The sequence below is a fragment of the Rhipicephalus microplus genome, chromosome X (assembly GCF_043290135.1).
Source record: "Rhipicephalus microplus isolate Deutch F79 chromosome X, USDA_Rmic, whole genome shotgun sequence".
Taxonomy (NCBI): Eukaryota; Metazoa; Arthropoda; class Arachnida; order Ixodida; family Ixodidae; genus Rhipicephalus; species Rhipicephalus microplus.
In genome coordinates, this window is record NC_134710.1 from 443155666 (window position 1) to 443227754 (window position 72089).

Sequence of the window (72089 nt, forward strand, 5' to 3'; positions counted from 1 at the left end):
TATTATTGTGTCAAAACACGGAAAACTGAGCCCTTAAGTAGACTCTTGTTTTTCTTATTCATTAACGAGGGTCTCGTACTGGCAGACTTGGTGCCTTAGATTGTATACGAGGGACCATGGTCAGCTGCCAACTCGTAGTAAGTTCACGTGCTACTTGACACCACACAGGCTCATGAAGAGTGTGCCACACTCGCCGCGATGGCTACAGATGGCGCTGACTGACACTCCCACGTTTAAATTCCCATATATACCCAATAATAGTGTTGGGGGGGGGGGGTAGCCGCCGTGGTAGCTAAGTGGTAGAACATCGAACGCTTTATTCCAAAATCTAATTCTAAACGGTGTGTCTGTCTGGCCACACCTTTTAGAAATAGATATAACAACCATTGGGCACATGTACGTTTCCTGCCAGGCCTTTCACTTTCAAAAGACAGTACATTGAAAGACCACAGCTTTGATGACATCAGAGTTACACTATTGGGAAGAACTTTTCGAACGATCAGAGAGCGGGAGCAACGGGAATCTTACTTTATCTAGTAATTCAACACGATAAAAAACAAAATTAATGAACACCCAGGCACTCTTTCAGTGTTACGATCACTAAAAAACGCAAACGCCCCTCTTCATTCAGTGCTCTGGCCCTAGCCTCCCATTACAACAAGATTATTACCCCCTAAAAAGCTGTTAACGTATACATCTCACAATAGAGAAACGGTTTGCCGCTTCAAGCACAGCCGGAATGCACACATAGGTTGTCCCGGATGTCGTACAGTTCTCCCTTTTTTCTTCTCTTTTTTCTCTTTTCTTTTTTCCTTTTTTTCTTTTTCTTTCTCTTCTTTTCCTTGACTGACAGGAGCCAATGCATATAATGCAAATTGATAGTGATGCCACAATTACCGGCTCTTTCATATCTTCCAACACCACCATCATGCACTTGAAGCGCTAACTTCTCCCCACCAATTTGTCGTAAACTTCAAAGGAGGGCAAGCCGCCAGAGGATTGCACCGGAGGGTTAAATACAGAACCGGTGGTCAAAATGTTCACTTGGGGGAAGGGCGGTGCTTTGGAGGTATTGTTGACAAATATGGCATATCTGGTTTACGTTCGCTTTACTTTGTTGAGTTCCTACTCCTTCCAAATCCCACCATGTACCTCTTGCTTCTTTCTAACGTTTCTTCCTCGTTTTTTACTTTTTTTGTTGTAAATATTTTTCTTCTTTCCTCTTACCTCCTCTCTCGAGAAGCTATAACAAGACACGAAAATTTGTAAATAGCACTATGCCCTGAAAAAGCCCACCGAAACGTCGGCTGAATAAACAAGTTGTTATGTGAAAGCGCACCTACTTATATATATATATATATATATATATATATATATATATATATATACACCCACATATATATATAGTTAGAGAGAGACAAATTAAAGTCTCAAAACTATCATAATGAAATCTGTTATGTAAAACACATTATTTTCTCAATCAGTACGCGTACATCCCATATTTATTTGTCACAAGAGCGGTATAAACGCTGCTATGTTTGACATCCTGTGACTTCGTTTCCAATGCGACTACGGCGGCAGGCTCCCTACTTGTCACTACCTAACAAATCTTTCACGCTATTGCATTAAAAAGATCTCGCCGCCACCACAAGAATACCTTTATTTTGACGAAGAATCACGCCGCAGTTTATCAGTAGTACGTGCTCAGGGTCCTTGGCTCGCCGACAACGTTTCGCAGCCATTTGTTGGGCCTAACTGTTGCCTTATTCATTTTTAGTGGACCAGTCATGAGTACAGGGATTCACCCAATTTTCGCAGCACACTTCCATTTATGGTTATGTTAGTTTTTGGATACGGGCTGAACAAGGAACGATTTGCTAAACAGTGAATTCGCTGTCAGAATTACCGCGGATTAAAGCAAAGGTCTTCACATTTGCAAAAGGGAATATCACCAGGCGAAGAATCACTGTTTCTGAGCTGTGTTGTTAAAAATGAGATAGTTTTTTCTAGAGGCTGAATTGTGCATGTGTTTACACGATTAGATAGAATCGAAGTGGAGTCGACATAAGGGTGTGCTGGGTTCCCCTTCAGGAAAAGTGGAAGCAAAGGCTTATAGCACGCCCCCTTTCTTAGGTCAATGAGACAGAGTTTGCACACACCCCTCCGCCGCCCACACGCAAGCCTCGATAACACTGTCCTCTCTTCTGTCGGAATGGCAGTGTAAATATCGCATGTGTTTGGTACATCGAAGTGTTACGAACTCCACAGCGCTGTGTGTGGGGACAATTAATAGTTTCCAGTTTAGCTTTCAGATCGGAGTCGCTGCAGCTTCACGTTGCACTATCACTATACGCGCTGCTACACTCTCTCAACAGAGATTGAAGGCCAACTGATACGGTAGACAAGGGCGTGCGTCCCTTCTAGTCTGGAATTTCTCTTCCCCTTTCCTCTCTGTACTGCAACTCCTGTCTTATCACCAGAACCAATTTTAATCACATGCAATTTTCTGTATAGCTCAAACAAACCCAAGCCCCTGTGGCAGAACAACGGAAAATATGAGAGGCTGCTCTCCACAGTTCATCTCGAATCACTCTCACTCTCAAAGCTACAGTAACAGACAGTGGGTGGTCAGAGGTGTCATCTAAGCACAAAAGCGTCCAGATATCTAAAAAAAGTTACTGCATATACTCCCCACGGGGTGCTACCTAGCGTAGCAAGTGAAACAACTCTAATCTATAGTGACCTGAGAGCCCATCATCATCCTGCCCCTTGCACCCCCGCACGATTTTCTCGTGAATACACAGTTTTTAGGAATGAAGCTCCCTAGGGTCGTGCCCCGTCCGCTTTCTGTCGGCGGGACACGCTATGAATATCCACATGGATATTCATATTCATAGATCCTCATGGAAATCTCAGCACCATCTGCACATTGTGATTAATAAACAACTTTGTATATACTGTACACACGTGTTGCCACATCTTTGTATGATAGAATGGGCAAAGTTTTTGAATTATTTATCTCCTGCAGCTTCATTCAATCCTCATCATTCACTTAATGGATATTCTGTAATTTTTTTACAAACCTGGTGGGTAGGCGGGCTTCGAGAAAGTCCTGTGTGGGTGGGCTTCTGCAAGTCCCTCTTTACACCAAGGACAAATGATGAAGCTCATTAGGACCCAAGACCTGACCTCTCAAATCCTGGTCATCCAGAGGGCCCACACGAGGCAGCGGCGTATAGCCAGGGGATACCACAGCACCATCTCCTCGGCAATTCTTTTTGTCATATCATACAGCCTACCAAATGGCATGAATCCACATCTGCTAGCCCGGCACTTCCTTCAGGTCAAGCCTCCCCTCCCCCAACTGGGAAAAAAATTCTGCCTATGCCCCGAACGCAAGCAGCTTCAGTTGAACCAAATGGTCTCCCAGCGCGCTTAGCCAGGTGAGGTTAGGTTTGCTCGTGTCAATCGTAGACCTAATAAACTTGTTTGACTTTCTCACCAACCTCTTCCTGTCGAAACCATAGTGATTCAAATGGACGCTGAAGATAAAGACTGTTCTTCTCGTATTTTAATAAAACTCTCTCACAATACCAATATCACCAAGCCTGCAGCGAGAGTTCGCTTGGTAAGCGAGAAAACGTGCAGAAACAAAATGCGCCTAGCGACGCCACTTTGGGATTCACCCACTAATCGCTGAGACGTCTAGATTTTGATGGCGTATACAATTATTAGCAGTATTAACAATGATTAAAGCTAGTACATGCTGAGTTACATGTCCCACAGTGTCAATTCATACAACGCACATTTACACAATCAAACCTGTTTCGTCTCTTTGATATTGCAGACCAAATAATGACCAATGTGAATGTAGATTTCTATGCAATTTAGCATTAGCATTCATGTAAAATGCAGCAATCATTTTATATCCTAAACTGTACATTAAACAATAATGAGGTAAACATGAAAAATAATTGGTCGGCTGCTTTTCACTGAGTAGGCTTCGCAGCTTTGCTCATTTCATCTCTTTCTTTTAAATCAACTTTTAATACCGAGGTCTGTCAAAATGTAATGAATACTCGTGCCTGCTCGGCGTGGAATTATGCACAGTGTTAATTTCTGTTAACCACTAAAGTCACTTATTTTAAATGCTAAAATATGTGAAATTTCAAATAACTGCCTTTTGTACAAATACCGATAAATGGACATTCAAGTCAAAAGTGCCTTTATGAAGATCAGCACCGATTTCATTCCATTTACTTAACAAAGAACTCATGTCAAAGTTAAAAAAAAATACATGAGCAATGACAATTTCCAGTTATGCTCTAGTCGAGATATCTTCATCCACAATATACTTGCCATAATTAAGCTTCTTGTTCGGCACTTTGTGTTCAGTAGCAAAACTGACACCCATGCACACTCACTTTATGATAACGTGCGAAGCATATTATGAGCTAATTAGTTTTCCCTACTACTTCCACTGATCACAAGCTACTTCCCTGACAATAAATAAAAAGTGATCAATGCTTATTACTATCCATCAAATCAAATCAATCAAACTTTATTTCAGGAATGCATACATTTACATGAATAAAATTCTACAGTACAGAGGAGGTCCCGAAGTTAGAAAACTGTCAGGGGGACCTCCGTTAGAGAATAAGTCAAGTGCGATAACAATGCAGCAAGCAGTGAAAAACACTTTGTACGAATTAAACAAAGAATGGTAAAAATTTCATAACAACAAGACAAGAAAACTTTTGTGTAACAGCAAGTGGTATAGTGAGTAAAAGAAATACTAAAATTAGGAGTAAGGCACGACGGAAGAGTTTAGAAAACACGTTTTGTGATTAGGTACTCTTTAAACATTTTGCGAAACGAATAGAATGTGGGACATAACTTTATTTCAAGTGGTATGTTGTTCCATACGGATACACCTGTAAACTTAAGAGTTAGTTTTCCATAACTGTTACGCAATTTAGGGAGAAGGAAATTGTGACAAGCTGAAAACCTGGTGTTATTAGTATTGACAAGATGTTGTGTGGATAGCCCTGAAACACATAGACCATGATAAATGAGGTGGCACATCAATATAGCTAACTTTAGGGTGAATAAAAGATTAATTGGAAGCATGGAAAAATAAATAAAGAGTGGCGTAGAAGGCAATTGAAATGAAGCGAAAGCGATCAGACGTAGTGCCCGTTTCTGAAGATGTAGAAGGGGCTCCAGGTGACTTGTATATGTATTACCCCAGGATAAAATGCAATAGGAAAGATGGCTATGAATATATGCATAGTATAATGATAAAATAATGCGTGACTGAAAATAAGGGCGGGCTTTAATGAGAACATGAATGCCAAAAGAAGCTTTTTTTATTATTGAGAGTACATGATAGTTATATTTCAAATGCTTGTCTAGTATTACGCCTAAAAACTTCACATGATCCGATACAGAAATAATATGGTTGTTAAGAGATACGGAAACTGGTGAGGGAATTGTGTTCTGTGCGGATGAAAACACCACAAATGTAGTTTTAGAGGGATTCATATAAAGATGATTGTTAACACACCATTGATAAATTTTACAAAGATCGGAGTTTAAGCTACTTTCAAGTTCAGCAGTTGTTTTCTGGAATGTAAAAATAGTAGTGTCATCGGCGTAAAGAAGACACTTAGTATGGTTAAGGGAACTAGGTAGGTCGTTAATAAAAAGTAGGAATAGAAGAGGGCCTAAGATTGAACCTTGAGGGACGCCCATGGTAACTGGCTTAGCAGATGACGCAATGTTATTGACATAAACTACCTGTGAGCGATTTGTTAAGTAATTGCGAATGAACTGCAAAGGGGGACCCACAATTCCGAAAGATTCAAGTTTACACAGAAGGATCCGGTGGTTAATTGTGTCGAAAGCCTTCGTGAGGTCAATAAAAACTGCCCCAGTAAGTAATCCATCGTCTATGGCTTGTTTAATTCGGTCAGTAAAGCTGAGCAAGGCAAGCTCTGTCGAGTAGTCAGGTCGAAAACCAAATTGGTGGGGAGAGAGTAGGTTAAATTTAAGCAGAAAGCACATCAAACGCAAGTAAAAAAGCTTTTCGATTACTTTGCTAAAGAAAGGAAGTACACAAATCGGGTGGTAATTATTAGTTGACAAACGATCGCCCTTTTTGAAAACAGGTGTTATCTTTCCTACCTTTAAAGCATCAGGAAATGCACCTGCTTTGAACAATTTATTAATTATTTCAGCTAAAATAGGAGACAGTTCACGTGCCACGAGCTTTATCTTAGACGGGTGAATGGAATCTAAGCCTGGCCCTTTGGTTTTAAGAGATGACATGATTTGAAAGACTTCGTCTGCAGATGTAGGACGAAAGTAAAAAGACTGAGGTGAACGAGATAGAATGGGAAAATGAAGGTCGACTAGTGAATCGGGGGAATTTGATGCAAAAGTATCACGGAAAGCATTAGCGATATCGAGTGGCTCGGTAAGGGAACGTCCATCAACCGTTATTTTTGATAAGCATGTGGTCTCGCAGCTGTTCAATAATTTTTTTATTAACTGCCAGTTTTTCCTGGTATCATTACCGTTCTTATCTATTTGTTTTTCATAACACTCGCGTTTGGCCCTCTTGAGCAGCATTGAAAGTAGATTTGAATATCTTTTTAAGCGCATTTTTAGAGAGCTGTTTGAAGGCTGAGATTTTAATTTTTTTCACACATTTTCCTTTTTAGATATGAAATGCAAGAGACCAGGAGTTATCCATGGGTTTCTAGGCGTGCGAAACCAATGTATGACGGTACTTGTGGTTGTGCATTCTCAAATGAATGCGCTTATTTTTGCCGAAAATTCATTAAATGCTTCCTCGCCACATTCTTTTTGTGAAACAGAGTCCCAGTCAGCATTACGCACTATCTCAACAAATTCCGCTGAGTTGAATACTGTCTTGGTATTATGCTTTTTTTTATGGAAATGCAAGCATCAAGACAGAAAAATACAGGATAGTGGTCGGTGAATAAATAGTCAATAACCCCGGACTTCGAATCAGCAAAGATATTCGACAGTACATGGTCGATTAATGTGTTAGACCCATTCATATCACATCTAGTCGGGGAGTGAATCAGAGATTGTAGGCCAAAACTAAGAAAACAGCGAACATATTCCAAGCAAACTAGAGTGTTAGTATCAAGGATATTTATGTTTATGTCACCGCAAATAATAATGTTCTTGTTTTCCAGGGTTAGAGTAGCAAGGATTCTTTCAAGCTGCACGCAAAACTCAAAATTCGAGGATAAGGGAGAACGGTAGATGGATGCAATGACTGTATGACGATTGTTCAATGGCAGAGCAGAAGATTCTACTTCAAGCCAAACAGACTCACAAATAATGTTGTCAAAAAACAGATCCTGATGGCGTTTGTATGATATTGATGAAGTTATTAGGACTGCAGATCCGCCACCACGATTTGTGACACGGTGACAATATTCGAATTCATAACCTGGCGAAGCATACAGATGCCCTTCGTCTGCCGACAGCCACGTTTCTGATAGGCAGATTCCAGTTTTTTTCTTTCTTTAGTACTTCCAGTTTTTTTCTTTCTTTAGGGTCAGAGCTTGCGCGAACAGTCGTTTTTTTTTCTGGAATGAGATGGTTGTTGATAAAAATGGGCTCGTCTTTTTGAGATTGAAATCTAATGTTGGAAGTGTTTAAACGTGCCTTCCGTGCTTTTTCACAGAATTCGACTCTCTTAGCTCTCGTACAGAATCGAGCAATTATGTGTGGTATTCCTTTCTTGACAGGGACACGATGAACGATGTCAATGTCCGCTGCTGCGACAGGGCATTTTGCTTTCTTCCCGGTTTCCTGCACGATCTGAAGGCAGTTCTCATCCTTTCGGACAGGCACACCTCTTATTTCAATGTTGTTAGAGCATGAATACTGTTCAAGTTCGCTGAGGCGTTTAGCCAACTCCTTGTTTTTAACCTTCAGGGACTTGTTTTCTTTGATCAAATTTTCGTTTTCCTTCTTCGCGCCTTCACAGATCTCATTCAGTAACTTCATACTTTCGCGCATCTCGGCCATTTCAACTCGAATTCCGCTCGCACTATTGAGCGGAGTTTCCCACACCTGAAAACACTCTTCCGGTTTGATTCTCAGCTCACGTGCCGTTCAGTAAAATCGTGGGAAGTGTTATCTCATGAAGTGTAAACACTTCAAAGTGTGCGCATGAATGCCAAACAGTGCCACATAACACGAAAGGCAGTGATTTTCACCGTTTTACAAAGCATGCTTCGCCAAAACGTAATGTGGCCAAAGTTCATCGTCAGAAAGGAAGTAATACATTGGCATAAAATGAAAGAGAAACGATGTGAACTAGGTACTCTTTGCATTTTTACAGTCGCCGACCGATTTTCCGGACTCCAAAAATTCGGACTTGTTGGATATTCTGGACTTCATAAATGCACCGTCAGGGATCCCATAGAAATAATGCATTGTTTCGACTGATTTTTCGGGCGAATTTGCCCCTGAAAGTTCGATTTTTCGGACTAAATCGCTCGTTTTGTGCCACGCCCCAAGCCATTGTGAACGCCGCCATGTTGGATTTTCCGTCGGCTTGGCTAAGCTTGGTCTTCAGATGCCTTTCCTGCCTCCGAGATTGGAATGCGCACGCCATATTTTAAGTTTCGGAAGCCGTGTTTGCTTTTTAAAAGACGCGGTGATGAATGCCGTTTTTTCGTCTTCGGTCAGCACTATCGTCATCACATCGCACGGGGAGGAGGCGAAAGAAGGATTCATTTATTGTCGTTGCAGCTTTTTTCAGTCACCATTCTGCACGTGTTGTGTCGCGTAGCGTCGAGACGTTGTGTGCTTCGCAGCGGCTATCTGCGGCATCGAATTTTGTGTTCTTGGCGCCATGGCTCCGCTATCTGTGCAATCGCGGGAGCCAGGTGGTGTGAAGAAGCGTGGGAAGTATACGACCCTGACGATGGAGAAGAAAGCTGCCATAATCAAGCTAATAGAGAGTGGTCGTTCGCAGCTAGATGTCGCCGTATGACGGTCGACGCCAAATGGCGGTCGTCGTTGTCATCGGATGACGACAACGACGACCGCCCGCAGCCGTCGGCGGCGGAGATCGCCAACGCGGTGACAATTTTGTCGAGCGTTTACGGCGACGATGTTACCTTGGCGCAAATACGGGCAAACCAAATTGCCTTCAAGCGTAGTTTGAGGCAAGGCAGCATCAAGGACTTTTTTAAACCGGCCTGATGCAATAAACTTCAGATTTTTGGCGAAAACGAATTTTTCAGACTGTTCGATTTTTCTTACTTTTTTCGGTCTCCGCCAGGTCCGAAAAATTGGTCCGCGACTGTATTTAGTTATTCATCACTTCAGTGCCAACACTCCACAGATTCAACATTTAACTACCATTTTTCTGAATCATGAATAAGGGAAACAGTGCCCCTTTTTATTTACCGCACCACCTCGACGTCATGAACAAGTTCTTCAAACGGCTTTGATACTGAAAGCAGCGATATGCTGACGAAAAAATATTCCTCATAAAATGTCCTCATGGAATGAAATGCACGCCGTGCTCTGTTGTTTGCGTGCCCACATTACGAACCAAGCCCTTGGCCAATTGCTCCTGCTGCTGCACCGCAAACATCTTTTTGGCTATGATCCTGGCGACACGACGAAGCTCGTTTTCCTAAAAAAAGAAATATATAGGTATAGAACAACGTATGGTAACACAAGCAGACAATAACTATTAGTTAACCAACACTAGCTGATATGAACCATTTATCCAACCATATCGAGCTTTCAGGGACACTAACCGATGAACAATCTTAGCGGCCATGGCTGGAAGCTCGCGTGTTTTCGATAGGACGCGGTCATTTTTCGACGATAAAAAATCCTCAATTCGGAAATTTCAAAAGTTCTTAAAGGGACAATTTCTAGGATCTGTACTGAACTTCACAAATGCAGCATTGTTAACATCGGAGCTTTCAATTCTGTTCCCACGACGAACAATGTTTACACAGTGGGGCACTATAGAAACCACCGAAATCACAGCTTGTTTTTCGAGACAAAAAAAGGCCGTACAAAAATCTAGGTGGAAACCTAACAACCTTCTCGAAGATACAAGTAGTACAAAGACCAAGCTTTCATTTGAGCTCGCAATAACATTTATGCGTGATGAAAATTACGTTCCAAAATGCAGTTTTGCACAACACAGTCGCGTCGTCGACTCAAGTCTAAGAACATAGTATCTTGATAACACAAATATCATAGCCACGCACCCGAATGGCGTGATGGCCGAGTTGGTTGAGCCATTATGGTGGTAGCTCGCACGCCGGCAATTCGGTGCGTCGTGGGTTCAAATTCCAAGAAAAGTAATTCCACTCTTTATTGGTACTTCTTTTAATTTTTTACAAAAAGAGAGAGAGACAGAAAAAAACGAAGGCTACAAGGTTAACCAGATATTGGCATCTGGTTTGCTACCCAGCACGGGGAGTGGCCAATAGGGGCACGAAAGAGGTGGTAGACAAAAAGAGAAAGAGAAAAAAACTCACGTGCACTCATGAGAAAACGAAAACACACAGAGGAAGGGCATTCTGGTTACAACCGTTCCGAAAGGCCGGTCGATCGCAAAAAGTTTTAGATGCGTGTACCCAGTGGCATAAATAGGGTGGGACACAAATACCCCCGGTGCCAATTAGACGGGGGGGGGGGGGGCTATAGCGCCTTGCGTCCTTTGGAAAGGTTGCCCCTACAGGTTTGACATCAATGGAGGCATGCAACCACACTTTCGCAACACTACTTTCCTCACTTTCTTCTCTCCTGGTACCATCCGTGAAGCTAAAGACTCATTTTACTAATTAAATATTGCTTCTTTCCTTCAGCTAACCAAACACAATCTTTTGAAAGCCTTAGGCTCCTAAGAATCAATGGCTCATATCAGCAAAGAGCCCATAGCTCTTTGCTCGTATCCAAGCCCACGAAAATTAATAAGACAAATAGGTAGATGTAAGCCTGTTTCCGCCTAAGCACGATTTCCATCATGAACATATGCGTGTCCATGAACGTAGACAAAATCTTACTTTCGTGGTTCTGTGTTCGACTTATTTGTGGTCTGGCATCTTGTATTAGTGCACATATATACACATGAACAAATGTAATGATATCAACGCGGTGAGAGATTGAATCTTCCTAACCTCCTTCTAGCTTCGCCACTGAACTTATCGCTTGACATGATTGTTTTCTTCACGTTCAGACAAAACCACTTTGGTTCATCAACACGAATATAACCGTAGTGAAAATTGGAAAGGAGCACCGCCGTGGTGGTATAGTGCCTAAGGTACTCGGCTAATGACCCGCAGATCGCGAGATCAAAATGTGGCTGTGGCGGCTGCATTTTCGATGGAGGCGAAATTGCTGTAGGCCCGTGTGCTCAAATTTGGGCGCACATTAATAAACCCCAGGTGGTCAAAATTTCCCGAGCCCTGCACTTGATAGCAACAAACTGGAAGGACACACACAGATTGGCAAGCAGATCGAAACGTGCCCCGCATTTCTCACAGGCAAATGACCCACAAAACGTACTCCCAGGTACAGATGAACGCGAATAAGCGTCTCAGATATAACTTCGCCCTGGCTGAAAATCACACCCTTTTGGCAAACGGAGGATGTGCAACGATTTAGGTGACGTTCGTGCGTCCGGTACGTACGAGATGTACGATCCTCCTCACTGCAAGAGAAGGGCGGGCGATCGAGCGTACACCCCCTTATTCTCTATACGGGCCAAAATACGCGTGAGAGATGAGAGCTGTCGTGTGCTCACAGCGCCCGCTTGCTGATAATGCTTAAAACACGATCGTTGCCCCCCTTCCGACAAGCCCGTCAACTGCGGCTAGTGGTACATATAAATAGCTTGCCGTTTGCACGTGCAATGAGGTACCAAGCAGTGGTTCATTGGCTAACACCTCACATTCGTGACGCAGAGGTCCCACGTTTGATTCCGTGCGCCATAGTCTCTTTCTCAATTTTTTTCTGTATGCGTTTTCATATATACACAGATACGTGTACATATGCGATGCACGACATCGACATCGACGCCGATGCCAGGGGCAAAATCCAGTTCAAGCCACAGCCGCTTCGACAGTGCCAAATTGTAGGTGATAGCCACATTCGACAACTAAATGAATTGATTGATATATTTGTGGGGTTTAACGTCCCAAAACCACTATATAATTATGAGAGACACCGTAGTGAAGGGCTCCGGAAATTTCGACCACCTGGGGTTTTTCAACCTGCACCTATATCTGAGTACACGGGCCTACAACATTTTCGCCTCCATCGGAAATGCAGCCCCCACAGCCGGCATTCGATCCCGCAACCTGCGGGTCAGCAGCGGAGTACCTTAGCCAATAGACCACCTTGGCAGGGCGACAACTAAATGAAAACAAAAAGTACATATCCTTACATCACTCTACGTACTCTCAATTTTAGCGTTCTCAAAGTTATCGAATTTTACTTCGACGTACTGCAAGGAGCAAGCGAGGTTCACCTAAGTTGCGTACACACACAAAAAACGGTTACTATACACCCGCAATTTCCTGTTCGTACCCAATCATAATGCTTGACGCTCGGTTAACACGAAACTCTGAAAGCAGTATGCGTCTCTAATATCCGAACCTATACGACTCAGCGCAGAAACTAAAAACAAACAAAAAACAATCACGCTTCTTTTGATACACTGAGGGTGTGTCTACGATGGCCACATAATTCGTGCAAAATGCAGCGAGCTGTCTGGCACTGGTATGTCTAACAAACCTTTCAATCTATTCATCGCTCTCGAGATAACGACAACATACCGTGCTCTTATTTGTGCACTGAGGTGAAGCCAACACTTCAAGGTGTGTGCATCATTTTTTTTTATTATATTTTAATTTGAGCTACGTCACTCCACACGTCATGGCGGGACTTTTGAATTCTTCAAAGTTGATATGTCACGAGGTGTCGTTAAGGCAAACTAAACCGCTCGTGTCCCGAAAAGCTGGTTCTGATTAGCGAGTTTGTTATAGGTTATAGTTTGTTAAGGGGTTCGAGTTTTAAAAACTCGCTTACGACAGGTTTCTGTAATATATACATCACATTTATTAACTCTACAGTCAGTTTGGAGAGGTGAGCATCTATGTTCGTTCGTTGTTGAAAGGTCTCTGTCAATGCATTTCGGCCACTGTGTCACCCCGCACCGGCCAGCTTGGTGCAATGCTAGCTGCGACGCCAGGTTGACACAAGCGTGCCGTTGCAAAGCAACCATGCAGCAGATGACGCAGCACACAGACGTGGATGTCAAACACCATCTATGCACATATGTTGTGCTTGTGTAATGTAGGCTGCACTTGCACCTTGAAAAACATGTGAAACTTAAAAAACTTTGTTCCGCGGCTTGCAACGCGCCAGCATTTCTCCAAGCGCTTATAGCGCGGCGTAGTAGCTGCACAACCGCACTGGAGATGCACTATTTGTGAGCAACTCATGCCCCATCACGAACGAATTTCGCACGCAGATAAACTACTATAGTTGAATCCGGCTACAACGAAACTGATGGGGCACGGAAAAAATTTTGCTGACGCGAAAATTTCATTGTAGTGAAACCCATAAATATTGCAGACCTCAACTAGCAAAAAGAAGGGCTTTTATTCCCGAAATTCAAAAAGTGTCGGCTGCCCCACTGTGGTGGTCTAGTGGCTGAGGTACTCGGCTGCTGGCCCGCAAGTCGCGGGTTCGAATCACGACTGCGGCAGCTGCATTTCCGATGGAGGCGGAAATGTGTTAGGCCCGTGTGCTCAGATTTGGGTGCACGTTATAAAACCCCTGGTGGTTGAAATTTCCGGAGCCCTCTACTATGGCGTCTCTCATAATCAAATGATGGTTTTGAGACGTTGAACGCCACATATCAATCAAAAAGTGTCGGCTGCTTTGTTTTCTTTCCCAGCAGCATCATGACGTGATACTCCCACATGCATAGTGACAACAACTTGAAAGGCACACTAATCCCACGGCTTCCATGAACTAACCAAAAAGGGGCATGTTTACACCAGCAGTTGTGCACCGTCAAAAGTTATCTGACAACAACGATATTCAGGCACAGTATAGTAGAGTGGTGAATTACGCCTTATTTAATAGTAATCTTGTAATACACTAGTCATGGACGGCTTATTTTGTTTATGAGGTAGGTGAATAGTGAATCCGACCACTGACAATACTGGCCAAGCATAAAAAAATTGGCAGATCCCACGTACAGTGGGAATTAATGATATGCGAAGCATGAATTAGGAAGGTTGATATGTCACTTTAAAATCACCACAGCACGTTGTTGTGGAAGTAAATTTTGCCGTACAAAACTTCCGAGTCTTGATTATCATGTTTGGGTGTGTCGCTTACATTCGTCATCTATTCGCGTCCCTATTGCCAAATTTAGTATATTTGAAGCTAGCGCAATGTACGCGAGCTTGCTTTGAACGTGGTATATTGTCATGTTCTTCCATGACATGTGTGCCATGATTATCTAGTTTGCACCAGCCATATACGTTCGTCCATAATTGACGTCACGTAACACCAAATTTGGTATAAGTGGAGCTGGCAAAACAGCCGCGAGTGCATCATGAAGGGCCCAATATACTCCGACATGACGTGGACGCGCGCGCACGCAGGGCACAGTGACGCTATTCGTTAGCCAAACGCGAGAACTCCATAGTCTTACTTCAGGCACGACCGACGCCACCAGCGTCCATCGGCACGGCCCGATGGAATTTGATTGATATATGGGATTTACCGTCCTAAAACCACCATATAATTATGAGAGACGCCATAGTAGAGGGCTCCGAAAATTTCGACGACCTGGGGTTCTCTAAGGTACAACGAAATCTGAGCACGCGGGCCTACAACATTTCTGCCTCCATCAGAAATGTAGCCGCTGCAGCAGGGATTCGATCCCGCGAACAGCGGGTCAGCAGCCGAGTACCTTAGCCACTAGACCACCGCGGTGGGGCGCGGCCCGATGGCAACCGGCGCGTTACCTAGACAGCACTGCGTCTGCCTCTTTTTGTGACGAAGGGACACTGGACGCGCTGAAACGCGCATGCGTCAAAGCAACGCACTGCGGTGCGCGCCTGCGAGTATGCGGCACGACCGGCGCCTGGCGTGGCCAGCGAGACGCGACGAAACGAACGCCGGAGCATGCGCCCCGAAACGCATGTTGTGATTATCTTGTATGATGTGTCATTGACCTACCTCATTCGTTCGCGTCACGTAATACCAAATTTGGCACATGTGAATCTAGTGAAATGGCCGCGAGCGCATGATGAGCGTAGCATGTAGTCAGGTTTTGTTACATGACATGCATGTCATTTTTATTATGTTTGCACCAGTCTCATACCTTCGTCATCTATTCACGTCCCGTAATACCAAATTAGTTATAAGTGAAACTAGCGAAACGGCCCCCAGCGCATCATGAACGTGGCATGTAGTCATGTTGTTACATGACATGCATTTCATGATTGTCATGTTTGCACCAGCCACATACCTTTGTCATCAACTCACGTACCGTAATACCAAATTTTGTATATATGACGCTAGCGAAATGGCAGTGAGCACATCATGAGCGTGGAATGTAGTCATGTTGTTACATTACACGCATACCATAATTTTCTTGTTAGGGTCTGTCGCTTTTGTGCACTATGCAATCATGTCATACTATACCAGTTTTGCAAAATGTCATGTTAACGAGACCACAGCAAGCGTAGCAAGACCATGAAATCTATATCATGACATTCTTGACATACATGTCATTACTTTGATGTTATGACTAGTCAAACATGCTCGTCATACAGTCATGTTATGCCGTACCAAGTTTGGTATTGATACTTATATCCAAACGGTAAGGAGAGCTAAAAGTCATAGGCGGCTAGATGGATAGATAGATAGATAGATAGATAGATAGATAGATAGATAGATAGATAGATAGATATAGATAGATAGATAGATAGATAGATAGATAGATAGATAGATAGATACGCCCAAAGTCGCCAAAGTTCGCTAAGAATTGCTTCGCATTTAAAAACCAACAGCATTGGCATTAAAAAAGGCACCGTTTTGCGATTGCGCCCAGCTGCCGCATAGGCAACTGAGCAACTGAAATTCCGCTTTGGCTTGTCTCTAGCTAAGAAACTAACCAGTGGTAAAAGCAGAGCAGCCTCATTGTCATCTCTATTGAGTAATGGTGGCCCCCACGCCGAGTCAACAGAGGCCATTTAAGGTGGTGCCAGCACATTGTTTAGATTTTGTTGACATATTTTTATATTCTAATCTTGTGTAAACATGTTTAGGATCTTGTTCACTGCTCTGCATTACATATCTGGGCCTTAAATCCCATAGCAGAATTTCGTTTAAGCGACTGGAAAAAAAAAGTGTTGATTCGGGTGATATTCATGCATTGATTGTCTCCTCCTAAGGAGTGTTGACGGGTGACAGAATTTTTCGGTACAACAAAAAATTCGTTCAAGCAGTGTTTGTGCTAGCAGGGTTTGACTGTAGCAGTAGTTGGTGCTTTTCAGCTGTTGCAGGAGCGAGTGGCACTAGAGACCGACCACTGTTAAATAAAAACTTCAAATCAAATTACGCAGTACCTAAAGCAACACACAGACAATCATAGAGATGTAACCTAGGAGCTATAGGTTAATTTCAACCAGTTGCACAATCTAAATACTATTATTTTACCCTGTTGCAATGCAATCAAACCGACTGGGAATGGGAGCTGTGACTTCGAATCCGGTACAAAACTTCAACAGACACTAATGTGACTGTGACAAAGGGTAGATCCCAGTGAATTCACTAACGTGCCAAAAGTTACACAATTTTTAGGTTTGCACCAATATTTGCATAAAAGTGAGCATGTTGGTGCATCTGTTGTTGCAAATAGAATGTTAACATTGCCGTTTTTGCACCCTATTCAGGTAATCGTATTTATAATGCATCTTCAAGTAAAATTTTTACTGAAATGCACCAGAAATTGTGCACAGTGAAGCACAAGCTGATGGATTCGAAATAAAGAGTGCAGTACTTACGCTTATGTTGTTGAAAGAAAGAGTACTAGATGCGACAAAACTTTCAGCTGCAAAAAAAAGAATTCGAGAACGGGTATTTACTACAAAGCCTGGTGAATCTGCCAATACCGAATGAATAGGAACACAAAGACAGCAAAGCCAACATTAAAAAAAACTAAACTGAACACGGTATACTATATGTACGAGGCACAGTGCACAAAAAAAACAGACAAAACAAGAGGCCGTAAATTTGCCAAATTTCAGTGCATTTTACTAATGAAAAGGCCAACCATTTCTGTAATTCTGAAAATAAAATTTTTACCTACGCAGAGAAACACTAAATATCACATAAAACTAAATATCTACCCTGGAACTATTGGCCGTGAACTGATAACTCCCCATCAATAAGGTGAAGTAATGATTGGCATACCCATGCGCCAATATTCAGTCTTCCAGACAAAGGTTACTTCAAATGTTTCCGTATGCAACAAGGAAAAGGGTTGGATGGCAGAGCAGGCTTCTCTGCTGTCCGTGCCCCTTTTATTTTTAAAGACTCTCTTGGGAACCTTCGGCGAAAAAAGTTTGGTCTGTCTGTCTGTACATTTGTCTGTTTGTCTGCCCTAAGGATACCTCAAACGGCACCAAACGGTCTACCCCATCCGCAGCGCTCACCAATGTTGCCAAGGTTAGCATTCATAGTTGTGCGATTGTCAATTAAAAAAGCAAATAAAGCGCACATCTGAGGCGCCATAACAACATGTCTATGTTTGCATGTCTGCCTTCATACTAGAAGAGCACACACAAGTAACTCCAAGGACTGTAGCGTTTAACGCGCTGCGCTGACAGTACAACGCAATGCTCGAGAAGGTGTTTCCAACGCTTCGCTACAGCGACACGGTTGTGGCACCTTCCCGTCGCTTTGATTTCTACACCTGTGGTGCTATTATGTAAAAATTCCAAATCCGGACAAAGGCGGTCTCTTCCATTGAGTCGCACGCGATTGGCCCATACAAGCTGTGACGAATGCTGTGACGTTATGAGTGACGTGGACTGGGGTGTCACGTGACTCTTTTTTTACGGTTTTCGGAGAAAGGCGATGGAACGGTCGGAGAGACTGTCCGAAAGCAACCGGAGGGATTGAAATGGCTGCAAGGTGGCCTGGATTGGATTGAAATGGAAAAAAAAGCGCGACTTTTCGGCACCGGGGCACTTAGACAACATGGCGTTTCCCACTGACATGGTACTTCGCCTTGCCTGTGCGGTAGCTTCAACCGAGCAGAGGCGACAACGCGAGGTAAAAGATGCATTTGAAGAGTTCAGCGAAGAAGAGTTCCGGCAATGTTTTCGTCTGTCCAAACGAACAGTGCGTAGCTTGTGCGACGAACTTGACCCTATCATCGGATGCCAGCGAGCCAGTGGCCTTTCCACAGAGAGAAAGGTGTTGTGCGCGCTGCGATTTTTCGCCACCGGTAGCTTCCAGCTGAGCATTGGTCGCGAGGAACACATCGGCATGTCTCAGCTGGCGGTGAGAAACACCATCCACGAGGTGACGGAGGCGATTATTACCGTGGCTGCCAGAAAAAGGGTGGTGGACTTCCCATTGACCACAGCTGCCAAGGATGAGGCGAAGGCGGAGTTTGCACGACGTGGTTGCATCCCAGGCGTGCTGGCGTGTGTCGACGGCACGTTGGTCGCCATTCGCAAGCCAGAGGGATACAGCCTGGCCGACACGGCGAGTTTCATGTCCAGAAAGGGCTATTATGCCCTGAACGTCATGATCGTAAGTACCGTTCGGATCCTTTCTTACTCGCCCATCGGAGTAGCTGTTCAGTTTTGACGTCGGAGCTGGGAAAAGTACCAATTCAAAGAATAAGGGAGAACATGCGGATAAACGGGTGCGTGCTAGTTGGTGGCTCTCATGGCCTCGGTTATCATAAGTGGCAAGTGTTTGTGTAAGTGAGCCAGTTGTCGTATTTTTTGTCTTCGTTCTGGCATGCATGCGCAATGAAGTTGAGCATTTTGAAGGTAATAAGAATATGGGCTGCAGTCGTAGCAGAATTATACACACGATAGGGAAGTATTTCAAACACGAAAGTACTTATAACCACAATTGCATAGGCTAGCTGTGGTATGTACGAGTGTTCTTTCCCAATAGCATGGCGTAGGTTTTCATTTATCGATCATTCAGTGGAAGTCCTAGCCATGTGTACAGGGGAATGGTCATTGCCCCCTTCCCTCCTCAGTTGCTACACCCTGTCCCTGTGTTCCCCTCTAGGTGAAACTGCATGTACCAATGACTGTACTAGTATGCATTGTTTCCGGCTTATGTGTAGAAAGAAGGGGTTTGTTTGGAGCATAGATGCAGTACTATTTTGTATCACTCATTACAGGTGTGCAACGCACGGCTGCGCATCCTTGTCGTGGACCCACGATTCCCAGGTTCGTGCCACGACTCCTGGGTTTGGGAACACAACCCTTTGCGTTCACGCCTAGCTGCACAGCTGCAGCCTGGCGAATATCTGCTTGGTAAGTATTAATGTGAACTAACTGGGGTAGAGCACTCAGCCGCCATTTAACTATTGCAGGAGACTCAGGGTATCCCCTCGAGCCATGGCTCCTCGTTCCAGTTCCTGGCAGTCACCCCGGCAACACCTCCGAAGGCCGATTCAACAAGGAGCACGCATCCATGCGCAATGTTGTGGAAAGATGTATCGGAGTGTTGAAGAGCAAGTTCCGCTGCTTGCAGCACTTTCGAACGATGCTCTACAACCCCGATCGAGCAGGGCGAATTATTTATGCCTGCGCTGCTCTCCACAACATTGCATTGGACGCGGGGGACTGGACCTTGGATGAGTATGTTGGGGACATGCCACCAGTTGAGGATGACGATAAGGAGCCAGGAGAGAGCCATGTGCTCACACCCCGCAACGTGCTGCTCAGAGGACAGCAGCAGCGCAGCGCTGTCGTGGGCCTTTTTTGAAGTGCACAGGAACGCGGTAAGCTGTCATATCACACACATAATTTATTCATACTAATTCCAGTGCACCCAGGCAAGACAGGGCTGTGTTTGCCACAACACAAAGTACTTACTCGTGCTTCAACATTATGCATGGTGGCAATAGAAAAATGCTGCATTTTTTTTTAAATGTCACATGAATTAGGCAACGGAAACACCCTTTTCTATATCAGTGATCACAGCCACAACAGACTAGATTGGATCAAGCGCATATGAGGGGCACCCTGTGCTGACTGTTGCCATCAAAAGATTGTGGGAACAATGCAGCAACGTCACACAACTTCTTTCACGAAAACGCATAAAAATTGCAGTTACATTAAAAACATGTTGCAAGAACGCATGATACGTATGTCCGTCTCTTCTCATAGTCATTGACTGCAAGCATTCAATTGTACACATTTAGGCTTGCCGAGCACAATGCCGTGCCGGCTTTTTGTTCATTGTCCTCAACATTGTATAAATATTTAAATAATATTTCATTTGATTTGAATTCCCGACTACAGTTATACTGCAATGCTACAAAATACGTAAATCGAAGCAGCAAATAACATGTGGGTTGTTTTAATGACACACGGCATGAATATTTGGCTCAGCAATCTCGCTGCTCCCAAAGCATACCACGTTCAAAATTAATTCCTGCAATGAGTAATTTACAATGAAAACAGTCGCTGGAATGTTGCTGTGATGATGACCCTTTTCATTAGTGAAACTGTGCAACATACCCACTTGCTAGTTTAGTGATCTCAAAAAAGACTTGGTTGTAGTTGTACCTTAGCCTCATTGCGCTGAAATGACAATATCACAGTGTAAGCAATTTTCGGCAGGTAAACATGCTTCATAAAGAATGCAGCGAGCTGCGAAACAGTGTGAGGCTAAAAAATATCACAGTCCAACACTATGTGGTAATGCTGCATAAAAAGCGCAGTGAGCTAGAAAACAGTGAGGCAACACAAATATCACAGTGCTAAAAACATTCACAAAAAATGTCAACTATACGCTCTTGGTCTTTGTGTGGATGACTAGACACCTTTAAGATGGTGGGGGGAGGGGGGAGACGCTGCCTCACGAGTAGGTCGAACATAAATTGAGAAACGCATATATCGAACATCAAAAAAGATGAAAGACACGTGAAGAAAAAAACGCTGTACTCCTTGTACAAAGTAAATGCTAACTTAAAGGTAGTATAAACCAATAATGCATGATAAACATTTAAAACATTAAAAACATGATGTAAAACTTAAAATAAACGCATATATCGAACATCAAAATAGATGAAAGACATGTGAAGAAAAAAATGCTGTACTCCTTGTACAAAGTAAATGCTAACTTAAAGGTAGTAATATGTATTAAATGTAAAAAACAACGTATGAAATGGTACGCTGACTGCAACACGTAAACATATAAAAACTAATAAACCAATAATGCATGATAAACATTAAAAACATGATGCAAAACTTAAAATAAACGCATATATCGAACATCAAAATAGATAACTATGTATCTCTTTCCCGCAGAGGGCCCTCAGCCACGGCCCGCTCCTGTGCTGCGGCCGCCCGCTCCTGTGCTGCGGCCGCCCGCTCCTGTGCTGCGGCCGCCCGTTCCAGTGCTGCTACCATACGCCGCGCCAGAGAAGTTAAGTGCAAGGCTGATCTTCTGATCCCCCGCACCTCCTGCAGTGAATCATCATGGTGGAAATGTTTGCATGAGCTGCTGAAGAACTCTCGACCATCTCGTGGCTCGAAGCTGCTGCTGCGGAAAATTGCAACGTGAACAACAATTTCCCCTCAGTTGAAAATTCATTGGCCTGGTTGCATCCTTTGAAAGTGTGAAGCTTCGTGTACAAGCTATGCCCTCTTCGTTTGGATCAACAAACAATTGCTGGAACTACTCTTCATTCATCTCCTCAAATGCATCTCTTACAATCAAACAGCCCTTTTCAGGGCTAACCAACCTTTTGCCCGGCAGTTTATCATTGCAGATGTCAGATACCGTGCCCTCAATACAATGCATGTTTCTTATTTACAGCCCAAGTTGGTTTCAGTCATCATAACAGAGCATCAAAAATGTTCACACCCTTTACGTAAAATTTAAACAAACGGTCTACTCACATCAAGCAACTTCTCAGTCAGCTCGAGGCTCTGGTCGCACTGGGAAGACACCCGCAACAAGGTGTCGGTGCGCCGTGGCCTCTGTTGACGGCGAGGCCGCACAGGAGGCTGAGGCACTGCAAACATGCAGCATTTTCGTCACCGCATGCTGTGGTAGGCTATAAGTCTATGGCCATGTTGTGGATAATTGGGCAATTCGAATAACATACGAGAGGTTATTTTCTCAAAACACTTTGATGATCAATAACTTACCCGGTGCAGCGGGGCCGCTTTCCAGGTAACTTGGGGGGGCTTCTGTGGAGTAAAAAATAAAAGTTCACGAACTGGGCGCACATACGTCCTATAATCAATAAAACACTAAGTTCTCAAATGCTTACGTGTGGCTGTGTCACTGTCAGCTGCTGCAGCCGCTTCAGTGGCTTCCACCTCGACCTCCATTGCAGGAGCGGGAACATCCGCCTGCTGGAAAGTGTCGTGGGCATAATCTTTCAGAAAAAGGGTATTCGTTACTCTGGCTATTTTACAACCTTACCTACTAAACATCTGCGGAAACGTTCTGCAGCTATTCAGTGGTCAATGATATCAAGTATTACCATTTTAGTGCATGCACTTGCCCGCAGGCATTTCGTGTCTGTTTGATAAATAAATACGCCTTTTACTGCAAGGGCTGCAAAGCGAGATTTCAGTTGACAAACCTACCTGCTTTTGAATTCTTTTTCCTGCACTATCTTACTGTTCAACAAGGTTCCCCTAAAGGCACCCCTTACAAAATGGGCAAACTCTGTCATGGCACCGCTCAGGAACCCGTGATACTGCGGCGGCAGAGTGCTTACCTGTTGATATTCGAGGGAACCGAAGACGCCACCGAAGCGTGCCAACCCGGTGAGTTGCAACACGCGACCCCGGAAGCCTGGCAGACGACCCCCTCCAGTGCCCCTGGAAATATACACCAATGTCAAAGAACAAATCGCCCGCACATTCAACGGTCACTCACGTTTGTGCCTCTTTGATGGCGGCGGCGTCACGGCGGGCCTCGTGCACCTGCCTGCGCCACCAAGCCTGCCAGTCATCCGCGCTTTTCTGCGCAGGGCCTTCAAGGTTCAGCGCGTCGCTGAGCTCTTGCCACAGCCGCCGCCGGTCGGCGACCGTGACGCCATGCTGCAGCTCAATGGCTTTCGCCGCGAGCTGCGGATGTTCGCTCATAAAGGCGAGCACCAGCGCGCGCTGACCCTCGGAAACGCGGATGAGCCGCTGCTGCTGGTGGCTAGCGGTGCCGTTGCCCTCCGCCATGACTGCGCTCGACCGAGCCAACGACTTCGAAAGTTGCGCCGTTTAGTAGTGGAGTTTTGAAAACAGTAACTGCTTGAAACAAAGTTGTACCTAGCGCCACCACAAATCGTCCCGCTAAATTTAGCGTTGTTTAGAACAATAACAGAAAAAATATGTTTGGATTGTATTGTATTCCTTATTAAACAATTGAAAACTAGTGCCAACACATTTTAATAGTGCGCAATAATAGTCAAACACTTTTGAACATGTTACAAACACTTTTCACTTTGCTATACGGCCCCCAAGTCAACGTCAAAATGATGACGCAAGCCTCCATTTCCCTCATTGGCTGTTCACTTCCTCTCGTCCTCGCGACCGCTGCAGACCGCCCATTTTTTGACGTCACCGACAGACCTCCTCCGTCCGGATTTGGAATTTTTACATAATTGCGCCACTTATCACCTCCCCGACTGGCGCACATCTTTCTCCGCCGCAGACGTCTTTGTTTTTGAAGATAACTGTCAGATGGCGCTCGTGCCTAACGTGCCTAGATGCGCTTGTTCACTTCCAATACACGCTCGAGGCACTCTAACGCAGCGACTTCAGCATACCAGTTGCCGATTTTCTCGTGCAGAACATCAAATAAACGTTTTGTTCACTCTCTCTCTGGACAGAAGACTGCCGTCTTTCGACGAATTTATAGTGCAACATGTAGAACTTTTTTTGTGCAGTCGTACTAACTTTCCCTAAATGCTGCACTTATTCGGATGTTTCTCTTTATTTACTCCTGCCCTCCCCCCCTTTTTTTTCTAAGAAACCTACTTTGCCCGAAAAGAGAGGTGCACTGACCACTCCTCGTAATGACATGCCAAAGTGTTGTCACATCCACTATTCGCATTTTTATGAAACACATGTATTTTTTTGTAGGAGAACTACCCTATCTGTCAATTGTGGTAGATGTTTGCGCAGCAGAGTACTATTTCATAGACGAAATAACCCTTGCCAACGAACCATTGTGTTTTGACAGAGGCACAAGCCTGAAAGAGTTTACAATGGGCAGAAAAATATATATTACGTCCAGTTGCGATTTGTTCAGGTTACATGAAAGCTTGTAGATGCGTGAATAACCGCACAGTGTCTCTCTTTTAATGCAAAAGCCTTCAGTGCATCACTAAAGAAGAAAGACTGAGCGTCAACATTGGCAGTGTCCCACTGCTTAGGTATCAACACGATTGATGCAAAAAATAATCGTCACGATATCACCTTGTGATATCATCGTGATATAAAAGATTCCCAAATTTTGAAACATTGTCGCCTGGTCATAGGTTGGTTTATAACGGAGGGAGTGAAAAAAACGTCCATCTATGATGCACCGCAACACCATGACGCACTTTTGCATATGACCATCAAATGCCTCGCCACAGCGTCTACCCAACGTACTTATTGCTCGTCCGTCCTTAAAGATGGAGCACTCTATACCCGGCGACAACTTTCTGTGGCAGCACGGCCAAGGCTACGTGGCCGTGCCTATGCACATGTGCTACTGCGCCAAGTAGTCCGACCGCTTCGACGGGTGTTTCGGTTTCAATTTCACCAGCGCAGTCCGCGTCTCGCAGTCCGCGTCGGCTCGCGTTTGCTCGCGTTTCGCTCCAGGAAACGCGAGTCGCATCTTTGGGAACTCGAGAGCAATTTTTAATAATATTGTGACGTGATTTACTGACGCGTGGACCCAGGTTGCTGGGTGAATGATACATTCAATTATTCATGTAATGGTTACACAAATGCACGTACCGCTTAATCCGGAAGACACTGCGCTCGCTAACACCAGTGAGCTCGCTGACTTTCCGACATGCGGCTCTCACAGACAGCTGCGGGTCGCTTTTCCTTACTTGCGTGTAAACGTTGTACGCCAACTTCTTGGCCTGTACGGACAGCTTTTGATTTGACAACGCCTGGTACGGCTGCGCAGCTGGTGGACTCGCGGCACGCGGCGGTGTTTCCTCCGTAAGCGACGTTGACGAGCTGTAACCGGCGGACGCCATCTTTGACAGTGAGGAATCCAATGAGGTAAAAAGGCGACGGAAGCCAAAAAACCCCAAAAAAACCTGAGAGAGCGTGAAACGAAATTTTTTCTGCTGCGCAACGTTTTTATTCACTAATTAAAAAATAAATCCGCGAAAAATGTAAGTGACGAATGGTAAAATCTTAGTTACCCAGAACAGTATACAAACGTTTTCGTTGAGGGACTACATGCTGTGGGGCAGTAAGACAAGCGTGCTTCGGCTCCGTAGCCTTGGCTGTGCTGCCACAGAAAGTTGTCGCCGGGTATACTGCCATAACTTTCACCTAGAGAGACCATCTCTGCTTCTTGTTGCTCCAAAGCACCTCCGCTTAGATGTTCTTCACACGCTTCATGAGCTTCCAATGGCCTATCACCTTCGTAATTTGCACACTTACGACCAGATCTACCAACGCTTCTATTGGCGAGGCTTGCACGCTTCGTATAAAGATACTGGACAGCGCCGCAAAATACCATTGACGCTTGCTGCTGGGTGCCTTCAGTTCCATTACATTCTAGGAGAACCATTTTTTCGCATTGGCTTAGACCGACTTGGCCAGTTTCTCCTGTCTTCCTCTGAAAACAGGTGGATAGCTATGGCCACAGATTGCAGTCTAAGAAAAAATTGACTATTCAGGGAGTAGTTCTGCTACACAATAGTAATCGTCCTCTCACTTGCTCGCATTTTCTTTCTTGAAAACCCGGTGCTGGCCACATTCCTGTCGGGATTGTTAAGCTACACTGATAACGCGTGCGCCATTTGTGACCGCAAACTACTGAACCGTAGTGATAGCACACGGAAAGTACACGAATTAGATGAAAATTATTGTTGTGTAGCAGAAACACTCCCCGAATACTCGTACATTTTTAGAGTGTTTGCCTTGGGCTAGGCCATCACACGAGCTCTTCCAACAAGCCTTGCCACAGATGTCGTCGACTTCGTTCTACATGGCGTGATTTCGCAACGTGCAGCTCAACGGCAGATGCCTACAGATCATGGCTGCACATTTCTCTGAAATGTCATAGCCGACAATCTGCAGTCATGTGAAACGAGGCAAAAGCTTACTACACCATATCATATGCAGACAAATGGCCTCATTGAGCACTTACAGACATGCATTCGAAGTATAGTTCTTCCAACCACTCCGACTGTGACCTTTTTGCCAGACATCACGTTTGGGCACAATTCTTTGTACCCCGACACTGCCAGTTACTCTCCATTTACTCTGATGCTTAGATGCTTCGCCAACAACCACCGTTGCCCTTGGACACCATCATCTCATTTCTAAACGTAACAACCAACGCACATGCCCTTGAAGCTATCCCCTTGGCTGCCCATGCACTTGAAACAGTCCGTACTCAGCTTCTGACTTCTCAAGAAAACCAACGGCGTTCGTACGATCAAGGCACCGAGACTTGCACTTTTTGCTCGATTCTTTTATCCTGTTGTCATCTCTAACCCATCAAGGTGGAATGTTGGAGGAACTGCTGTCTCCATACATCGGTCCTTCGCGCACTTACTCCTCTAACTTAGAAGATTGCTCCTGTGTCATCACCGCACTCATCTGCCCCACAGACCAGTGATACTTCACATGTCACACGCTTGAAGCTCTACCACTCGCCTAGTGACGTTGAAATCTAGACGCGCCGAAACAGTGCTTTTACTGCTGGGGAGGTTACATGCAATTTGCCAGCCTTTTGAACCACGCTTTTGTCTGCTCGACCAAACGAAACATCTCTTCCTCCTCAAACTCTGAGCTGGACCAGTCATCCCTGCAACCACTTTTGTAGATATATCATCAACAATCCTCCTGGTGTTGTCAGTACTAACATAAGACTATTCGCACACAATTGTATAATCTATCACGAAATAAGTTCACCTGAAGATCACGAGATATTGAATCATGTGCGGAAATAAATACCAGAATCATGTTATTGATGAGTGACTTTCAACGTCAGCAAATCAGCGGTCCTTTGCCTAACTAGAAAACTAAACGTCTCTCTATACTCATACACAGCCGACAACACTCTGTTAACTGTTATTGAATACAAATATCTCGGTGTGATACCATCATATAATCTCAGGTAGAACTCCCAAGATAATGTTAGAACATCAGAAACATTAAAGAATATTTTTTCAAAGGCGACTGCGACATGCAACTTCGGAAATTTAACTACTCGCCTATACAAAATTTGTGCGAGCTGTTCTAGATTATGCTAATGTAGCCTGGATTTCATACACCAAAAAACTAGTTAAAGCAATAGAGAGTAGTGCAGAAAAAAGCAATCTACTTTATTTTTATAGACTATAGTCAAACTGCCTCACCACCTCATCTATTCAACACAGTTTGGCTACTAATCCAACAAAATTGTACTAAACTAGCTCGTCTGAAAGGAATATACCAGCTGATGCATTACTTACTGTCCATAGATAGCGCACTACCTGTCCAAATCACTAACAAGACACACTCATCATAAGCACACTCAAACACTACAAAGCTTGGGCTTTAGTACCTGATGTTCAGATTTCCATTTTTTCCACTTGCAACCTCAGAATAAATTGACCTACCCTCTCATATTATTCATAGTCTCACGCTATAAACTTTCCTACAATCGTTTGAGTCTCACTTATTCGTCTCACAAGTATAAATTTTTTGCTTTATTTCATTATGTTGTAAATACCTCCATTGATTTTTAAAGGTTTGATTTTAGCAGTTTACATTACCTCCTTTTCGTAGTTTGTGAAAAAATGTATTTATATATAATAAAAACTGTAACCAGTTACAATTTTTTCATGTTTTGTATCTTGGTTTTCGATTTTGTAGCGTCGAGAGTGTAGTGTTTGCCTGCTTTTCATAGAGTCACTTTTTTATGTATATGGTATGTATTGTATTCGGTTGCCCTTCCTCCTATGCCCCTTCTTGGAATCTGCAGAATTAAAAATAAATAAATATTTTGTAAATAGACTACAGACTAGTCTACAAATTTGTCCATTCTTGTAACATTATGAGAAAGCTGGTTAGGCAACCAGTCACTTTTTGTCGTCATCCGTTATGCTAGTCTGGGTTCTCCGCTCCCATATTCATTCAGGGCTACCTGGATGTACGTTGTTGCTATTCCTCTCGATCGACATTGATTTGGGGCAAATCATATGGGGCAACGATCTCCGGTTACAGTGACAGCACCAGCAAGATCTTCCCAACAATTTATGGGCTGTACCTAGCACATCGAGAACGAACCACCTCCTCCACGTTAAGCCGCTGTTACGCTGGCTCAAGATCTGTCATGGTGTGCCTTCAAGCTATTGACACAAGAGGCAGATCTATAAAAATAAAACCTGGCTGCCACAGCTAGAGTAACGAGATCAGCAACTTATTGCAGCTGTCTCTGTCGGAGTTCAGCCACAGTCACAAGAAATTGAGCATCGTACCACATATAGGAGAACATGAAGTTTTGCATTCGACACATGCATGCAGCCATCTTGGGTTGTTAAACAAGTGTCTTGTTTTTCTAGATTGCGACGATAAACGAAAACATGAAATGGCGAATATACTAACTTGGCTATTTTTATACATGCACTTCTACCACAGAACAGTTATTTACTTGGCACAGATAGAAAATTGCACAGATAACAGCTCCATTGACAGCTTTTCAAATAGTTACTGCGCTTGTGCGAGCAAGATTGTTGTCTACAAAAAGAGCCTTGACCAACAGACTTTTCCCATTCACGGCGAATCACTGGATGCACTGTAACAATACCTGTCTTTTTTTTCGTATCTTTTTTTCTCTTTGCCCACAAGGAATCTTACAATTAGGTGTCATTCATGCAGTATCTTTTGAGCGGACTTTGTGGTTTTGCCCCACTTTTGCTAGAGTGCAAAGAGGTGCACGTTCTCAGAGCTAAAAAATAATTCTTGGAATGTCAGGTCTTGGGGAAAGCATTCTTGCAAGAATTATGTACAGGTGTCTTCAAATGGTACGCAAGGGGTGCTCATTATTTGGTTGTGCCACTATGGTGGAAGAGCTATCAGCAAAATAGTCTACAGAATGACAAGTTTTTATAGTACTCAGTTGGTTGAGGGCCGAGCTATTTTAAACTCACCGCAGATGTCATTTGGAATGGCCCGATCTCCGTGAATTCTCCCTGATGGCGAAAACGGTGAAGCTTCACTGCATGTCTGCGGGAAGGATGGCCGACTGTGGTGGCTTCTGGGCCTGTCTGGGTTGATGCTGTTCAATGCACTTGTATGCGCAGACATGCCTGATTCTTCTCTGCAATGACAAAAAGAGATTGTAGTCATTAGAACAAATTCACGTTTTTAGCAAAGCAGCAGGAGTCAAGTTCTAGAGTGTTGTGTACTTAAGCAATGACAACTACGAAGCCCGCTGTGTAACAGCTAGGGCTGGGGTGACTCTGGAACAATTTTGACAGCCTGGATTTTTTAAAACTACAACTATACAAATTTGTACGGGTTTTTTTTGCCCTTCACCCCTTCTTTAAATCTAACAATCCTAGCCAAGAAATAAAGCCATAGCCCCATGCCCAGCAGTCGTCCTCATCAACCTAATTATGAATATTACAGGGTGTTGCTGTGTCACTTATACACGCTCTTACTTGAAATATAAAATTTTTCACAACCGTTGCAATATATATACACCATCTAAAGCAGTCTTGTTTTTAATCTGCAATTTTAGTACAATTGCCTCGTAATCTGAAGAAGCTTATGTTGACACATTGGTGCAAACAGTCAGCAACTGCCATTTTGCCCTGAATACAAGTATATCAAAAGGGAGCCAAGGAAGTACTACCACCACTCCGTGTCTAGTATTGGTAAGGACTACTTCCTGAATGATTAATTGTGCTCTTTTATATATTTGCCCTTGTAACCCCCTAAGCTACCGTTTGCATCATTTGTTTAAACTAAAATGGGTGAAAACGAAGGTCAGCAGCTTTTACCAGTCTAAAAAAAGAGCCTTTTACTGCGGTCCATTGGTTGATTTTCGTGCATGAGTCACGAACAAGAGACATTGGTGCAAGCTTCAACCACTCACATGCAGCGACCACAAGTGTTTATCTTTTTTTTCTTTCTTGGAAAGGGTATAGGATCACGGCTCATGCTGATGCGTGTGAACAACACTTTCCAGGCTGCCTTCAAAAGTGAATTTTTCCGTGACAGGCAGCTTTCAACTGCCATGCATGAGAGTTTGCTCGAAAAAGTTTGTACGAGTATGAATGAGGCTCAGGTACGAACATTAGTGCAAACTGTGCCAGCCTTACTTTCTTTCTTAACACAGCCCAGAGTTCGACAACCTGTGGCTCGTGGGGCAGTATTATACAGCCCTCAGCGCATCCTAAGAACTCTCCCTCTTTAGTGGGATTTGGAACTCAAGTGGGGTTTCCGTACTGTATATGTAAATTACAACCTCGTGGCATGCGTCGTGACAATAAGCATGAATTTTCTTCCAGTTATTTAAATAAAGGTCCAATCGGTGACTTTTTTTTTCTCTTTGCTACGAAGCGACTCTCCCGCCCCCAACCTTCGAATTAGCCGTGCCGCATCGACAGCCGGCTTCTTTCAGTCCGGTTCTCCCTCCTAAAAGCGTGCCGACCTATGAAATAGCCAATCACCCGGTAGCCAGCTGACAAAATCAACATATATGACTTTCTATTGTAGAATAACAAGCCTCACATAAAACATTAGCAAAATACCCACCAATATTAGAGTAATTTGATGTGATCCTGAAATTTGTACGTCAAATAAGTTCACTTTAGATGTTCTAAAAGGTGTAATTTACGATGTTGCAAAAGCTAAAGAAGAGATTCGGCCTTGTCGATAAGATAAGAAGGGATATCTAGCGCAAAGTGACATAAGAACGACAAGAGAGGGTATGGAATGCATGCTAATTCAGTGCACCGAAATGCTCCTGCGCTCATCCGAACTTTCCAAGTTGGTCCAGTAGTTGAGTAGTTGAGTTGCTATTGGTCCAGTAGTTAAGTCATTAGGTTATTTCAGCAGTTTGCTTTTCTTTTTAACAGTTAGCATCACTTTGGTTCCCATCCTACCTATAAAGAATGCGAGGAACCCCATAGTCTACAAAAAGCATTATTTATGGTGACTTTGTGTCCATCTCAACCTATTAGAATCTTTAAGGCGGGCTTCAACAGTATTTCAAACAAATACACTTGTATGCCCAGTCTTGTTATATTTGGCTAAGAAAAAAATTCAGGTACCCTTGTCCTATCCGAAAGGGGGGCCGAGTGGGGCTTTCCATCAATGCGCCTACTGTACTATTTTTCTTTATACTATTGCGTAACACAGTTCTCTGTCATAACTGTTTCTTTTCTCTCTGGCGGAAATGAGATTTTTAAGCACTTCGCAGCACAGCACTTTAGTTGCTGAAGGCAACGACGACCACAATGCATTCATAATTCCACAACAATGCAACGTGATAAGGTTAAGTGACAAACCACCGTGATGAAAGATCAGATTTCCAGATCAGAAACAGTTGATCACCAGCATTTTCACTATTTGAGAGCATCAATTATCAAACATTAGTGAGTAAAACGCGCAGGTGACCAGCGCATCTTCAAGCACCACACTGTTGTACACTCCCTCGTACCGATTTTCCCAAAGCAACAATGGCACTGAAATATGCGACTTATAAAAGTTTTCTTAACACTACACCAGCAGTCTTGCCTACCGCAAAGCGCCATGAACACTGAGCCATTCAGGTATATTCTCCTAGCACTGCTACATCATTAGTGATGTTAAAATAAGTGACGATGTTCTGACTACGGACAAAAGCAGGAAAAATGCGCAAAAGCACATCCAACTCACAATTCCAGCTGGACGTCTTTGTACGAGGATCCACCATGACGTGCGGGATCCCCCATGACGTGCGGGGTTCCATGACGTGCAGGTTTCACTATCTGTATGAGTCCATCTCGCTTGATGATCGTGCCCGCAGCTATCTCACTACTTTCCGTCTCGCTACCCAAATGGCACGGAGGAAGGTTTGTTATGCTGTGTATGGTCGTCACGAACCACTTGGCCCGTGCGGTCGTCTTCTTGTTCGGGTCAGCGTCGAATCTAATCTTGTCCCCGACGGCCAATATCTCTGGCAGAGCGGGCACCGCCGTCCTGAGGTGCTGTGCAATTCGCTCTGCGTGAAAAAATGCACACTCATTTTCCTTTTCTAGTTTGATAAACCCGAACTCATCTTTCAGAGTCTCTATAACACCAGTCCGGTTCACGAGTGATGTTAACGCTGAAGTTTGCGGCGCCGGTGACGACAAATCGGACGGAGTAGCGACATTCCCGCCCTTAATACGCGTCACCCTGCTGGCGCGAAATTTGGACTTGGAGTCGTTGGGGCTCGCCTCCGCGTCTAAAACGACACCTTCCCCGAGCTGAAGGCCAGATGAGAGAAGACTTGAATGTAGTCCATTTTCAAACGAGTGCAAGCTAAAGTAAACACATGTGTTTACCGGGTGCTGAACCGAAGCGAAGCCGTACGTATCGAACAAACGATAAACCTTTCCCTTGACACCTGTCAGGGACGTAGTCTTGTCCTTGCTTCCACCCGCAAACGACGATGCTCCCGTCGGCTTGCCGGAACTCTCCGATTTCGTAAGGTGAACCTGATCGTGGTTGCGAATCAGGAAAAGTTCGGGAAACTGCTCAAGCACCCGGCGGATGGAGTTGGTATCATGCGGATACGTGTTTCGGATTTCGACGGGAAGCTGGGAGAGGTGGCCGGTCAACTTTTGGATGGAGATGCCTGGGTTAGACTCAACTCGCTTGCGGAGGAACTCCTTGAGCTCCTCGCGTGACTTGCTAATTCCGTTGTTCATGCTTCTCCGGGGTGTATGAAGCACACTCTAATGTGCTGCAAAGGAAGACGACACAGTGTCAAACATTCCAAAAAACCTTTTCTCGGTGAACTTGTTATTGACATAATGAAACATTGAAAAAAATACTTCGCTCTGTCAGCTGAAAAAATCCGTGCACACGGGGGGTCGTTGGAAACAACATCTTTACAACTATATGTTTTGTCAAGGCAGCTTTCAACTTTCAAGTGGCAGCCTGGAAGACTGCTTGTTGAAACATTGGTGCCAGCGACAACCCGCAATAATTAATTTCAACTATTTTCAAGCTTGCACCTTTTCCCGGAACTTATTACTTTTCTTTTCTGCTAATTTGTCATGTCATCAAAGAGTGCAAAAAATGAAGAAAAATATAAGCCAACAGCTGAAACCTAAATGAACAAAAAATCAAAATAAAGAGACACTCCTTATTTTAAAATTAGCAGACAAAAGAATGCGTGATGTCAACAAGATGGCATTACAAAGAGAAAAATTACGTGCAAATGCATCACGTGTAAATGCATCTGTTAAGGAACTGAAGTGAAAAGAAACCTTTTCAAATTAAATTACCCATGATATGCTTCAATGCAATTGATATGACGCCTTCATGTAAGTCATGCATTATATTTGGTGGGAAGTGTTGGGTCGGATCAAAGCCATCACATTGAAGAGCACAGGAGCTTTGTAACTCCATACAGCGATGTCGTAGGCAATCCAGCACTAAGCATGGTCAAGTGGTGATGGTGGCCTGCAGGTGACCTTAAAACATAGTCACTTTCTAAAAACTTATAGTTAATTTCAGTGCACAGTGCCATGCAAAATCTGCAAACTCTACCATGTGCAAAATTACATTTAAATTCTCCCATTCTATGGGTAGACAGATTGTCACCTGTACAAACAAATATGGAACCTTTGAGCACTTTTCCTTTCACAACTATACCCTGAGTTTCCAACATTTTCACATCTTCAAGCAAAGGTGCCAGGATCCTCGGTAACCCGTATGTGCTCACAAGTTTGTCCCTTACTAAAACAACCAAATTAATTCCTATTAGAGCAGAGCGAAGTTTAGCACTCAAATTCAGCACTGAGAAGTAAACTGCTGTAAGTTTATGAGTGCCTCATTTGCTATTTAGAGGGTTGCACACTTCAAATTCGTCACTATACAGTTGCAGGCAAATCTTATTGATGTCCCCTGCAAAGTATTTATGTTCCCTAAATGCACTCCCATCAAACACTGAACAAAAGTAGTTATCCACTTTCAATGGGGTTCTGAAGTCTCCTGAAAGGGTGACATTCTCAAGGACACACTTGAGCACTTCACACAAAGGTACATACTCCATTGTATCAGCTTTTCCATTAGGTGCTCTACCTATAACAATTGTCTTTGGCTCAACAAATCAAAAGTGCATTCTCCAATAATTAGATCGGCCTGAAGCAGTCAGCAGCTGGTTCAATTCACGTATTTGCAGCACATCTTCAACTATATTAGCCAACTATATGTTGGAGTGGAGCCGATCGTCTTCTAGACTAGCCTTTACAAAAATTATGACATCATTGGCAATTTCGTGCAGTGTTGACTCTGGAAGCCGCCGTGCCTCTTTCCACTTTAAGAGCAACTTTGCAAGCTGATTTACGTAGTTCGGAGCACTAGCCAAGGAGGACTCGCCTTCTCGGCTTTCTTCAGTGGTGTCCATATTGCCTGAACCAACTTCTGCAGCATTTCTGATCGTTTGTTCAGTGCTTAAAGACACATTCTCACAAGTAGCCAGGTTTTGCTTAACCATGTCTTCTGTACACATGCTTTTTGTACCATGTATAAAGTCTGAACGTTTTCATGCACCCACGCAAACCACACACCCAGTTGTGTTCATGTCCATGAATTGTATGAAGATGCCGCAAGAGCGACCTCAACGAAAATGCAGGGCAGGTGCATTTCGGACAAAAAAACAACAAATTCCAGGCATAGTTCCCTGGCTGATAGTGCTGTCTACAGCTGATGCAATATCCTGCATGAAAGAAAATGGGTTCAAAATCAAAAGAAAGGTTTGCTTCCTTTGCAGGTTTCATCCTGAAATGTGAAAAATTTTAGATAAGTTGGTTTTAAACAGCTGTCATTGATTTTAAACAATACATTTTGAACTCTGAGAGAAATCCTCATGTATATGTCAGGGCCCTGATACTTGTTTGCCAAAGTGAATTTCATAGAATACTTATGTCTTACAACAAATAAAAGCAATACCTACTCAAAAGATATGAACTAAACATGATTAAATTGTACCAAAGAATGTCGAATTAAGCGTGATGTTTAGCTTAAGAGTTTCATCTAGGGGCGCGAAAATGTTCCGTAGTATAAATAGCATAGTCACAACTTTATCATTGTATTCAGATTTACCTTTAAACCTATTCCAGACTTGCATAACCAATTTTGTTTAATATGGGCACAATAATTCATAACAATAATTCATATCATAGTAAAAAGATAGCATAGAAAAGCAAGTGATAGCTCTACTTTCCAATTAGGCTGAAGGAGATCTGTTGTTCTGTAGTTGCACAGAGGAACCTGTTATTAAGGAAGCACATGGGTAGGATAACTTGAATTTTTGTGCATGTTTACATCAGCTATATATGGTCTTATATTCGATCCATGAGCGTCGCTATGTTAAACTGAGAAGCGATTGCTTTGCCAGTTTTTCTTGTCATACTATGAAATAATCTTGGTCACAAAATGTTGAATGTACAGGCCCAAGTGTTTCGGTGCATGCCAGTTCACCCTTGCAGTGTTCGTTTATTTGATACGGATACAAAACTACAACGCTATCAGTCCAAGATGACTGCGTGCAAGCGCATCTGGAAAATTGTGTTATGGGTTGACATGCAGGATGAAAAAAAAACTAGAGTTCATGAACACAAGTACTTAAGTTAACCTTATTTTACACTTAATATAAACAAAGGTGAGAGATAATGAGGAAGAAACATCGGGTAAAGTAAAAATCGCTGTGATTTTTATCCACATTAACCTACTGCAAATTACATACCATTGTGCTTGCACCTAAATGGGTGTTGTATGAGTCAACAATTTGAAAGTTGTTCATCAGAGAAACTTCCATTTGATTTATAAATTCATCTACTCAAATATTTCAAATTGCTGGAATCGTTTTCTAATATAACAAAAGTATCTCAAAGGAACTCCCAACTTCCTATGATGCTGCGACAATGCAGCTGGCCGTTCACATATCAAGCTTCTGAGACGCTGATAATGTCTTCAGACATTCATGGAGCGAGCCCTGCAGGATTATAAATTAGATAGAAAAAATTTCCAAATTTCAGCAGAGGTCTATGGATTCTGTACATCATGAATTGCCACTGTAATAAAGAGTAAAAAGCTTTAGTAAACAATATCAGTCATTATTAGGAAAACATTAATTATGAACAGTTTCTTTTTATCTGCACGGCAAACGGATGGCATGCGTGGACACAGTTCAAAATTTTAGTCTCGAATTTTTTATTCACCTTTCTCCACAGAAAGGTTGACTTTCACACGATATCTATCTGGCCCTACCCTTCCACCCCACCCATTCCTTTTTCAAAATATATGCCCCTAACATTGGCCTTCATACCTTAACAACACACATGACCGAAATTTCCGGCTCATACAAATTACCACCAGGGTGAAATAGAACGTCAGTGCATGTTTGGTGACCATCTTAAATTTCGCAAGATAAACATACTTTGTTGTCCTAATCCTCAGGACAACATTACTCATAATCTCACTAATGAAGAAGTGCCTATGCAGAAAAAAAGGCCTTCCACCGAGGAACAACCCCTTTTTTGCGAATGGCCCGAAAATGGCAGGATAAAGATTGGAATGGAACTTCAATAATATTCTACAAAAAGACTATTGCACCTCCTGGTCTTATAATTTCTGGCATACCTAGAATTGGCAATTTTACTGAATTACTGAATGACTTATCCACGTATATATATATATATATATATATATATATATATATATATATATGACAGCTACAATATTCCAATCTCTCCAGGGCATTGCCACACATTAGGTTAATTATGTTAGCAAGTGTGTCAAGTGCTACTGAGCACGATAATGTATAACGCCAACCTAATATGTTCACTCAAGGGCATGTCTTAAAAAACACAATATATTGAAATTCAAGTGAAAAAGCCACATTTTTTTTTTTTAACTGGCTATAATACAAGTGCAGAAAAAAAATTTGAAAGTACGGCATTAGAGAATTTCTTTGCATTTTTTAAAAAGCAAAAGTCCCAGTACTACGACATAACATTTTCTTACATAAGTTGCAAACGCATGCTGTCACCGTAGTCAGTAAAGTTAATGAAACCAGAGGGATGAACACAGACACATTTCAGTAAAGCTAATTACTTTTAGAGCGAACATGAACATGAATACACACAAAGGGTATTGTCGTCTACGGTACATCTCTAATGACATATTAGAGCTCGGCATCACTAATTAAGAGTACAAATCACACTGTAATTTATCTGAGCGTGAAGAACAATGCAGTCCGAATTTACTTTCGTTAGTGGCTGTTGGGGTTCGGGGTAACGCTTGGGCAGTCGCTGGAGCCCTTGGTGCATGGTCGGGAGAACTTTAAACCAAGGACTGGAGCCGTTGAGAACTTTGTCTAGGCATAGTTGCAATGCGTCTTTCGCCGGAGCCAAGGTTCGACCACCCCCATGCCTAGGCTGGCTTCTTCGAAATATTGCGGCGCTTTCCTCAGATTCCCCGTGGTTAACTGTATATAGGAGAGGAGCCTTCCTTCATGCTGCGCCGGGGTGAACGGTGTTGATAGTGATCTTTGGCCGGCACCGGCACCGTGGGACCCACACTGGCCACAACTTCGGGTACTAAAGGGTGGCGGCTTCGCATTCGCACTGTCGGGCGGTATTCTCTCTTGGTGAGCTCTCACTTGGCATTTAAATATTACACAAGGTCCACTTTAATATTCACACACATAAACCGTGTATACCACTTATTATTATGATACTAAAACACTATTCAATGAAGCACCTAATAAAGCACTGCGAATGTTTTAGGCATGCGCGATGCACCGTGGTGCAGGCAGAGCTATCAGCACGCCGTTCGCTGACTGTGTTACCGCCTATACGAAGGCGTAAGCCACAAATGAACGCTTGCGGTGCCTTTTGCTCATATGTTTTCAACGCACTTAAAACGTGATTCTTGGAACTTCCCGAAACTTACCGAGTGTATGCTTCCGCTCAGCGTCGAGTACTTTTTATGGCCGAAAGGCTGCCGCAGTGACGTCAGTACGCCGCGGAGCGCCTGTGTTTGGTTCACGTTTTAGGAGAACCAACCCTCCCGCTCTCGCAGCTGCTGCGGCTTGATTGGGCCGAATAAAATGGATGGATCCATTTTTCGTTCTCTACCAACGATGGTATACGCCGCCGATGCTAGATACTCTACGGAACGAGCTCTATTGGTATCACGTTAATAAACTTGACAATTTGTCGGTGCTGCAGTTCGCAAACGCACCGCGCGTGAAAAAACTCTCAGTCCAGCCGTCAGAAGCGCCTTGAAATTCTCCGGCGTAATCATCACGCTGTGCGTCACTGCTTCACCGATTCACCCGACTTTCTTCATACGCAGGGGTCTCAGGGCCATGAGTATGAACTGCGCATGTGCAGAGATTCGCATTGCTCAAGCTACCCTCCGCCGATTGCACCGCGCAGATGTCCGTTGGATACACGTGCGGCGCATGCTTTGGATAATTGCGCGGGTTACCTGTTGCCACCGTGGTCTTTGCCTTCAAGTGGTGATAATGTCACACGTGGTGAAATTTCTGGTCGACGTGCCTCACCTTCACATGAAGAGGCCGTACACTCTGAGCAATGGCACATTTGAGGACCCTAAACAAGCCAGTGCGGTGTGCCTCATCTTGGGAAACCTCGTCGCGCTGTCTACGTCTAGATTTCAGGTACGTGAATGTTTTCGTGTTCAGTTCCTGAGTGAACCGTAAAGTTTTTGTCTGAAAGATGCACTCCTTGGCGTTGCTATGCAGAATTTCAGTGATAATCTAGAGGATGGTGTCGCTAAGCGAACGTCGCTAGCATACGCCATAGTTTCCGATTGCCGCAACCACGCCGCGACATACGTTAGTTGAATTCGCGCTTCGAAGAAAGGCAGTCAGTAGTTTATTGCTCATAAACTTTGTCAGAAGAGAAGTGAATTGAACAAGTGTTTGCCAAAATCAAGGCACGTGCATCGCGCATTTTTTCTTTGTTCTAGTTGTGTTGTACTTCTGCGACAGACCCGATAACTGCGCCGCTCTACTTATTCTTTCAAAGACACTCTGAATGGAACCGAAAATGTCTGTGCGAGAGTTGTACCCCTTGGCATTGCTGTGTGGCATTTCAGTGCGATAAACTATCTGATGGTGTCGCTAAATGAACGTCGCTAGCATTCAATTGCCGCAACGAACTTACTTCAAATCGCGCTTCGAAGAAAGTCAGGCCGTTGTGTTTTGCTTATATTTTACGTCAGTGGAGCACGAGTGCGTCATTGCTTGTATGTTCAAAACACGCACCTTTTCACATATTTTTCTTTCTTGGAATGTACACTACGGAAGCACGTAGATTTTTTTTTTCATGCGCTCCGTTTTTTTTTTAATTCGATTTTTTTTTCCGTGGTGGCACGCCGGATGCTGCCTGCGCTTTCGAGGGCGCGCGCGGTGCTTTTGGATTAGTTCTTTCCGGCGGCTGTCTCTTCTTCTGAAGCCGAGTCTATCTTATCTATTCTTTTTGAAAGAGTGGCCGCTCGTTACTTTATTGTTGATTGCTCGCCATGGCGCGATTACACCTGTTTCCGTGCGGTGCTAAATTGCACAAACGATGCCGCCGTGGTTGACTTTCCTGTTTTGGAGACTCGGAAAAACGCTAACTCCGTCTCTTCGTCGTTGAGACGATGGATTATTACTCGTTGTTTTCCTCCAGGCACACAACACCATACAGTGTCCTTCCGTGCGCTCCGGGGAGGGGGGGGGGGGCGTGAAACGTTTCATGGAGCATGAAAACGTTGAATGGAGCACCATTTGGTTATTCGAAAGTTTCAAGTGTTCGCGCCCTGACGCTTTGTGGGGTTTCTTTTTTTTTTTTGTATATATTCTGATGATTTTGCCAAACGGCATTCGTACTAAAGAGTGTGTGTGCTGACGCACTTGTTTGTTGACAAAGCGGGAAGCAATGTGTTAACAAATGTTGTCACATAGGTTATGGACGTGAACTTCGATGAGTACGTCGACCTTGGTCCTGGTGACGATATACCACACATGGCAAAGATTAAACTGCTGCCTTCTAGTCGCACACCTTTGGGTGGTTTACCTTTACCTGAAGAGCAGGTAATCAAAGTTTTCACTTTGCTGCTGATCAATAACAGCTGCTTTTTTTTTTTTTTGTACTCTACAACACCTACTGGAAAATATTGTGCATCCCTTACAGTGTGCTTTCACATGTTATAGGTGCCTGAGGAGAGCGGCTTTTTTTACCTTCAAGAAACTTCGGGCATTGAACTTACTGAACTGTAAGAGAATCACTTTTCAAATATTTATTTTATGTGTACTTTCCGAGTACCTAAAAAGTGTGAATCATCGTTTGAAAGTGTGAATGATCAAATTTATTTGTTGCATTTGCCCTTTTTAAAATGTGAGATGGAGGGGTTGAAGATATTTGTTCTATGGCTAATTTATTATTTGTATCTGTACATGACATCGAACCACACCTAATGTACAATATTTAGTCTGTTTTTATGTGTGACTTCAAATTTCAAGAGGCTCAGACAGCCATATTTTTTTTGGGGGGGGAGGGGGGTTATGAACTTGCTCCTCTAGTTACTACGGTGAGTGTATAGTGATAACGAAACAAAATTTGTCAGTACAGCAGGACATACATTGTACAGTAGACTTTCTTTAAGATGAACTAGAAGGGATCGCGGTCGGTTGTTTGTCTTATGACAAATTCTGCCTATCAGAATCCCCTCCCCGCAAATGTGTGAATGTGCCAAGCGGATTGAAATATTCCTTCTAGGAAAACGTGCTAAAAATGGGCATGCAAACATGGACATAAGAAGAAAGTTGACACACCCACAAACGTCGATCAGCTTTACCATAAACATTTCAATGTGTTGCTTGAAAACATTAAAAGCAGTAGGTTTAAAATGTGCAAGAAACGACTAGAAAAAACATTTGTTTGGCTCGATTTGATGAAATATATGCCTCCAAGTACCATATGTTCGTAAATTTAATGCATAGAACACATTCCATATAATGTTCTCGACTGCCATTGATTGGCCATTGTGTGAAGGAGATGACCATGCTTGTGACCCGTTCGACGGGAGTACTGGCCCTGCTAACATGGTCTAGTGCACTGGAAGTTCTTGTGCTCATTGTTGCTTTCGCTTTTTTTTTTCACTTCCCTTGTGTTTGCCCCTACGGACCACAGCACATGGGCCCTAAGCTCTTGTGTTTTCTTTTGTTCTTTTTCAAACTCCAGCTAAGGGGTGGGGGAACACAAAAGGACCCAATCCACCTACGTCTTCATTCCTTTCTTTGGGGACAGCCAGGCACTCCCTGCTGACCTTCACTCCCCGTTGTTTCTTCCAAGCTTATCTTGAGCCCTTGTCATTTCTGCTCCAGGAAGTGTATTTTCTTTCTTACCTTTTACATGGGCTTTGGCAGAAAGGTGCAATGGTAACCCCCTCTCAAGCTATGCCAGTTAAGCCCCCCCCCCCTTCGTTCAAGCCACCCAAATGACTACCCTTTACCCAGTGGCGGTGTACTCCCCAAGATTGCACCGCCTCAAAACAAAACCCTGGTGATGCCCGTGGCTCCTTGCGACCTTATGTTTGCTTCAGTATGTTACTACAATTGGCTTGCCACTGTGCAACATAAACTATTATTTATGCTAAAAAATGGGTGCTTCATTTGTGGTTTTGGTTCTTGGAGGGACATTTTCCTGCAGCACTCTGTGACATAACATTGCCATTGCTACGTCATGCAAAACCTTCGTTGTTCTTGCTTGGTTACTGAGCCGTTCACTCGCGACGTAACAGACTCGCGACGTAACAGCCATAACTTATAACTGCAAGCAACTTGGTTATCATTGTATAGGTCCTCTTGTGCAGATGATCACGGTTCCTCATTTGTTCTACCAAGCTTTGGAGCTCTGCATAACATCATTACCAGTGGAGAGCCTATCACGTCATCTTTGCAGCGAAAAATTGTGGTTGTCCTGTTTGGCGAAATGCTGAAGTTCACAATGTGAGGCAATTTTTATCCTAGTTTTTTTTCCCGTCGCTTTTACTCTGAGTTTCCTTAATGTCACTTTTGACATTTGTTTAAGCTGGTGCATATCCATCAAGCATCTACTGCACCTTCCTTCATCTCCTGTTTAGCGCTGTTGTTTTTTTAGAGCGCAGCTCCTATGCGTTAAGTGGTGTCGCCATTGGTGGTGTAACCCAAACAATGAAAAAAATAAAATGCGAAAAAAAAATTATTGAAAAGAAATTGAACCCATGCCCTCAGCTTGCCAGTCAAGTAGTCCGCCTCGAAGCCATGATATTTTTCTTTATTACGTTTTTTGCACATCATACAGTAGTGATGTAGTGCATAAACATAGCAGACAGAGGTAAAAAGCAGTATGGTTTATGTAGTCATTACAATTTTTTTATATGCATATTAACTGCCTCTAGTTTTTTGAAAAACTGTTAAGAGGGGAAGATGAAAACTTGCAATGAAAAGTCCATAAAAAGGGATTGTGTGGAGTGGAAGTTTCTACTAACAGAGTTGTCCTCCTCAAGGCTAGGACAGAACTGATTTTTTTAGCTCTAGTGTGTGTATACTTCTTACCCTCTCCTCCATCTTAGCAAAGGAGAGAGGGGCATCATTGAGTATGTTGGTGTGAGAAAGTGGGGGAGGTTGGAGTGCTGTGACGAATAGTATGAGTGAAAAAGAACAGTTGTTTTGCTAATAACAATAATAAAAAGAAAAAAAGAAATCTGTGGGGAGGTTAGGATGTACACATGTCACGGAGTCCCGGTTGTCTTAGGGGCTGTGTCGGTTTGAAATCATTTCTGATTCTGTGCTTGATGTTTCTACAAATTGCTGTGACACCTGAAAAGTTAGGGTGTAGTCTGTCCCAAGCAAGCAAGATGCCAGGGTCCTGGTAAACGGTGGATGACATCCATGTTTTTGTGGCTGTGTTCAATGTCCAAAACGAATTCTTCAACCTTTCGTGATCCACCTGCATGAGCTAGCAGTGTGTGCGATTGTGTACTTAGGGATTGGTGTTTGTTGGTGATCCTAGGTAGAACTGTTGTAAGGGTGACTTTTGCATGCGATCTGCTTTTCAGGGCCTCCATAGTGACGTTACCATTGTTGTATGTACAGCCGTTAGTAACGTGGTGAATGATGAACTGCGTTGGGTGCTGTCGTGCAGTAGCAATCAAATCTTGCATGTCATTTGTCATGGCTCGGCTTTTAAATTTGCATGTCATGTGTCATGGCTCGGCTTTAAATTTAATGTATGGTGCATGTTGCCCTCCGAGGAAGTGGTGGTGTTTGTACTTCTACTGATGTCTCCAATTAAAGCTATATGCGCTAAAGAAAGTAGAGGACACTCTGGTACTGCGTCTATAATTTTACAGTATGCAACAAAGTTCATAATCACTTGGCAAAAATATTCGTGAATAAGTAGTGTATTATTGTCAATATGTGGAACTGCCATTGATCTGAAATCTATTTACAAAAAGACCTTCTGCCCGAGCCATGTTGGGCAAGAAATCGCATTGCCATATGTAATATAGCATTACAGAAGAGTAATACAGTAGCCAGTCGTCACAGTGATAATTGCCCAATGAGTGTGTTTTCACACTGACCAGTGAAAACACACTCAGCCATAATTTTTTATCAGCGACATGCAGCATAAACAAAGGCCACACAGTACTATACAGACAACTAGTGGGTACTTTGGTTATCCACTAAAGAAGCTAATAATGGAGAAGTGGATGCCGTTTTTCTTTGTAAAAATTGAATTATGCCACAGTTTATACGTTATTATATAGTCTATACTATACTATGCAGTCTATACATGGTCTATACAGGCTGTATTACAAATGCAGCTGGCTTTACTCAATACCAAGCTGCACTCAGAATTTTCATTCGGCAGTATCATTGTTGGTGAATTTTTTCCATTCCTGATGGTGTGTGCATTATGTCGCACACTGCTTTACATTACATAGATTTGCACGATGCATGAGCTCTAATTAACTGCATTGTGTCTTAGCATCTCCAGAAATATTTTTTGTTTTGCCGAGTGCGAACACAACAATTCTATAGCAGAGTTGCCCTCCAGCTTCTGGAAAAGTATCCAAACCTGGCAGATGTGATAGGAACTGGATATGTAAGTCTTTTTAAGATATACAGACTACTACATGTTAATGTACAGTATACACTATTTTGGTATTCAGCAAGCATAATATTCCCATTCTATCACCTTAGAGTTTCCTTTATTTCTATTACCTGTGCCATGCACGTATGGGTCTTTAAACACTACTGTTTTTATAAGGTTTTGGGCATAAGTAGTTAATGTAGAAATTAAAGACGTACGTAATCTACCAAAGCTAAATTTACATTGGTGACATTTAGGATACTGTAGCCATAAAAGTATACAAGATGACAGTCCTCTTAGTCTTAGTAGGTAGGGAGCAATAATTCCTATGACCTAGTAAAGTTTCTGTTTTCTACCCTAGGATTCATGGAAGATAGCACTCAGAAAGAAATCCAAGAATGCTAGGAGGCATATGACAGCAGATGAGTGAGTGCCTAAAGGAGAATAGAGAAAAGTTTGGCACAAACAAAGCATCCACAAAAAAATCGTATGACGAGCTTCGAAGGAACAAGAAGGCAAAGATGGTAAGATGCTGTTCCTCATAAGGCATGTGCCCTTTGCGCTTTATTCATAGGATATGAAAGTAACTAACATTTGGTGCAAAACCAGCACAAGGATTAACAAAGAAAGATATATCTACTAATTTCAAACATCGTACTTTGTTACACCCAAAAAATAAATTTATACAAAGGTTATGCCTGCACGCTGCACTAAAATGCCGTGGGCTGAAATATATATATCTTTTTTTTAAAGATGCACAAGTGGCTGGTTACTGACTCTTCTCCACTTGCAGGATTATCAATTCTCTCTGTTAAAGATGAGAGCCTAGCACATGCACATCTGTTTACCTGCTTGCCCATTTTAGCTGCTTATATTATCGATCTTGATAGTTCAGTTCCTTCAGTTTAGTTTATGAAACCTTTCTATTCTAAAGGGCTCAAAATTACGGAATGTAAAATTTAACTCCAGTCATCCATTGTTTTCATTCTTTACTAGATTCAAATTCTCTTTCACTGTGTTGTAGAGCTTGGGAGTGTGAATCCTTTCAGCATAGAAAGATTTTGTTATTAGATATGAACAAATCATACTATAACAAAAGCTCCAAGGAGTGCCAAGGTACTAAGTGTGTAATTAGTTTATTGTTTTTTTATTTCGTGCCAATATTAGAGGAAAAGACCTACCGTGTTTGCTCACGTAATGGACCCAATCGCATAATGAACCCATGTACTATCCACCTTAGTCCTTAAGAAAAAAAAATTTCTGTATCTATTTTATTTTGGTGTGATATTCAGTGCCGCTGATGATCGTAAAAATGTTAAATTGAGCCAATGCATCACAAAATAATGGAGCAATAAAAGTCAACGGCTAGTTTTGCAGGCATGCTAAACAGTTGTGAGCAGGGGGAACGTGGACGACGTCAATCAAAATTTAAATGTCGCGTTTTTTGCAGCAGAGCATCACCTGTCGAATGCAGGAGAAAGCTCTTTGCTTATTGCACCCCGCATACATGGCGGCAAGAGAACAAAGCGAAAAGTAAATGCATGGATTTCGAGATGGTGGGCGTGTGGCATAAAAACACACCATGCTCCATCATGTCAGAGGCCATGCAAACTTCCCACTGCGCCATCGGCGCTTCGGCCAAAACATTTGTGTGCCACCATTCGGCGCTGTGTTTTTGATATCGGGTTTGTCGTAAGAAACTTAGTTGGGGACACCTACTGCACAAGGCGCGTTCGGCCGGTACGCTAGCCACATGGCTGGTTTCAAACTTAAAGTTGGTGGAGCATGCGCTGGAGCATAGGAACCAGGCGGCTTGACTGTGCACGTTTGTTATGGGAGAGAACAAGAGCTTCGGGCTAAAGAAACCCAAAACAAGCAAAGCTGGCATGCGAAATTTTCGTTGTTATAACTCCGATGACTTTCTTTCTCCCGTGTAATACCCCCCCCCCCCCCATTTTGCATTAGCTTTTGTGAAAAAAAGTGTGTTCATTACGCGAGTAAATATGGTGTGTCTGCACATCGTGTCTTGTTGCAGTGTCTCTGCACAGAACACCTACCAGTTTAGAGAACGGATACATTACCTTTGGGCTGTTGTACCGAAATAACATGCAAATACGTAGCGGCGCCGTACTGAACTGCAATACCGCGAGGCGAGATGGCGCTAGCAGTACTATCATCATCAATAAACAGACGCATATATTTTTTTTTTTTTTTGCTTCAGGTGGGGGGGTCCGCGGCTGGTTCACGCTGCTCGCTTCCTCTGTTTTTTTTTTGTTTTTTTTCGTTGCCCAATCGCGTTTTGCGTCTGTAATTATCGCCAGGGGACCTAGCTGGCCTCAACTGGCAAAAACAACGTCAATCAAGTAAGGTTTGCATCGTTTATTGCGAGTGTCCAAGCCGGTACAATCAATGTATGCGGTCGAGTCGGAACAAAACAAGTCACTCATACATATCGAAAGCTTTCAACCCATGTGTAAAGACTCTTTAAAGCTAACAAGCATATGCATATAAATGAACATCGAAATTGCTGAATGAACGTCGCTCTCATTGTGTTGCGGCGCTCGAGTTTAATAGCGTGGCTTCAGGACAAGGGTCCGATTCTGCTGTCATATGCGGCGCTTGCCCCTTATTGTTGATTTTGAAGCGAATGCATGCTGTTGAATCGGGAAGCAAACTTGCACATTGCCGATAGATAGCTCGCGCAGTTAGAGCAATGTAGTTTTGCTAAATTTGTTAAATAAGCAATTGCGGATGTGTGCATTTCTGAATCGTTCTCGCTCTGCAATGCTACATTCAGTACTTCATAATTCTGCAATGTCGCGTCGTGTCGAGAGGGTGGGCACTAGTTTTAATAATCAGCCGTGAGCCCATATTATAGGTATTATGTATTTAGGGGATGGGCCTAAAAATATTTCAGGCTTGCTACATTTATTGTTAGAGTTAAGTTACACAGTTATCATAGCTAGAATTTCTCGTCGCAGGTAATGACCAGTCTGCTGAGTATGCAGCGAACATGTATGCTAAAGGGACACTTATGAGGTGTGTGCTTAGAGATCGAAAAGCCCCACTTCTAAGAAAATAAGCTTCAGGTATGCATTGTACAATTTTGTTGTCTGTACATCTTTGTTGGTGCTCTTACATCTTACTATCTGCTCAGCCCTGAGCACAATCTCTTTTTTTGCATAGACATATCCATATAACTTGAGTACTCTCTTGCAAGCAAGCACTCCTGAAATCAATTGGTGGTACATGATGTGAATCTGTCCGAATACTTGATCAATAAAAGTCACATTTATTACACACTTCTTATTATGTTTACTTTTTCAGTATACTTGTGCTTGAAAATGAAGTTGTTTTCTCTCCGCTACTTTTAGAGATTAGGACTTGAAATACAGGCTATATATCTTGCAGTGTGGCTGTAGATAAGTGAAGATCATGTATGTTTCAACTACCTGTGCGATTTCCTAGATTTTTTTTTCTTGACCATACTGAACAGAATTTCACTTCGTAGTGGTAGACACTATAGTTATTGACAACTTAATTTAAACAGAAGCAGATGTGCGCAAAGAAATCTGGAACGTTTTTCTGCCAAAAAAAAAAAACAGTACCACTGTGCAATCAACACAATCTTGCTCTTCGTTACAGCATTCATTACTTTGAGGAAGCTGTGCAGCAACTGCTCATCACCTTTATGATTTATTATTTTAGGAGCCCATTGAACATATGTGCAAAGCTAAAGCAATCGAGTGCAGTCTTATGAGCTTTGGTGCATCTTTTTGTAAACTTGTATAAGCTAAACACAGTTAATTAAGACAAAACAGTTCTGGGTGTTGTTGGTAAACTGTCACAAAGCACAACTAAATGTCGGAAAGGCTGTTAATGTACATCACTGTGAGTGTGTTCATTATGTAATGCAAATAATAATTATTTCTGACGATTCACATGCCAACTATGAAGTGATCCTGAGTCGTACAGTAGTGAGCAAATTTAGAATGATTCTGGCTTCCAGGGGTTCAAACAAATGACATTGTAGCCTCACAGAAGACAAGACTGCTTGTCGAAACATTTGCTTTGACCCCTTATGTTAACATATTTTTCATATTTTCTAGCTTCCATCTTTTAAGGGTCAGTTTAGTTCACCTGCACCAATCCGAACTGGTTCACAGCTGTGCACGAGAAGTTCAGAACTTGTGCGGCAGAAGTTCAGCGGTGCGGCATCACAAGTGAATGACAAGGTGCCGACAAGGTGGAATCCTTATTTTTGTTCGCTTAATTTAATGAGGTGCAAACATCTTGGCAAAACACGCCGCATTTATAGGCGTGGGTACAGCACCTACGTCTAATGCTATGTTGTTTGTTGAGCTGTGCGAGTGGCTGCACCAAACCAGCGCCGTCAGAGCAGAAGGTACAGGAAAGTCATGAAATAGTTTTGGTGCTGTACCTCTCCTGCGCTTTTTGAAATGAATGGCAAGATTTAGAAGATGTCATTGCTGCGCCACTGAAACGAATGGCGAGGTGCAGCACTTTGTAAAATGGATCATGTGGGGCAGGCGAATCGAACAAACCCTTAAGCACACAAGCATTTTAGCGTTTCACCCCCATCGAAATATGGCTACAGTGGCTGGGATCAAACAGTGTGTTGTTGAGCTCAGCAGTGCCACACAATCTAACTAATAGTGTTACAGTTTCAACATTACTGAAGTGTAGATTCCATGCCATGTAGATTCCATGCCATCTAATGCACCTCTCCACGATATGCGCGGTAAAGCATTCACAAATACAGCATTACATGTGTGAGGTTAGAGATGACCTGTTGTAGTGGACATTCGGGAGTAGTCATCCTGTCATTGCATGGTAGTCTGGAAAAACAAGTAACATCACCAGATATTAATGCATGAAATCAATGCATAATCAATGCATGAAATTTTTTAAAGTAAACAAATTAACTGAGTTAATTAGTAAACAGCAGTATTTTATACATATATGTTGTGGTACCTCATAACACGTATATCCCTCAGGGCTGCTTCTTCACAAGGCATGTCACGTAGCAGGTTCCTTGCCCATTGTACACATTTGATTCCATATCATGTGGGCCAGGAGGCTGTGGCCGAAAAAGAAGTATTTCTCATTTATTTGACGCTTCCTTTATGACACTATAGCAAAACCAGAACCATAATTATGTGATGTTTCTCAAACGCGACTGCAGTAAACTATTAACTAGTAGGTTTTTTGCACTAATATATGGGCTAGCTAAGAAGACACATGCGAGGCGACAGTGATTTATTTGCCTTCTTTTATCGCAACGGCCGAGTTGGTGTTGCCTGGTGATAGTTTCAGAATCAACTATTGAGTCAGCGACTCGTTCCCACGTGAAGCCATGCACGCCGCAAGTAACGCACGTTTTTCCGGTTACAGATTGAGACGTTCAACAATTTTAAAATTTAATACTGCAATGTGCTGCCACCGTGTGACGCGTACGCAGTCATTGGCAAAAAAAAACTACATATGTTGAAATGAACCAACTAGCCCCGCGAGCAACCATCCTTAAAAAACTGAAGTGGTTTCTACTCACCGGCCCGGGCTTGCAACGGGTGTTCATCCGATGAAAGCTTCAATGGTCGCTTCGTTCCCCGAAAGTCACTCGAATTCCCTTCGCAAAAACATTTGAACGAGTCAAAATAAACAGAATGAGAAAGAATGTGTCGGTCGGCAGAGGCTCGAAATATTTACAGCGAAACGAAACAGTCGGAGAAACTTCCGAACGTACCGCGAGCCGTTACCTGCCGTCGCAACCGTTGGCCGCCGCAAACTTTGAAATGAGGATAATGATGTCGATAGGCTGCTACTGACATCGAGTCAGCTGGAACAAAAACTATTACAAAAAGTTGATGACGCAGCACATGTTTAAGAAAAACTACTTGTTAGAAGAACAAAATGTTTTTTATGTGTAGCAGTACGCAAACATGTAGTATTTGATCATTTTAAAATAAAAGGTCAGGCCAGAAGTACTCTTTGCTATTCCAATCGGTCCATGTTCCTGTAGAAGTCGCAAAGATATGGCTGTTTTTCATGACGAAATAATTAGAAAAGGGGTCTAGGGGAGCTGAAAGTTTTGACAATTTATTCATCATATCCTGCATTATAAATTATAGGCACACATGTGTGGAGTAAGCTAGGCTCACATTGAAAGCATACTAATACCAATCTTTGAACTTGTTCTCTACCTACCAGAAAGACAGAGTATTTCTGATACCTAATGAACCTCGTGATTTTATACAGAATGCATCCATGCATTGTCGAGTAGTTGTGTCCCTGCTTCTGCATATAATCCAAACCTTATCCAGGTACTGCTCACACTTATGAAAATCGCAATGCGTCCGCAAATGTGCCCCATCTTCATCTTTTAAAAAAAGCTCATGTTTCTATGCATGCTCATTCATGCATATTCTTGCCCAGTCAACATTCATTTTTTACCATAGAATAATGGAAGTTCATAAACGTCCACGTTGACACATTTTGTGTAGAATTGGCGTGCCTCTTGCTGTACCCACCTTTGTTGCTTCCATCAGATAGTATACTAGTATACACGAGAAAGCTGATTTTCGTGGCGCAAAAAAAAAAAATCGGCATGACATCTCTGTTTGCAACCATTTTTAGGTCGTGTGCAGCTCGGTGCATACACAATACAACCTCAGGTCTCGCTCTTGCTCTACCCCAGTACCGTGGTGTTCTCTCTTGATAGCCTGGTGGAGCAACTCTGCTACAGCGCTAAGGAGCATGCGAAGGAAACCAACCACAGACAACCTGTCCAATTGGTTTGAAGTCTTTTGCATAACGTGTGAGCACAACCCTGCACATGCATACTCTGGACATTGTTCAGCTATGGCCCTTTTCACAGTTTTGGAATGCGTCAACTCGTATAGAAGAATTTTTAGCACACATAGACAAAAAAGCCAACAGCCGTGACAACTCTTCAAGGTATTGCGCTAAGCCAAAAACTGCAAAAAGTCGCAAGCCTTCAACTCATGTTTAAACACCAATCCTTTTTCTGTCTGCGAAAGCCTGCTAGAACATTGTTAACAATGGCCTAGTATGTGACGGTGGTTAGTTGCTTTAAAATAATGAAAAAGTTATCATCGTACATAAGAACTCGCAAACCTCCCGCTAGTTAAAATGTTGGTGAAACGTAATAAAAGTGGTTACGAGAAACATAAGAAATTGCACAACACAGGAGCAACATACGAGCCTACGAAAATGCCTCGTCTTTGAATATAAAATTGCTAATGAAGTTGACTTTAACACAAAACTTGAGAAGGGCCATAAAAGCTTATACTGCCATGCCCGTGGCATTCCTGAAGGCAACCACACCACTGTCGTTTGTGCAACTTCTTATGTAGAAACACAACAAGCAGGACAGGATAAAATAGGTCCTCAACATCAACCAAGAACAAGTACCCATCGAAGGTTTCTATGAAGAAAGCGGATGATGCATGGAAAATAGTCGTTTTAAAATGGGTCTCTAATGACAACCGAGTCTAGCCGCTCCATTAAAACTTGACTAATCATGTTCTGCCAGATACCTCAATCACTCGTAATTGTCCCAAATGAAAAACCCGGCTTATGCGTTCTGGTCGTAAAAAACACAGAAAGGGTGTTCTTTTTGCTAGCTGCAGTATGCAATAGACTCTGCTAGTTGTGCAAGTTTCAAGTCCTTACTGAGAGCCACTGCCTCGCTTTTAAAACTCTTGTTTTGATGACTTTAAACTTGACAAAGTTTATGTAGACTGCTTGTCTTGCCTTGAAGTGACACAAATGTACACTCATTGCTGCAGAGCCACTGCTTTTATCCACTTGAAATGGGCACAAATTGTTGCACTTGAAGAATGACAACACCCACCGACGTATCCTCCTGGCGAAGAGGGTTTTTCTCCTGTTCTTGCTAGAGCTTAGACATTGTCTTGTAAGCAATAGTCCCTAACTCTGACATCGACTTTTGCCGCAACTCGTCAGTGCAATGCCAGTAATTAGCCAGCAACAAAGGTTCGTGGCTAAATTTTGGCCTTTGTTGAGTACATAGCGTGCACTTTCTGCAATGTGAACATTTCCCAGCCCAGTGAGGCCTTCCCAGGTCGTGCGAGCAGGTTTGTTCAATATGAAACAGCGGGCATGCCTCATATTCAGGTTCCTGTTTGCCTCAGGGGTGCGGGCTGATGAACGCTTGGCATCGCGAAACTTCTTCACTGCCAGCTACTCCAGGTCCAAGCTGAAGCAAATTGCACGAACCAGGTAAAAAAAGCACACCTACTGCCATAAATTATGATTTCACATACTTTCGTAAGTTACATGAATAAATGAAGGTGAGACTTCCCCAAAAAGAGCACTCACTTCTTGTAGAACATGGCCTTTCGATGAAGTCATGCATTCATTTAGTTGTGTTACAAGTATGTAAAACTTTAAAATCTGAAATGTGGTGGCAGGCCTGCTTATTTTTTTACCTCCGTCATGCAATGTGTTTTAGTTTAGAACTGGAGTGATTGGTGCTAAAAAAGTTTTGGAATGCCAACCGTATCGTAGTTGACCAGGCACAATAACAAGTGCTCCTCAGGCATGTTTTATCAGTCGAAACGCGTCATCTCTCAGAATTCACGTGCTGAAAGCGCCCTGAGGAACCATGCATCTACGACTAAATAGGCACACCTTTCAACATGGTCCCTCTTGTGCAAAGCAACTCAGCATGTCTATTGGGTCATGCGTGCTCCTGCCCACAACTTCCACATGGTACCACGGACTAGGCCTGGCTGCAGATGCACTATACAGAGTCGGGGACATGGCTGTACATCGTTCTGCTAAATGTTCCAGATAAATTTCAACGTTCCTAGAAACCTGTCGAAAAGCAGTTGGCGGTATAACTACAATACGTAAGCGGTAGAACTGCGATGGGAGTTGAATAACCTGTTGGTATTGAAACACCAACCTGCGATGTGCAACAGCTCGATAACACAGGCTCTCCTTGTATATCAGCCTTTTTTATGTCCAATGCTATACAAATGCTTCCCCCAGTTACCTACAATTTTCCCAACCTTGTGCAAGCTTAGTTGATCTTATGCATGCAAATCCCATCTAGCCTTCTGCCTTTCTAAGCTTGTTTCCCTACTTTTCGTAGCCACAGAATCTCTCGAACTTGTCACTTGTCTCTCTCTCTCACATTGCTTGACTTGCCCAGGCCCACATTTTTTATTAATGTCAGCTAGAATGTCATCTAGCCCTGTTTTTTTCTCTATCAAGCTCTGCTTTTGTATTATCTCGATGTTATGCTAACCATTTTCTGTTTCTATTTTGCATAGTTCTTGGTCTGTTCTGAACTTTTTTTTTCATCTTTTTTTTACTATCATTCAAGGTTCTGCACCATATGTTAGTACTCGCACCATACAATAGTTGACCACTTTCTACTTTAGGGACAGTTGTAAATTGCGTTTTATGATTTGGGAATGTCTGCCATTAAAGCTTTAGCCCATCCATATTATTTGGTGAATTTCCTTTTCATGAATAGTGTGTCCTGTGAATATCTGACCTAAATACATATATATTGTAAGAATTCTAGTGTGCCGTTGCGAACTCTTACTCTCTTGTTTGGCCTCTTAACATTAGATCCTCGTCTTTTACTTATTATTTGTATCCCTACTTGAACACTTTCTCGGTCTAAACCCTCATTTCATTGTAGTTCAACGGCACCACTGCTGAAAAGCAAAATGTCATTTGTAAAGCGTAAGTGCCGAGATATTCTTTGTAAATGTTTATTTGTGTTTCTTATCAACATGGTGGCTCAAATAGTTCTGCTAAGCATGCTGTAAATATTGTTCGGATTTCGTCTCCTTGCCAGATCTACTTCATGAATAAAATTTTTCTGCTCTGCGACAGCTCCTCCCCCATAAAGGGACATTTCTAGTTGACCCTCAAGATCTCAATAAAGTTCATTGTCTTTCTTTCTGTCTGCTGCGGACTCTCTGTAGACGTTGGCTAGGGTATTCATGCATGCATTATGCACTAGCTACTCTAAGACTGCTGGTATGTCTACAGAGTCGAATGCATTTTATTAGTCTCTGCAAGCTAAGTAAATGAATGTGTTCTGTTTCGCAGATTTTTCAGTTTGACAGCACATGGCTACGATCCACAGTGGGACATCTGTCAATCTGTGTATAATTCTTCGAATCTTTCATGTCTTTTTTTTCTGTATTTTTTGGTATTGGCATTTTTACAGTTCGGTTGTACATTTGATTCGCCAGTACATGAGGCATTGTGCAGAAAGTGTCTCAAGCTTGTTAAACACGAGATCTCCATCTTTGATCGCGTCAACAAATTCGCCGCATGAATTTTCGTTGGTCATGTTTTGTAGGGCTCTATTCAATTTGCTCAGGGTAGGGTATCCAAGGAGATTCGTTCCTGGTTAGGCTTCTGCTTTTATCTTTCTTTCTAACTTTGTTTATATTTACTCATTCAGCTTAAGTGTTTTGTTGAATTTTGGCTTCTTTTTTTGTTAGGTGGCTTATTCGTGAGCTGTAGTAAAAGTCTTCTGCCACCTTACTATATATGTTGAGACTGCTGATTATGTTTTTCTATCTGTTGGAGTGTGCATTCGTAATTAGTTTACTGTTGTAAGGTGCTGTCCTTTCTTTGAGTTCTTCATCTAATTCTTTAATTTTTTGCTGCTATAAATCCCCATCTCAGCAATTTTCTTTTTGGTAAACAGCCCTTTTAGCTCAATTAATTCAACTTTAGATCTTGGTAGCTTTTGTAGATTGTTGTTTCTTTTTTTCGTTTTTTAATGATTTGGGAGAGTTTGCTTACTTCTTGCCCTAGTCCTTTACCCTAACTGCACTTGCGTTTTAGGAATCAATGTAGTTATGGTTTTGTTCGTTTTTTCTATATCATAATTTTTTTTCTTGTTCTAAGGCCTCGCATACGAGTGTTCTAAGGCAGTGCTGAGAATGCACGTGACTGTAGCTCTGCTCCGTTTTCAGAGGAGCCTTGCAATTTCTCTGCAAGTTATAATAATAATAATAATAATAATAATGGCATTTTTGGGTGCCTTGAAGGTCCGCATTCAATTTTGGCGGGCTTACTGATGATGGTATTCAAGCATGCGAAGCGATTGTTTTCGTCAAATATTTAAAATGAAAGATTGAAGATGAAATAGTAATAAGCATGAATCGCCGGTCATCGCTGCTGTATTAGAGGTGGTAGCTGCGTTGAATTTTGTTTGCAACAACTTAGGCTTATCATGACTCGTTGGCACTACATCTGTTTCCTGGAAGAAAAGTGTCATGGCGGCTTCCGGTTTTGTCGTTGGACCAGCGCGAAGTGCAAGCTACGCGTTTGTTTGCGGCGAGCACTTTTCCTCGCGATAAATCTACTCTTGAGTGACGACAGTGATGAACCCAAATGTTCACCGCTTCATAGCTTCACAGCTTCCCCTCGTGTCAAGGGCGGGTAAGCTGTCAACCTCCGGGTGAACGCGCTTTTGCACCATTAATTTCGTGGCAGTGATGGTAATACTGCTCTGTGTTATTGTACCGCAATTCAAAAACGTTGCTCGATTTGTACAGCTAAAAAAGTTGCTCGATTTGTACAGCAGCCTGATGAGATTACTGTAAAGGCTAATGCAGATCCTGACAATAACAGTAGCACTTTCATTGTTTACCGTACTTCCGGTGTACGTGTTGCGTATTTATTTTGCTGTGATACGTGTACTCACGATGTCTATTTATTGTGTGTGTAATTTAAACACGTTGCTGGTTTTAGGATCACGTGTTCCTCTTCTGCTGTGCCCGATCTGCAGTGGGAGCGTTTCAACCAGGTAAAATCGGCTGCGTTGACACTGAGTGACGGACGAGTCAGCTGCTCAGTGCCACATAACAAATTAGGGCGATACGTCACATTTAGCTCACTTTTCAAATCACTATGCTATTTGAAATAATGAACCACCGAAAAAAATTGCAGATGAGCGTCGGCGGGGGGGGGGGGGGGGGGGGGGGAAGGGGTAAATGTTTTTCTTTTTCACCCAGGAATGAACTTTTCATTGATTAGCCAGCAGTAATGCCTCCGGCACTTGACATGCTGATAATAAAATAAAAAGATGCAATTACTAAATATCCTTATATCGGTGCTACAGTGTAAAAACATCATTTATTGTTTCTGTCATACCTTCAGTCTTAGTATAGTACGTGCTAGTCTGTAGACGCAAGATGGCAGGAAACATACAAAAGATGGCAGAAAAAAAAACGATGGAGAGCAATCGTTGGTTCACTAACTCAGTCAAATGATTGCTTAAAAGAAACCACGACAATGGGTACATTGGAAATCTATTAATATACAGACAAAATTGAGCTATTATTAACATAGATTATACAAGGCAGTACCAATTTTATTATTTTTTAAAATCGGAAGCGTCATTTTATGAAACCAAAAAAACAGTTGAGACGAAGACAAGCTTAAAAAGATGAAACATTTGTGAACACGGGTTGTCGCTTGGGCCATCGACTCACCATGCAGACTTCTTCAAGGCTGCAAGTGGCCACCTATCTGAATTTTGTAGGGCAGACTTATCAAGATGAAGGGAACTCACATACACTAGTGCTAGCAATCAGAAAATGACCACAAAACATTTGACATATGTCGTAACAACAAGGCCAGAAGTCATCCCTTGCCTACCTTAGTGCATTTTGTATATTCTTCATACCCTCTCCTCCAACTTAAACAAAGCAGGGAAGGCCACATGCGAAAACGGGGATATGAAAACGAGGATTCAGCATCTTGAATTGGTAATATTTGAACTAGTGCAGGTAAAACTAGATTTTATACTTCTAAGTAAATCACTTCTAGTGTTTTTATTCTAACATGATCTTGAAGGTGTTTGCAGGGCTTAAATCTTGGATGACAACTAGGTATTATGTGTAAATAAAATTTGGGTTTACTTTTGAATGCACTAACATGTCGGGGAAAGTTTTCCGAAGTGGTGCGTTGCTGGGTAATGTTAGGTAATACTTGTGAAATATATTATTTAAGTTTGGAAGTGCGTTTCGGTATTTGATTGCAAAGGTTAGCGGCACCGCTGAGTGCAGGCCATGTGCTCACGTTTTCCCTTTCATAAAGGACGACAGTGTATAACCATGCTGACTATGACTGGTAACGTGGGAAGTGTGTCCTCACATGCTCAATAGCTACACGTGGCTGAAGATTGCCCTCATTTACACAACTTGTTTGATGGACGTGCGAGTTTCACCATGGTAAACTAAAACTTGAAACAGTGCAAACGTACTTGGTATGCTGTGTTTTATCTTTTCGCGTAGGCGTACAAGGTGTCCAGGTTTTTTGTACTTCAAAGTGAGAGATGCACACTGGCCGAAGCACTGCTTCCAACTTCATACTACTGTAAAAGTCCGAGAAATCACCCCCTCGACTAAAAAAGATGATCTGGCAGGAGCCCTTGCTGGGTCTCGGACACTAATTCAATATAGAAGTGCCTTTAAGGAAAATGCACACCTGTGTTTCTAATGAAAGGCTGTATTGAACACACATCCATTTACTGTTTCACGGACCCGAGGAGAATCCTTGTGTGAAATTTCAGATGTTATGACAAGGCGAGAAAGATGTTTTACAAATGTTCAGACAATTTGTGACATTCGGAATGCAGCCTCGAGGCACCACACTGTGAAAGTGTTAAAAAAATCTTGCGCATATATAAGGACTCTCAGAACTTTGGTTCCAAAGAACTGCTGCTGCAGAAGTACGTAGTGGAGAACAGGTTAAAAATAATTGTGGGAGAGAAGGGGGAGCTTTCTCGGTCGTTGGCACATATTCGAGATCTCTTGTAAAGTAAAAAGGGGCGCTTGCTCTGTATTTTACAGTGGCCACTCGCGATTGAAGTTGCAATGGAGGCACAAGCATGTGCTTTTTTCATAGCATTGCCAGGGCTGCACAAGAGCCCAATGAATGTGACTACTCGTACAACCAAGGAACGCTTGCCACTAATTCAGCTGCTCTATCTGCGAGTGTTCTCTTCACACTATATTAACTGTGCGATACTATACAGTAAAAATGCACACCTATTTTCATATTTTTGTGTTTCGACAAATTTTGCTTAAATATCTGCAGTCTGAACAAAGTGGACACTTATTACAGTTTCTTATGAGAGTTTATGCTTTGAATTGCAGCCTGAGTCATGCAGTGAAGTTCATGCATGCACAGCTTACTCCCTGCCACCTTTATTTAGGAGTGGAAAGGTAGGCTGCTGCTTGAATTGTACAGAAAAATAAAAGAGGAGGTGGGGTAATTAATTCGTCATGTCTGTTACAGGTAGGTGTACTTGCTTCCAACGACCTCTAAGGAGGATAAGTGACAGTGGTGGAAATGAATCTGCACTCCAGCCAAGTGCACAACGAGCTAAGTCGGGAACATTTTTTAAACGAATCACAAGATAAGCATTTTAAAAACTGCTAATAAAGAATTTTCTTGGCTTCATCATCCAACACGTGGTCGTTTGTATAATTCCTTTATTTTTCCTGCATAAAAAACCTGAAGCTGAGCATTTTGTTGTTATTACTAGCGCACATGTTTGCAGGTGCTTCTTTTGCTGCAATCATGGATAGGATATTTAGTGAAAGTGCTCAGTGGCATTAATGTTTATCTGCTCCCTCGTTTGGTTTTAAGATGCACTTTTTTCTAGATTCGCACTTGTCTCTAATTGCAGAAAATTCATTGATCCTTTAGGCGTGTAGTAAATAACAAGCAACTTTTTCAGGCAATGTTGCCTTATCGTTTTCGGTGATATGTGAGATTTAACGTTCAAAAACCACCATATGATAACGTGAGAGGCCTAACTAAACATTTTCTTGTCAGTAACTTTTATTAAACATTTCCATATGTCCTGAACTTTAATATTTGACGGTGTGGCTGCATGACTGCTGCAAAATTATATAGAATTAGTTTGCCTAATGAAGATGAAGAAATTTTGTTGATTTGCTAAAGGTTTGTGTATGGGCCAACTTGAACACGTAGCCAACTGTTCAAACATCCGCCCATGCAGTAAATGTTCCCTGGTGAACTTGTCTTCTGGTTTGAACAAATGTGAAAATAGAAAAGGTCATGGCTATAGGGAAGGCCTTAAAAAATCGCACTGCTGAATAATGCCATAAATTTTTTGATGAACCACACATTCACATGAAAAAAAAGGGGGAGCAGAATTTAGCAAGCACTGTACATCTATGCTGGTTTAGAGAAGAATTGATAAAATTAAGTTCGACATTTTTATGTCTTAGAACTAAAATCTGGTTACGAGATGGGCTGTTTCAAGTGAAAGCTTAATTATTTTTACCTCCTAATCTCTCTGAGTGCATGAAACTAGAACACTAGTACATAATACAAATATTATGGTCCGACTCCTAAGGTTTGGTAACACTCCTGTGATCTCGTGCAGAACTGCACGCAGTGGCAGATTCAGAAGGGGGGCACCAGAGGCGATCGCCCCCCCCCCCCTTCAAAGCCTGTCAGTACCCCCTCCCCCTCTCATCAGTGCTTGCCGTCCACCTGTTATCACCAATTAGGACAAATGAGTGGAATTCCTTTAAGCACACAATAGTAGTATTTATGCCATGATTGAGTTTTTGAGCTAGTAAAAAACAAAAATAATGATCCCGCCCCTCTCACCGGTGTTACTTTAAGCAACCCCCTCGCCGTAAAAAAATTGGCTGGATCCACCCCTGACTGCACAGCACCAATTCCCTATACCTTAGGGTGAGAATAGAGATCAGACTTTTTTCTTGTAATGCACTACTTCATATTTAAATAAAGACAGCCGCATTCACAATGATGATTTTTTAAGCTACATGTGTATACCAAAAAAGCATGTATATGCGACCAATGGCATAGCGCTCTTTACAAACATCAGTATTGCTCATATTGCCACAAGGCAGTAATTGGATTGGGGCATAAAGCGGTAGAGGGTCTCTGCCTGAAAGAAAAGACTATGAAGTGGATAGAGACTGGTCTGAGCCCGCCAGTGCGCCAGGCATTGTCGTCGCTCGTAAACGTCGTAAATATCTGCAAATGTACGTTTCCTTGTAAGATTATTGGTGGAGGTACCGGGGTACGCCTACCTGGCTTTCCCGGCAAACCAACACGGAACTTCGGAGTGGTCGCCACCTTCATTTTCCTGCAATGGCTCAACAGGCCCACCCACGAGAGCAACAGCAGCAGCTGCTGCTACCTCCTCTGATTCTCCTGCCTCCACGAGACCCCGGAACCTTCTCGGGCACAGGCAGGGACAAGGTGAATGTTGAAGATTGGGTCGCATTGTACGAGCGCGTGAGCGAATACTATAGGTGGGACCCCACGTTGATGCTGGCCAACGTTCTATTTTACTTGCGGGATACGGCGCTTACCTGGTATGAGACGCATGAGTCAGAGTTGACCAGCTGGGACATTTGCAAACTGAAGCTTGTCCAGTTGTTCAGCCGGCCATTTGGGCGACAGCAGGCCGCGAGGAAAGACCTGGAATGTCGCGTGTAGTCATCGACGGAATTGTATGTATCTTACATACAGGACGTATTGGGCCTCTGTGGAAAGGTGGACGAGAACATGAGCGAAACTGACAAAATCGCTCACCTATAAAGGGAATCGCCGATGGCGTCTTCAATCTTTTGATCGTCAAAGATTGCGCAATCGTCGACGCGGTCGTAATGGAATGTCAGCTCTTCGAACACGCCAAGAACTGTCGCATAACCCGCCAGTTTTCGCGTCTGCCTAATACTGCAGCCACTTCAACCTGCGAAGACAGCCCCAAGTTCACACAAGCTACATCGTCCGAAAATGTCGCCCGAATCGTTTGCCGTGAACACGAAGCAATGGCTCCTACAGCCATCGCTTCCGACGGTCCTCAAGACAACGCATCCACCGTCTCTCTCATCCAAGCCGTCGTTCGCCAAGAAATAGCAAATCTCGGCATCGCACCTGTTTGCGCTGTCCGAACTACCGAGAGCTCAGCTTCTGTTAACCAGATTCCGGTGTACCCTTCACGCTACCCTTCCCACTGCCGGAACCCTGCTGAATGGAGAACGTCGGATGATAGACCGATCTGCTTTCACTGCTCTCGCGCTGGCCACATTGCGCGCTACTGTCGTAATCGTTGGACATCCAATTCATCTTGGAACACTGGGACATGGCGTCGCTTTGAAGGCAACTCTCACCGGTTTTCTACTCCGTACGATCCACAGCCTCCTCCTACTAACGTTCAGGGCTGAAGGTTCAGCCGGTCACCATCACCCAAAGGCCGCTGATCTCTCTCGCCGATGATTTCTCGATCCAGGTCCCCTGCACGACCTGGGCCCTCAACCTCTGGAAACTAGACCTTGCAGCTTCCGGAGGTGACGCTGCATTAATGACCCGTTCTAGAAATCCTCTGTTGACGATTCCTTCACGCCGTAATATTTTGGACCTTTTGGTGGATGACGTAACTTTTACAGCCCTCATAGACACTGGCGCACAAACTTCAGCGATGAGCGCTGCTCTGTGTAATAAACTGCGAAAAGTTATCACGCCTCCTATTAAGTATGCAGTAATGCTTGCTGATGGGAGCACATCTACTGTTCTCGGCATGTGCACCTCTCGCGTGTGTATTGCTGGCTGCCAGACCGTCGTATTGCTCACCGTGCTTGAGCAGTGTCCACATGACGTGATTCTCGATCTAGACTTTCTCTCTGCGCAATCCGCCTTTATCGACTGCTCGACGGGTCTTCTTCAGTTGCAGCTGCCTTTTGACGCTGCTGTTGCCCGTGATGCACAAAGTCGCCTTTGTGCCACCGAGTTCTTACATCTTCTACCGCAAGCTGCGACTTACGTGCAGGTCGTGTGTGATCCGCCTGTGCGCGATGGTGATTATGTCGTTTCACCTATTACCAACGTTGTGCTAAAGCACTCTGTTGCTCTCCCGCACACCGTGGTGAGAGTACGCCACAACGAGACCCATTTGTGTCTTTTGAACTTTGGTTTCTCCGCGCACGTGCTGCCTGCTGGTATTAAACTAGGTGTCATGTCGTCGTTGCAAGAGTGTGATATTTCTGAACTGTCGGCTGAGCAACCTATTCCGCACGTCAACTTGCTCACTGCGCCAACCTGTCAAGCGTTGACATTAACAAAATCATAGCGCCAGATCTTTCGCCCTTCGAAGCACAAGACCTCCACCGTCTGCTGACATCCTATGCAGACATATTCAATCTTGACAACTGCCCTTTAGGCCAGACATCAGTTGTGACCCATCACATCAACACCGGCGATGCCAACCCAATACATCGCCGCCCTTACCGTGTCTCTGCTGCCGAACGCTCTGTCATCCAGAAAGAGGTCGAGAAAATGCTTGCCAAAGGCGTCATCGAACACTCATCTAGTCCGTGGGCATCCCCGGTCGTTCTTGTCAAGAAGAAGGACAACACGAGGCGGTTTGCGTCGACTATAAACATCTCACAAGGTCACTAAGAATGACGTTTACCCCTTACCAAGAATAGATGACGCCCTTTTTCAATTCAATTCAATTCAGTTTATTCCGACATCACAGGAGACATTACAAAAGTCACAACAGTGATGCTGTGGGGCGAAAGCAAAAAGCCATTAAGGCTTGACGAAGGCTTTCGCACCATTTGACAACATAGCAACAGCAACAGCAGCATGAGATCATCAGTTATTATACAATATCAAAACATGTACTTCAAGGTCATGCCGATTTGCATTTTATTAACACGTTGAAAAACATTTACAGAACGGAGCAGTATAAATGGTTTATTGTAAGAAACTGTTTAAGGTTAGTGGCAGTAAGTAGCTCATCATCTGGCGACCATAGTTAGTACGTGTGTAAGGAATTTTCCAGTCATCGGTAGCTCGTGTGCTATAGGGGCAGGTATAGGGTGTCAAACGCGCTAAATCAGTAAGAAAAGAGTCGTGATTCTTTAAGGAAGTACGATATCGCTTCATTAAAATTGTATTGTATATCTCAGGCATTGGTTGTAAATTAAGGGCTTCGAAAATGGGTTTGGAATGTTCATCGCGAGGAACACCTGTAATTATGCGCACAGCCTTTTTCTGTAATCTATATATTCGGCCTAAGTTCTTTTCCGATGTGGTGCCCCATACTAGATAGCAATAGCTTAATGTAGATAAAAATAGCGAATTATATAGTAAGAGTTTAATTTTTTGTGGCAAGAGAAAACGTAAGCGCGATAAGATACCTACAGTACGAGAAAGTTTAGCATGGACAAACTCAGCCTGATCCTTCCATAGCATGTTTTCGTGGAAAAAAACTCCCAGAGTTTTCACTATCGGTTCAGTCCTTATAGATTCTGAGCCAATCACTAATGATAAATCGCAGTTTACGGGCTTATTTATTGGACGAAAGAGCACAGATTTTGTTTTTGAGGTGTTTATAATTAGCGAATTTCTTATGCTCCAAATGTGCAGCAGTTTCAAAACACTATTTGCTTTGTCAACTAGTTTATGCAAATCGCAGTCTTTAAAAAATAAGCTGGTATCATCTGCATAAATAATAAATGTTGTATTGTTATCGATGTTTGTCAAGTCGTTCACATACAGATTAAAAAGCAGGGGACCCAGAATACTTCCTTGGGGCACGCCATGTGACAGTTTTTTAAAACTAGATGCGTAGCCATTTATATCTACTTTTTGCTGTCGGTATTTCAAATAGGTTTTTATGACACTTATAAAGTTCCCCCGAAAACCGTAGTGTTCTAGTTTTTTAATTAATGTAATGTGGTTGATTCTGTCAAATGCTTTTGAGAAATCTACAAAAATTCCAAGTGTATATATTTCCTTTTCAAATGCATCGAGTATGATTTCTTTTTGCATTAGTAGGGCAGTTTCTGTTGAGCGCTGCTTTGTGAAACCAAATTGAAAAGGCGTCATAATGTGGTGCTTGGTTAAGAATGACACTATTCGTTTATGTAACAACTTTTCAATTACTTTAGAAAATACAGGTAAAATAGAAATTGGTCTGTAATTGGTCATGCTATTTTTGTCACCACCTTTGAAAATAATAGAAACTTTGGCTATCTGAAGACGACTAGGAAACGTGCCCAATGAGAAGATTAAGTTAATGATGTATTCTAAAATAGGAGATATGACATGAATAACATGCTTAACTGGACGGATTTCCAGGCCGTCTACGTCACAACACCTGCTATTCTTTAGTGACATGAAATCTGCCGTAACCTCCTGTGTAGTCACTGGAAATAGAAATGCACTTTCGCCTACTTGCGAACCCATGAATCGCGCAAAATTATTGTCGTGCGAGCTCTCTCCAATAGAGGTAAAGAATTTATTGAAAGCTTCAGCAAGGTCATCACCAGTTAGAACGCGGTTGTCTACAATGAGTTTAGTCGGGTATGTGCTATCATCCGAGTGTGGGTGGAGCAACATGTTTAACTTTTTCCAGATGGCTTCGGACGTTTTGGTTTTTTCAGGGCTGAAAAGGTTGCTAAAATATTCAAGTTTGCTTTTCCTTAATAAGGAGTTTGTAGTATTTCTATGTTTTCTAAATGTCTTCAAGTCTTCTTTGTCTCTAGATATTAAAAATTTCTGGTAAAGTGCATTTTTTACTTTTATAGCTTGAAGGCATTCCGAAGTAATCCAAGGCTTTCTTGCCTTGCGTGGTCTGCGTTTTGCTTTGAGCGGAAAGCACTTGTTGTAGGCTTCACTAAAACGTTCGATGAAAACATTATACGCTGTGTCTGCATCAGTTTCACGGAAAACAGCGTCCCATTTTATCTTGGATATATATGCAGCGAACATATCAATTGTGCTAGGACATATGTACCGGAATGGGGTAGGCGGTGGCTTTGCATCCCTAAGTTGAAGCTTCTTTTGACTTAAAATTGAGTAAACAGGCAAATGGTCGCTAATATGTGTCTTAAGGACACCCGAGCAAAGAGGTGCACTTGTGCTATTTGTTATAATGACGTCGATAAGTGTGCAGGATTGGGCATGAAATCGAGTGGGGTGTTTTATAACATTTTTAAATGCGTTTGATTCCATGATATTGCAAAGTTCAAGACGTTGGGGGCTGGAAGTTAGCATATCAATGTTTAGGTCACCCCCGATAGTAAGATTGTAACCATTTTCATTGACCCACGACAGGAAAGTGTCTAAAAACGTAAAAAAGTTGCACATGTTACATTTGGGGGGGCGGTATACCACAGAAAAAATACCCGAAGAACATTTTACAGTCATAATCTCGTAATCGTCAGTAACCACAGAAAAAGCCTCGAGTATTTCACACTCAAACACATCTTTGACCAGGAGCATAACACCACCACCTAATTTATCACTGCGGTTCAAGAAATACGTGGCATAGCTAGGTATACGAAGAACGTCGGATTCATGGCGATACCAGGTTTCAGTAACCATGATGACGTCAAAGGAGAACTCAAACGATTCAAGCAGTATTGCTATCTCATCTGCCTTGTTTCTGGCTGATTGCGCATTTATATGAAGGTAGGAAATGTGGTGTTTTCTACCAGATACCAATAGGCTCAACTGGTGTGGCGTTAAGCAGTCTGCAGCCATTTTCTTTTTGCCCTGTTTTTCTTCTAGCTTTTTTTTGCTAAAGGATGAAGCTCAACAAATTTAAACAATCTTTTCGAGATCGCTCTCAGTAGTTATCTGAAGCACCCTCGACTTCTCATCCTTTCGCGCAAAAATTTTGCCGCCTTTCGTCCAGGCAAATCGCCATTCGGCTTCCTTCTTGCGCGCTACAGTTTGTCCCAGTAGTTTTTTTAACTGTGAGCATAGGTGTTCATTGACGTAGACAAATGTCTTTCCTGGGAAACCAATATCAGCTGTCGTTAAGCGCAACTTTTTCGCCTTTTCCAGAACTGCGTCTCGCTTAGACCGGTTGTTGAACTGCACAACAATATGAGGGCAAGATGCATCCTTAGCAGTCACGCGATGGCAAATTTCTATGTCATCTTCTTTCACTGATTCGCCGACAGCTTCACCAATCTTCTGAACGACCCTGGTCAACCGTTCACCCTCCACGAAAGGAACATTTTTCACTTCAATATTTCGGTTTCGCGAGTACTGTTCTAGGGCGGTAGTCCTACGTTCATTGTTGAGAACGACCTGCTTCAGCTGACTGCAATCAGTCTTCAGAACATCATTTTGAGCCTTTAGCTCACCGTTTTCTTTTTCAAGCCGCGAGCACAGAGCCGAAATTTCTTCAAACTGCTTATTAAAAAAGTCTAGACTTGTTTTCACATCACGTATTTCCTTACGCAGCTCTCTCTCCAGGGCAGTCCGCATTTCGCGAAACTCTTGTTTCAACTCTTTAAAATGTTTTTCCATTTCGGCTGGCGACATCAAAAAACACTAAAAACACTATGGCAGCAGCAGCAGCAGCAGCAGAAAGCAACAGAACACTAAGGAAAGAAACAACGATAGTACTGACCTGTAAAAACAATATGCAATGGTTCAGTAGGCTGTGCGCAGATCCGCTGCTGCTGCCAAAGTGTGGTTCAGTACACCCGGAGATGCTCCGAGCTGAACAGCTATCCAGGTGGCGCTCACAGCGGGGCACAACAAAAACACGACCACGATGATCACAGCCGTGCCCTGATATGATACGGGGCGATGCGTCGAGGCTATTTGAAAGGTCAGCAGTCACTCCCACGATGACCACCGTATTTCCCTTGACACGGGGCAGTGCACCGACGACATGCGCTGCGCGTTGAAAAAAGCACACGCAGCGATGAAAAGCGATGTCAACCTCCAAAGCAGCTGGGACGTTCCGTCAAGAACCCACAGCAACAGCAGTGAAGAACTTTAGTACCTGTAAAAACAATATGCAATGGTTCAGTAGGCTGTGCGCAGATCCGCTGCTGCTGCCAAAGTGTGGTTCAGTACACCCGGAGATGCTCCGAGCTGAACAGCTATCCAGGTGGCGCTCACAGCGGGGCACAACAAAAACACGACCACGATGATCACAGCCGTGCCCTGATATGATACGGGGCGATGCGTCGAGGCTATTTGAAAGGTCAGCAGTCACTCCCACGATGACCACCGTATTTCCCTTGACACGGGGCAGTGCACCGACGACATGCGCTGTAAAAACAATATGCAATGGTTCAGTAGGCTGTGCGCAGATCCGCTGCTGCTGCCAAAGTGTGCCCTTGACTGTCTTCATGGCGCAAAGGTTTTCTCGTCCATTGACCTTCGATCTGGTTATTGGCAGATCACTGTTGACCCACGGGACCGAGAAAAAACAGCATTTGTGACCCCCGATGGGTTATGTCAATTTAAAGCAATGCCATTTGGGCTTTGTAATGCGCCGGCCACCTTTGAGCGCATGATGGATTCCCTTCTTCGCGGCTTCAAATGGTCCACCTGCTTATGCTATTTAGATGATATAATTGTTTTTTCACCAACGTTTGCAAGCCATCTTGAGCGACTGTCCAGTATTCTCCAATTATTCTGCCACGCTGGTCTCCAGCTGAACTCCTCAAAATGACGTTTCCGCCGTCGCAAAATAACTGTACTTGGTCACCTCATTATTGCATCGGGGGTACAGCCCGACCCGGACAAAATTCGCGCAGTGACTCAATTTCCCGTATCCTCTTCTGCTAAGGATGTCTGGAGCTTCCTTAGTTTGTGCTCATATTTCCGCCGCTTCATCAGGAATTTCGCCGATATTGCAGTGCCGCTCACCGAGCTTCTTAAAAAGAACTTCCCATTTACTTGGAACTCACTACAAAGTGCTGCATTTTCGGCGCTCATTGCAGCCCTCACGACTACGCCAATATTAGCCCATTTCGATCAGACTGCCCCGACAGAAGTTCGTACTGACGCGAGTGGCCTTTAAGTTGGGGCTGTTTTAGCTCAGCGTCAGCATGGACGTGACTGCGTTATCGCCTACGCCAGCCGCCTTCTATCCCCTGCCGAGAAGAACTATTCCATCACCGAGAGTGTCTTGCTCTTGTTTGGGCTGTCGCTAAATTTCGCCCGTACCTCTTCGGCCGCAGTTTTATTGTTGTAACTGTCCATCATGCACTCTGCTGACTTTCCTCGCTCAAGGATTCCACGGGACGTCTCAGTAGTTGGTCTCTCCGCCTTCAAGAATACACCTTCTCGGTCGTGTATAAATCTGGTCGCCTCCATCAAGACGCCGACTGCCTGTCACGATATCAAGTTGATCCGCCAGACGCCACAGAGAGAGCTACTCAGGCTTGCGTCTTATCAATATCAGACTTTATTGATATCGCTTCTGAGCTACGCCGCGACCCGGATTTAATTCCCATCATAGAAAGCCTGAGTTCCGCTACTCCACCCACTTTTATGAACTTGTATTTCCTTCATGAAGGTGTTCTCTACCGCCACAACATGCGCCCTAATGGTCCTGACCGCCTTCTCGTCGTGCCTTCCCATTTGCGTGTAGACGTTCTCCGACACCTTCATGATGAACCTGCCGCTGGTCACCTGGGAGTCACCCGCACTTATGATGGCGTCCGGCGCCGTTTTTTCTGGCCACGCCTATATCGCTCTGTGCAAAAGTATGTCACCAGCTGCGACCTTTGTCAACGTCGAAAATGACCAACATCGCTTCCAGCTGGCCTTCTTCACCCTATTGAGATCCCTGCTGAACCATTCTACCACGTAGGGCTCGACCTTCTCGGGTCGTTTCCCACTTCTTCATTCGGGAACAAATGGGTTGCCGTGGCGACCGACTACGCGACACGTTACGCGATCACCCGCGCTCTTCCAACCAGCTGCGCTACCGATGTCGCCGACTTTTTTTACTGCGTGACATCTTTTTGCATCACGGCGCTCCTCGACAGCTCATTACCGACCAAGGCCGATGCTTTTTATCTCGTGTCGTCCAGGATATCGTACGTTCCTGTTCCATGATCCACAAGTTCACAACGGCAAATAATCCACAAACTAATGGACTTACAGAGCGCCTGAATCGCACTATCACCGACATGTTGTCAATGTATGTTTCTCCAGACCACCGTGACTAGGACGCAATGTTACCCTACGTCACCTTAGCTTACAACTCCTCCAGACATGACACCGCAGGCTATTCCCTTTTCTACCTTCTTTATGTACGTGAACCCTTTCTGCCTTTTGATACACTCGTTCCCGCTGGTTCAAGCTCCCCTGTCACATACGTCCGCGATGCCATAGAGTGAGCCGACGCAGCACGAGAGATTGCCCGAGAACGACTCATACTATCTCAATCCTCTAAAAAAGATCGATACGATCGTCACCACCGTGAAGTTTCGTATGAACCAGGTTCTCTAGTACTCTTGTGGTCCCATGTCGTCACATCGGCCTCTCACAAAAGCTTTTATTTCGCTATGACGGACCTTACAAAGTCCTACGCAAGATCACCAACCTCACCTACGAGATACAGCGAGTCTTCGATGAAGCGCACTCAATGCCACCACCAGCTACTGTTGTGCACCTCGTAAGACTGAAGCCTTATGTGTCACCCAACACTCCCCTTTCGGGACAAGCGCCGGGTCGGCGCTTTTTAACACCGCAGGGTAGTGCCACAAGGCAGGAATGGGATTGGGGCATAAAGCGGTAGAGGGTCTCTGCATGAAAGAAAAGACTTCAAAGTAGATAGAGACTGGTCTGAGCCCGCCAGTGCGCCAGGCATTGTCATCGCTTGTAAAAGTGGTAAATATCTGCAAATATACGTTTTCTTGTAAGAATATACTCTACAGCAGAATGCTGAATAACGTCACTGTCTTAAACAACAGCTTAAAAGGAAATCTCTTCGTGGTGAATGAGAGATGAGACATATTGATCTCTTTTGGCATCTAGCATCAAACACTATGCTAAGTCGGAGTAAAATATCACAGACAGGCAATAAGAATGCGACTTCCAGGCTGTTCAAATGTCTATAATTAAATGCACAGGCATAGAGAAGAGGATAAATATGGTGCTACTATATGTACACGCTACAAAGTGGAACTTCAATACTAATTATTTAAATTCAATTAGTTCTATGACAATGAAGAACACCAGCAATGCTTTTACCGAATGATGTTACCCTCTTTATGAGATGCAATAAAACGCCCAATTTGAATTGTACAAGTTTTCTGTTTACTTATTTGAGGCATTTGTTAATAAATCATTTGTGTTGTGTTTATCTGTGCGAATGCATGGCAATTGAAACAGCACCTGTTCAATCAGAGCAAAAATATTCTATCCGTTACAGTGAAGTTCAATATAAAAAAAGCCGAATAACTTGCGACAATCTTGACTTCAGAAGTGTTTGAATTTCTAGACATCTAATGTTCAAGTATTAGCAGTTTGTTATGAACGAATAGGAAAGAAGCTATATAAAGAGTAAAAATAGAGCTTAGTATAACCTTGTTCAGAGGCCAGCAAAAGAACCTAAGACCTAGAAAAACAGTTGACTTTCCTTGGTGTTAGCGAAAGGGCTTAAAACCCTGTTACCAAAGACTAGCAAAGGCTTTTTTTAATCACAGCCAACAGAAGCCTTGCCTTGGTTTTTCTGCTAAGAAAGCATTTTCTTTTTGACCACCAAAGCCTCCTCAAGGGGTGATATAGCATCTAAAGATCATAAATACTTTTACCTTCTCAACTAACTCTAACCAGACAAACTTCCTAGTTGAAATGTATTGCTGCAAGAGGTAAATCGAATTCTTTTACTATGCGTTTAATGGAGGATAACGTTGGTTCCTTCTGCTGTGCTGTGCAGGAGCATGCAAGCACAGAAACTTATGCAAGTACAAAAGATGTGTTCATGGTGACAGACTCCCAATATTGCTGTGATCGAGTGCTCTCAGCTTTTATTTAACTGCAAATAACTTGCCTAAAGTGCTGCAGCTGTTTTGTACCTATTGACCACATATTTTAGACAAGTACTATCACGCTGTGCTATAATCAGTAGGCATGGAGTGCCATTTGGGTGCTTTTCAAAAACTAACGGACCAGCTGTTGTCAATCGTCTGAGCATGCTTTAGAACCAAAAGTTTACACAGACAAATGTTGCAACAATAGAATTTATTATGCTATAAATATGCCAAGCAGTATTCTTTGAGTTGTAGTTGAAAATTGCAATATGATAGTGCATGATTAAAGTGTCAAGGCCCTTCACTGCCCTGGTCATTTTATTAATGTATGAGGTGTGTTCTTTTATAAATAA

General features: G+C 43.2%; 2 protein-coding genes and 1 pseudogene across 6 annotated transcripts; 1 reads left to right on the forward strand and 2 right to left on the reverse strand.

Annotated features, from left to right (window-relative positions):
• Window positions 1-4540: 4540 nt before the first annotated feature.
• On the reverse strand, window positions 4541-39153 carry LOC119185505 (uncharacterized). Of its 3 annotated transcripts, XM_075880560.1 has the most exons (8): window positions 38664-39153; window positions 32391-33441; window positions 29654-29823; window positions 23057-23159; window positions 22601-22685; window positions 22476-22517; window positions 22224-22339; window positions 21646-21785 (listed from the first exon to the last, which is right to left on the reverse strand). In XM_075880560.1, exons 2-7 carry the CDS (start codon window positions 33404-33406, stop codon window positions 22241-22243), a joined length of 1515 nt encoding a protein of 504 aa, XP_075736675.1. In that variant the 5' UTR covers window positions 33407-33441; window positions 38664-39153; the 3' UTR covers window positions 21646-21785; window positions 22224-22240. The 3 variants fall into 3 exon arrangements, with proteins under 3 accessions (XP_075736676.1, XP_075736677.1, XP_075736675.1); XM_075880562.1 differs by lacking the exons at window positions 29654-29823; window positions 32391-33441; window positions 38664-39153 and adding an exon at window positions 23218-23621 and having other exon boundaries at window positions 20102-21785; XM_075880561.1 differs by lacking the exons at window positions 21646-21785; window positions 22224-22339; window positions 22476-22517; window positions 22601-22685; window positions 23057-23159 and adding exons at window positions 4541-9697; window positions 17121-17167.
• On the reverse strand, window positions 33975-35213 carry LOC142777483 (uncharacterized; annotated as a pseudogene).
• LOC142776610 (uncharacterized) lies at window positions 39147-59385 on the forward strand. 3 transcript variants are annotated; one of them, XM_075880566.1, is made up of 8 exons: window positions 39147-39396; window positions 40687-40815; window positions 40936-40997; window positions 42597-42732; window positions 45222-45384; window positions 47842-47949; window positions 56660-56714; window positions 59071-59385. In XM_075880566.1, the coding sequence occupies exons 1-4, from the start codon at window positions 39178-39180 to the stop codon at window positions 42598-42600; spliced, it is 414 nt and encodes a 137-aa protein (XP_075736681.1). In that variant the 5' UTR covers window positions 39147-39177; the 3' UTR covers window positions 42601-42732; window positions 45222-45384; window positions 47842-47949; window positions 56660-56714; window positions 59071-59385. The 3 variants fall into 3 exon arrangements, with proteins under 3 accessions (XP_075736681.1, XP_075736680.1, XP_075736679.1); XM_075880565.1 differs by lacking the exon at window positions 42597-42732 and having other exon boundaries at window positions 59071-59139; window positions 59213-59385; XM_075880564.1 differs by lacking the exon at window positions 42597-42732.
• The last annotated feature ends 12704 nt before the right edge of the window (window positions 59386-72089 follow it).

Coding starts and splice junctions, on each gene's coding strand:
- LOC119185505 (XM_075880560.1), bottom strand. CDS start 33,406: ATGAACAACGGAATTAGCAAGTCACGCGAGGAGCTCAAGGAGTTCCTC. Junction 29,824..32,390: donor AAAGACGTCCAGCTGGAATT/GTGAGTTGGATG, acceptor TTGTCATTGCAG/AGAAGAATCAGGCATGTCTG. Junction 23,160..29,653: donor CATTCCAAATGACATCTGCG/GTGAGTTTAAAA, acceptor GTATATTTCCAG/GGGCACTGGAGGGGGTCGTC.
- LOC142776610 (XM_075880564.1), top strand. CDS start 39,178: ATGCTTTGGATAATTGCGCGGGTTACCTGTTGCCACCGTGGTCTTTGC. Junction 39,397..40,686: donor TGTCTACGTCTAGATTTCAG/GTACGTGAATGT, acceptor GTTGTCACATAG/GTTATGGACGTGAACTTCGA. Junction 40,816..40,935: donor TACCTTTACCTGAAGAGCAG/GTAATCAAAGTT, acceptor CACATGTTATAG/GTGCCTGAGGAGAGCGGCTT.